General features: G+C 40.7%; 1 pseudogene; it reads left to right on the forward strand.

Annotated features, from left to right (window-relative positions):
• Nucleotides 1-8,596: 8,596 nt before the first annotated feature.
• Nucleotides 8,597-37,863, forward strand: LOC119558309 (annotated as a pseudogene).
• The last annotated feature ends 34,226 nt before the right edge of the window (nt 37,864-72,089 follow it).

Here is a 72,089-nt window from a genome sequence, read left to right on the forward strand (position 1 = left end):
GATCATCAACCATTATCTTTCGCAATCTCTGATAAAAATCCTAATATTGAAATGAAACGCTGGTACAACTAATGTAGTTGCAGACGCCTTATCAAGAATTCAGATCAACAACTTAACTGACAGTAACGAATCGGTCTCAGATCAAAACACTCAGCATTCAGCAGAGAGTAGTTTTGAGAATGTTATACAAGAAACCCGTAAACCCTTAAACCAGTTTAACCAACAATTGCTATTAGCAACGGGGAGGTATACAATACATAAGTTGATTAATATATTCGAAAATACCAGACATATAATAGAATTTTACACTCCCGAAAATTTTTTATCAATCTTAAGAGAATATATTCCTCCTAATTTAACGGTAGGTATTCATTGTACTTTAGAGGACTTTTATAGAATTCAAAAACCACTTAAAGATAATTTTGTGAATAAATTTTTGTATACAAAAATATTTGTCCAAGATGTAGAAACTCCCGAGGACAGAGCACTTATAATCGAAGAAACACATTGCAGAGCACACAGGGGACTTGACGAAAATTATAAACAAATCAGTAGATTGTATTATTGGCCAAACTTACTTACAAAATTAAAAGAATATATAAAAAATTGTAAAATTTGCAATGAAAACAAATATAACAGACACCCAACTAAAATTCCAATTGGAGAAGCCCCAATCCCGAGTAAAGAAGGCGAAAATTTACACATCGACATATATTACGCTCAAAGTCTTACTTTCATAACTTGTATTGACGCTTACTCAAAATTTTTAGTAGTCAAAGAAATCCAAAATAAATTAAATATCGAAAACAAAGTAATGGAACTTCTTCAACAATTTCCACAAGCCAAAATAATAATGACCGATAATGAACCAAGCTTTACCTCGGCCCAATTTAAATCTTTTGCACAAAGGTGCGGTTTAACTTTACATTACGCAGACCCGAGGCACAGTACCTCAAACGGACAAGTTGAAAGGGCACATTCTACACTAACAGAATTAGCTCGATGCATTAAAGAAGAATTTAATCTAACCGACTATTCCGAAATAGTAATAAGAGCCGCTCAAGAATATAATCAGAGCATTCATTCTACAACGAACCAAAAACCTTTTGACGTACTATATAATAAAATAGAGCACGATAACATTCCTCAAATTTTAAAAAATACACAAGAGAAAATGTTAGAAACACATAATAAAAACAGAAAAGAAAAAGTATATCATGTAGGACAGGTAATTTATAAAAAGAAACACGGGGAAAGAAATAAACTTAAAACTAGATATAAAAAACAAGTAGTTAAAGAAAATGTATCTAACAAAATAATAATCAACAATAGAAATAGAATTATTCACAAAGATAATATAAAATTCTAAAAATGTATATGTTACTTTTTTTTCCTTTTCCAGAAAATGTTTTATCAGGTGCTCATACTACACCTTATTTTATTAACAAAATCAGAAATAATAGACTATACAAGTCACGAATATCTTTTATTCAAGGACAATAAAGACGTATTGACGTACGATTCATACGCAGAATTTTTCCACGTAACTAACTTAAGTTTTTATAAAGAAATAATAAAATTGGAATCAGATAATATAAAAAGGGATACTAATAAAAGGTCACATAGACATAGAAGTAATCGAATTAATTTTATCACAATTAATATCAACTAGGTCAAAAAGGGGGATAAATGAGATAGGCACTGTGTGGAAATGGTTAGCTGGAACTCCGGATCATGATGATTTTATTAAAATACAGAATAAAATCGATGAATTAATTGAAAATAATAATAAGCAATTTATTATCAATTCCAAACTGTTTAAAGAAATAGAATCTCTTTCTGATGATTTTAAAAATGTTTTTATTGATCAAGATTTACCACTGCGAAAACATCGCTTACGATTATTAACATTTGATCTGCAAAATTTAATTGACACAATCACACTAGCAAAAATTGACGTTTTTAATACCAAAATATTAAACAATGATGACATCATGAAAATATTAAAACATGAACAAAAACCAGTAATTATCGCTGACTTAATGGACATCTCTGTTTTTAAAATCGCACTGCATAAAGAACTTGTAATATTTTATAAAAAATACCCAATAATAAAAAACAGATACGAAATATATTACGCTAGAGCGATTTCCCAAATCGATGGGAAACTAGTATTAAGAAATCAAGTCGCAAAATGCGCAAATATGTTTTATGAAATGTCTAACTTTAAGAACGAACTTTTTAATAATTATTGCACTTTAAATAATGAAAAAACTTGTTTTACCCGCTTATTAAATGGCGAGAAATCCACTTGTAAAAAAATAAGAGAGAAAAATAAAAAAAAAGACATCATACAAGATGGTGCCATTCTTATAAATGGTAACAATATTGTGAACAACTCTCATTTAAACGGTTCATTTTTGATAACATTTAATGGTACAACCGAAATTAATAATAATTCTTATACCAATTTGGAAAACAAAATTCTTAACTACTTAACTACGAACCACTTCAAAAATTATGAAATATCCGATTACATATTATCAAATAACTCAGAGCTTCCTTTAGATAATATAAACATTTTAAATCCTTTCATTAAAATGAATAATACTAAAATATCACTTACCTTTATATTATTAATTTTAATCATTATACATTTGATTTTTGTACTTATAATAAAATACAAAAATGGATGGAGGATGTGACTGTACGAAGATACACAGCCGTTCCAGAAGCGACTTCTGTCGCGTCAGAAAATATGTGGAGTTGAATGGCTGTTGGTTCTGCCGATGGAAGCGGACATCTGGCGATCTCAATGGTGGCCAATATCTGACTATCATTTCAAAAGGCCTGCCCTTGAGTTGTGTCTTCCTTGTCCAATTCAGTATCCCTCTGCACTGTCGGCCCTACCCTTAGAATGATGTTAAGGCTCTTTCCTGTCGAACTAGGAGCCGAAGCGTCCCCAATGGTGGGGAATGAAATAATGATTCCTTGGTACACTGAAAAGCTGTACCTCCGTCATGTGATTCAACCGCTCATATTCATCCATAAAGTTCACGTATCCTTCTAGCGTTGCCGGATCCCGTTTTAGCCGACGTTCTAGGCTGGAAAATCTCCGTTGAGCCAACGCTTATGTTGTTCCCTTGGATTTTCCGCGAACGGCAACCTTACCATTAGTCGTTGATCCGGGCAGAATTTGACGGTTGACAAAAAATGTTCTTCGCAAAGTCTCTCTTGGATTGTCATTGCAGGAACGTTTCTAGCTTCCCAAAATTTTCCAGGGCTGATATCGGATCCTCCCGTGGTTTTGTCGTGATATTTCCTGCTATGGCTGCTGCCAATCTTCGCCTAACTGCGCCGTACACAATCCACCCAAGAGTGGTTTTTTGTAAGGTTGGCCTATCCGTCCCCAACTCGATAAGTCCGGGTCTTACCAATCGTGAGTATACCTCAGCTCTCAGAAGTAAATCTATGCATCCGGGTTGCCCGAACCTTGGGTCCGCCAACACTACCTCGCTCGGAAAACTAAATTCTTAATCTATGGATTCAGATGATTGGTTTACCATCAGAACACGTACCCGTGACGAGGATCCCTGCGCTTGTTGTCCAACTCCGTGAATACTTAGCGATGTACTGGTGGTGGGGAGCGCAAGTTGATCTGCCATTCTTCTGGACATAAGATTCAGCTGAGAGCCAGGGTCGATGATTGTGCGACAATTTTCTCGTTGTGTGTTTTGTCCTTGTACTGCCACAATGGCTGAAGCGAGTAATACGTACGAATTCGGCTGTTGTTCAAGGGTCAAGGCAGACACATTGTTGATCATTGGGGTTGGCTGCTTTGGATCTGACGCATCCATCGCTTGAAACGGTTGACCTTGGGTAGCGATGGCAACAGCCGGAGCCGTAGATTCTGGATGTTTGTGCAACATGGAATGGTGCTGTTGACGGCAAAAACGACAGGTTGCCTGAGACGGGCAATTGCTTGTCCTAAGGAAGGTTGAAAGGCAGTTGGCGCAGCCTGCAATCTTCGTTATTGCCTGCCGACGGTTATCCGGATCCATTCTTCAAAACATGTTGCAGGATAACGGCCGGTGTGAACCCGTGTTGCACATTTAACAATTGTTGTCTCGTGATCCCAATGGTTTTGTATGTCCCATGGGTTGAGCATCCAATGTTTCCAACATACCGAAGCGCCGTTCTAAAAAGGCTAAAATACCTTCCAGCAACGGGACTTCTGTTGGTGAGTTGGCTGAATCTTCGAGAGCGGCTAACGTATACTGGTCCAGCTTTCGACGCACTTAAGCCCCTATGATTGGATCCCAGCTTTTTGTGCAGACTTCCCGATTTTTTAGCGTACTGATTGAATTTTTAATCGTGTCATGTAAGGCCCTGAGTTCGCGCGATCTATGGGCTTATAGTCAACCATTTTCGCTATGGCGGCGAATACTAGTATCTAACCGTTCTGGTACCTGGCCTTCAATCGGAACCAGGTGTCGTCATAGCCACCCTGTGAGAAGGCTGTGTCTGTTAAGACTTTCCTCACTTCACCACGAAGAGGTGAACATTAATGATGATTCCAATTCGTTGCATCTTCTCTGCAACTGTCGGATCAACGTGTCAATTGCGGACCCTCCTTTGACTTGATCTCCTGTTGTGATCTTGATGTTGGCTAAAGTTCGTCTGGGGGCCGTTGGTAGCCCACTTCCAGTCGGTATGTTGTCCAGGAAGATTTTCTGATATTTCTTAACCAGCTCCTTAAGTGCCACCAGTCGTAAAGAGTACTCACTTCCAGTGGGTAAAGCCGCTTGCTGGACCTCTCCATCCAGATCACAAAATTGTTGCCAGAGCTCCCTTAGTTGTTCCAATCTACCGGCATAATAGCCTTTTCGGAGGCGTCGGTCGGCAGAATCCTTACCTGTTCAAACCGACCTGTGCGTTGCCTATGTGGAAGGCGGATGCTGAAGTGTGATCCTTTGTTGTTAAAGGATCACGTCGTGGTCACCAATGTTCTTGTCTAATCTGAATAGACAATGTTTGGTTCACTCCGCGGGACGAGGGGGTATGAACGCACGTCGCAGCAACGGGGACGCTGTGTATGACAGTCCGATCGCGTCGCGACACGGATAACTACGGGTAGCACGGTGCCGGACCAGGGGGTGAGTTAACGAATGTTCGTGTAACCGGTGGTAGACAGAGTGTTGGGGGTCACGCCGCGGGACAAGGGGGGTACTGAACACTTGTCGCTGACACGGGGTCACTAGATAGGACAGGACGATCGCTTCGCGACACGGTAACAATAGTTAGTACGGTGCCGGACCACAGGCGATATAAGAACTGTGCTAGGATGGGTTGACGAAGTCAACCGATGATGGAAATAAAGAGTCAAGTGTGTCTTAAGTTTGTAACTGTCTTTATTGAGCTGATGATCAGGGTTTAAATACTATTCTGACCTGGAAATTGGGTGTATAAATTATCTGCTGTGTAGTGCATCAGCGTTGGGATGCACCTGTACTTGGGTTGACCTAATTTGGCCTCGGGGTTGTTGACTGGTTATCTAGGCTGCAATGTCAGCAGTATGCCACCTGTTTGGCTGTCCCGCTGAAACTTAGTCGATTGTCCCACACTTGCAGCATCGGCACTATATTGTGCTGCTACTGTGCGCCTATGTAGTATGCACATATATTGAATATCTACTGTACCAAGAGTACTTGAAGCAAACACACTGTAACACTTTGTTGCAGTGTTTACATAAACAAAGGCCCGGTCAAAAACCTAAGTGGCCGAAACATGAGTCGATCGGCGCGCTCATAGAAAGTGCAAGTGTAAGCATTCTGTTACACACTCAGGCCGCTCAACCGAACTCAAGTACATGCATATACCCTCGCGCTCCAGCTAAAGAGAGCATAATTAAATACACATAATATATATAAGATATACATTGCCGTCTCTCTGCCGGCCAACTGTGGGCAGCGCAGCTACGAGACTTAGGGTTATTAGAACCTAAGGAAAAATGTAAAATCAGAACCAACTGGACGTTGGTAGCGGCACTAATGCTGCTCCAGATTTTAAACAAAGAATTATAATAACAAATAAAATATGGCTTTACACTACATGGCGACCGTGACTTTGGTCTAAAAGGAAACAAAAGACGGTTGCCGTAGGAGACCTTGTGGTGATAAAGGAGGACAATATGCCGCCGTTGCAGTGGCCACTAGGGAGAATAGTGACGGTACTCGCAGGAAGGGACCATCCGGACTGCAGCAGGAGAATGCACGAGAGCAATTCATCGTCTGGCGATCTTACCACTAGACACTCAAGGGGCACCCGAAGAAGTGACGAAAATGTCAGAAGGTCCCCAAGATTATGTTCCAATTCATACTGTTGCTGGCCATTGCCAACACCACCCAAGCCGTCCCAGTCATGGAAGAACCTCCCGTAAAGGTGGGTCCATTACCTAATAAAACGGGAACATATGTAGAATTAAAGAATAGAATTGCTCTGATGTCAGCAGAATGGACAATCATATCATATTTTGATCTACGGATGTTAGCGCAGGAAATCACTGCACTTAAGAAAAATATCGAAGAATTCTCAACCTGGTGCCTTCGAAGCGGATCTTGTCCGACAATTCATGTGCTCGAACAAGAGGCCAGCGAGCTATATGATGGTCAACAGCAATTCGATCATCATCGACAACGGAGAGGAGCCCTGAATCTGGTAGGAAATCTCGCCAACGGACTATTTGGAGTTCTAGACTCTCAATATGACTATGGAGGACGTCATCCGCAGAATCCAAGCTAAGGAATTGTACAACACGCATCTGCTCAAAAATCAGACTTCGATCTTAGATAGTACAATAAACGTGATGAGAACCAGTAATGATGAAGACCACAGAGCTCGAAAATACCATACGGACTGGGAACATGGCACAATTGTCGTCAGAGCTAACACTAATAGCAGGGCATATTAAGAGGACACAGACGGCAGTCATCAACATTTTAACCGGACTAAAAAGGGGCATAGTCAGCCCAGCATTAATCTCCGTAAGTAAACTACAAAAGGAGCTTACAAACATACAGGCCCATCTCCCGAAGGGGAGGCGGCTACCTGTTACACATGAGACTATGCATGATATCTATCAGGTGATGGTCTCAGAAGTCCATGAACTGGACGATACCCTTATACTCCATACTAAAATACCATTAGTGGATGAAGAGGAGTACGACGTATATCAATTGACACCAATTCCAGTAGCTACCCAAGATCATATAATCGCAACGGAGACAGAAACCAAATATCTAGCGATTAGTGATCATCGAGATCGACATTTCGCACCAACCGTGGAGGAGCTGAACCAGTGCGCGAAGATGTCAAAAGGACCAATGCTGTGCAGTTTAAAACAAACTACGTTGGGTCAAGCTGAACAAAAACCCATCAGCAAACCCAAAAAGATTAACACGACAAGCATATAGTATCCCCTTGATGCTCCAAATTCTTGGACTTTCGCTATAACACAGGAGATAACGCTAACCTATGTTTGTGGAGACGAGCGAGGGAAAATACAAGTGCATAATAATGGAATCATGACGATGAATGCGGACTGCATTGCAAGGAGTCCAATAGTTACGTTACAGGGACACCCATCGTTAAGGTCGACAATAGAGAAAGAAACGGCGACAATTATTACACATTCTTTTAAGAGACCAATACAGGAGAGTCATCAAGACACGACCATACATAGCAGCACAACAGGCAACCTAAATCACCTGCAGGGAGAAGTCAATCAACTTCAAGAGCAGCTTGAAAAAGGGGACTCAGAGAACTACGTTAAACCAATCTTCATTGCAGCAGGTCTCGTAATATTACTGTTGCTATCAGCAATTTTTGTACTCATCAGAAAGGGTAAAAATACATAAATGTTTCACCAAGAGAATGTCGCAGAACAGAGCGTCACTTCTCCAATACCTATGAATCAGGTAAAAACGCTGACGACCACAGAATAAAAAATCATTGCTATTTAAGAATATATTTAGTTTTAAAGTGAATCAAATAAAAAAGAGGACGTGGTTATTACTTATGACCCGAATCACTTTTGGAATCATAATACATCTCCAGGGGATCGGCGTCCGGCACTGGAGGACCACGGCAAGCACAGCCAACCGAACAACAGCAACACGATTGTTTGGAAGAAGGATGAAGGAGCCGTCATGGACCCTCACAGGCCGATTGAGAGGATAACGAAGGCCATCTATAATTGGACCACACGGAGTCAAATGAATACCATACGGCGTTTACGACGTACATAAAATCCTGGGATATTATCCAGTAAAGACCAACAGGTGGGGACACAAGTATAACGCATCGAACCATCAAGGTCCAGAACGATTTCGTAGTGACCAGCAAGCACCATTGCGACAAACTGAGACCCGACGCACAGAACACTGCAGTTTTTATAGATGATTAACGAAACCTCAGCAGAAAAAAAAATATATATACATACTTAATGGTAAAGTAAGCAATTTTATGAAGTATTAAACACTGACAAAGGCAGATCCAATATCGCATTCAACGCCGGAATCTGATTCATCACCCCAGGATGACACGTCAGCGCGCAAAACAGGATTATTGCTACGGTGCAAGGGCAGGACAGCACGCCGAAAAACCAGGACGGACCCGTCGTCCAATAAGAGAAAGGAATCAGGATGAAGTTGGTCAGCGCGATCAGCTGCATATCGTAGGTTACGTCAAACAAAACCAATCGGACTACGTATCCACAGTTGGTTTTCTCGACGAAATATGTTAGGACCATTTGGATAAAGAATGTGCAGTCCTTGTGGGAGACGAGTAGACTTCTCCTCACATGCGAACTGAAAAACGAGATCCGTATAAGGGACGAGCAACATATCGACAACTGACAAATAGTGGCTACTCTCCGCTTTTATTGACGAACCCGTCAATGGGGCGGAGAATGTTCGTAACCAAGGTTACTCGGCTCGGTCTAGCAAGGTTTCGCAGCACGGGTTAAACGCACGAGTTACCATACCGGTACCATCAACTACGCCACCGCCTAAACCTCCCCGTGCTACCCTTTTTCAATTGGACAGTGACCAGCAGCTAGCCGTTCGTTGTCCCACATAGGATCGACATAAGAAATGCAACATCAGCACAAGGCAGGATGTTGCTAAACGACACCCACTCAGCAGAGCTCTAGAAAATACTTTGTTAGCATTTACACACCCACACATACATAATTGTAAATACATAAAATTCTTTGGCGGAGGTTTGGTTTGAATCTCAAGCCACAATAAAGATTATTCCATTTGGAACAACCGAACAGAAGACATCAAGTGTTTATTTAAGATCTTATTACCATCAGGAGCAGTAATTATAAGTTATTATAACTGGCGCAGCCAGCCGGAAGGAGGAAAAAGGACATACCATACCCGGAGAACTGAGAAGGACCGAAATGATAAAAACAATTATTTTTATAATTTATATGCAACAGTAAGTTTAAAATAATGATGTGATGGAAGTAAGGTGTGTGGTGTAAGTAGAAAAGAAAAAAAATAAAATAAAATAAAAAGAAGATACCTATTGCAAGTGACTGTCCGCTCGTGGCTGGAATAAATGCATCGCGCAGGAATTCCAGTTAGCTTCAGCACGGTAAAATAGTAAACAGACAAGGAAACTCCAAAGACCACTGCATCGCGCAAGGTTATTTGGCGAACCGCAAAGTTAAATAAAAGAGGGAACAAACCATAGCACATACAAGAAGAAATTGTTGGCATATCGGAAACCACTGCATCGCGCAAGGGTGACGGTTAAGCAATAGTAATAGAAAAAAAAAAGAAAACATAAAAATAATATATATGTATGTTACAAAAATATGAGGGAACCCGATACCACTGCATCGCGCAAGGGTATAGAAGGGTATGTGAAGAAAAGTAACAAAAAACACATACACAACACTTCCAACACAATACATTCTCAAGAAATAACAAAACAAATTGAACAAATGATAATAACAGAATTTTACAGATAAATGACACCGACACACACCACACTTCTAAAGAAAAGGAACGATTAGGGAACAACACACAAACCAGGAGAAAAGCTAAGAAAAAAAAAATACATAATAAAATAATAAGGTACAGAACAGGGAAGTTAATACAATGACGCATCAAGAAAATTTAGGAATGCAACAGACAACGTTTGAGATGTTAGGCCCGGTAAATTCCGATGTGATCCGGTCGATGCACGTTTATATGGGGGAAAAAGAAAGGTTAAACGAGTTTATGATAAACGCAGAAGAGATCCTTTTAATGATAAGAGGAATGGACCAAACACCAATGGGACTGATGATCCTTAGGCAAATAAGGAATAAAATCCAAGGAAAAGCCGATGATATTTTGGTAAAATCAAATTGTGGATTAAATTGGGATGAAATTAAAAGAATTTTGATAGCTCATTTCGCAGATATGAGAATGAATCAGTTGGAAAATAAAAGACTAACAGTAGAATTATTTTACTCGGATGTATCTGATGTGCATAAGGCATTGTGTAATGTTATAGACAGGACAGATACAAACCCCATCGCAATTCAGACAAAGATGAAATTATATGAGGAAACGTGTCTGGAGGCGTTTCTAACAGGTCTAAAGCACAATTTAGGTAGTGCTGTCAGGGGAAGAGTTCCAAAGACGCTCTTGGAAGCATACGAGATAGCGATTAAGGAGAGAGACATTTATTACCGGTCTAAGGAGGTACCCAGTAACAATAATTTCAATACTTCAGAGGGATTTAACAGACAGAACTTTGGTTATAATAGAAACAGATGGTATAATAATAACTTTACCAGAGATAATGGAGGATATAGGCAACAAGGAGAAAATAATAGGAACCTCAGGTGGAATAGGGAAGAAAACAGGAACAGAGGATATGACAATGGCATTTATGCCAAAACAAGAGGTTGCAGAATATTTATCAACTGGGCCTTGAAGTGCCAAACGATGGCAGTCAGGACAATTAAATACAGTAGAAAGAGAAGAGGAGCACCAGGTGAATAACATTGAGGATGAAGGAAATTTTCGTCAAAATGCCTCCAAAAACAAAAAGGGTATATAAGGAAGGATACCCATCAGACGACATTACCATACGTGGTAGTTAAAGGAAAGAACAAAAAGGAACTAAAATTATTAATAGACTCGGGAGCTACGAATTCATATTTAAGTCCCGCAATAGTTAGTAAAGATCAACAACTAAAATTGGAAGAAAACTTTGTTATTAAAACACCAATAGGAAGTCATAAAATAAACAGTTATGTAAAAGAGATTGAGCTACAGGAAATTGCCAAAGGGGAATCTTTTGATTTCTTGCTATTTCATTTCCATTCCTGGTTTGATGGATTATAAAGAATGGACATATTAATAAAGTTAGGTGCAAGTTTAGATTTAGAAAATCTCGTATTAAGAACTAAGACAGGGACAGTTAAGGTCCATTTGAAGCCCAATAGGGCCACTGACATACATTTCCTGGAGGAGGCGACTAAAACAATTGTAACCTTACCAGTTTCAATAAACAATGGTTCATTTTTGATACAAACAACACAAGTGGAAGAAGGGTTAGAAATAACTGGTGGAATTTATTATGCAAGAAAGGGACAAAGCCGACCTGGAAGTTGTTAATTTCACAGGAAAAGAAAAGAAGTTATACCTGGAAAAGCCCTTGGCTGTCACTGCATATGATTCCAAAGATTATGTATAAATCGAAATGCTTAGACCATTTAAACAGAAGTATGTAGGCAGGGAAATAAACACAATGGAGTTAGCCGGGGGTGAAGAAAGGCATGCAAAGTTTGATATGTCGCATCTAAATACAGAAGAGGCGGGAAGTCTTAGAAAACTGTGTTCGGAATTTCCGAGTATTTTTCACACAAAGGGAAATCAATTGACATTTACCAATGCGGTAACTCACTCAATTCGAACAACGGATGATATTACTATCTATAAAAAGCCATACAGATATGGATTTAAGCAAATGGAAGAAAAGAAAAATCAGATACAGGAGTTGTTAGAACAGGAAGTTATTAGGCACAGTCACTCACCTTGGAGTGCACCAGTTTGGCTAGTACCAAAGAAGATGGACCTATCAGGAAACCAGAAGTGGAGGTTGGTGGTCGATTTTAGGAAGTTGAATGAGAAGACAGTAAAGGATAGGTATCCGATGCCAGTAATTGGCGAAGTACTTAATTAACTGGGAAAGGCCATGTATTTCTCGGTATTAGATTTGGCTAGCGGATACCATCGGATTGAGATGGAAAAACAGGACTTTCCAAAAACAGCATTTACAACAGATAATGGGCACTTTGAATATATAAGGATGCCATTTGGATTGACAAATGCTCCAGCGACGTTTCAAAGAGTGATGAATAACCTGATGGGAGAGTTAGTAGGCAAGATTTGTCTGGTCTACATGGATGATATAATTGTGTATTCCCCGTCATTGCAAAGACACATGCAAGACTTGAGGACAGTTTTTAAAAGGATAAGTGGAGCAAATTTTAAACCTCAAACAGATAAATCAGAATTTTTAAAGAAGGAAATAGAGTATTTAGGGCATGTAGTGACACAAGAAGGAGTCAGACCAAACCCAAAGAAGATTGAGGCCATAAAGCTTTTTCCTTTGCCCAAAACACCAAAGGAAATAAAATCGTTTCTTGGACTCATTGGGTATTACAGGAAGTTCATAAAAGATTTTGCAAAAGAGACTAAAAGGGAAACAACAAATAATCATAGATGTAGAGTATACAAAAACCTTTGAATATTGCATTAATGCGTGTGAAACTTGCCAGACATTGAAATATGATCGGTAACCACAAAAGGTGGTATTTCAAAATACGGAAACTCCGTGCAAGCCACTTGACATCGTTCATACGGAGTGATACACAATCAACAAAAACTACGTTATAACAATAATAGACAAGTTTTCAAGGTTTGCTGTGGGGTACACCATACCGGCAAGAGATAGTTTAAATATTGTTAAATCAATAAAGAAGTTCATAAGTCAGTACGGTGTCCCCAAAAAGATCATATGTGACCAAGGCGCAGAGTATGCCTCGGCATTATTCAGGGATTTCTGTAGGCAATACGGAATTGAATTGCATGTGACGTCGTTTCAACAATCGTCCAGCAATTCACCGGTTGAAAGGCTTCATTCAACGCTGACAGAAATTTATAGAATAATTATGAAAACAAGGAAGGACTTAAAACTAGAAAATGAGCATGAGGAAGTTTTAGATGAAGTTTTCCTAACATATAATAACTCAAAACACTCCAGTACGAAATTGAAGCCGTTCGAAGCAGCACAACAGGCAACCTAAATCACCTGCAGGGAGAAGTCAATCAACTTCAAGAGCAGCTTGAAAAAGGGGACTCAGAGAACTACGTTAAACCAATCTTCATTGCAGCAGGTCTCGTAATATTACTGTTGCTATCAGCAATTTTTGTACTCATCAGAAAGGGTAAAAATACATAAATGTTTCACCAAGAGAATGTCGCAGAACAGAGCGTCACTTCTCCAATACCTATGAGTCAGGTAAAAACGCTGACGACCACAGAATAAAAAATCATTGCTATTTAAGAATATATTTAGTTTTAAAGTGAATCAAATAAAAAAGAGGACGTGGTTATTACTTATGACCCGAATCACTTTTGGAATCATAATACATCTCCAGGGGATCGGCGTCCGGCACTGGAGGACCACGGCAAGCACAGCCAACCGAACAGCAACACGATTGTTTGGAAGAAGGATGAAGGAGCCGTCATGGACCCTCACAGGCCGATTGGGAGGATAACGAAGGCCATCTATAATTGGACCACACGGAGTCAAATGAATACCATACGGCGTTTACGACGTACATAAAATCCTGGGATATTATCCAGTAAAGACCAACAGGTGGGGACACAAGTATAACGCATCGAACCATCAAGGTCCAGAACGATTTCGTAGTGACCAGCAAGCACCATTGCGACAAACTGAGACCCGACGCACAGAACACTGCAGTTTTTATAGATGATTAACGAAACCTCAGCAGAAAATAAAATATATATACATACTTAATGGTAAAGTAAGCAATTTTATGAAGTATTAAACACTGACAAAGGCAGATCCAATATCGCATTCAACGCCGGAATCTGATTCATCACCCCAGGATGACACGTCAGCGCGCAAAACAGGATTATTGCTACGGTGCAAGGGCAGGACAGCACGCCGAAAAACCAGGACGGACCCGTCGTCCAATAAGAGAAAGGAATCAGGATGAAGTTGGACAGCGCGATCAGCTGCATATCGTAGGTTACGTCAAACAAAACCAATCGGACTACGTATCCACAGTTGGTTTTCTCGACGAAATATGTTAGGACCATTTGGATAAAGAATGTGCAGTCCTTGTGGGAGACGAGTAGACTTCTCCTCACATGCGAACTGAAAAACGAGATCCGTATAAGGGACGAGCAACATATCGACAACTGACAAATAGTGGCTACTCTCCGCTTTTATTGACGAACCCGTCAATGGGGCGGAGAATGTTCGTAACCAAGGTTACTCGGCTCGGTCTAGCAAGGTTTCGCAGCACGGGTTAAACGCACGAGTTACCATACCGGTACCATCAACTACGCCACCGCCTAAACCTCCCCGTGCTACCCTTTTTCAATTGGACAGTGACCAGCAGCTAGCCGTTCGTTGTCCCACATAGGATCGACATAAGAAATGCAACATCAGCACAAGGCAGGATGTTGCTAAACGACACCCACTCAGCAGAGCTCTAGAAAATACTTTGTTAGCATTTACACACCCACACATACATAATTGTAAAATTTATAGAATAATTATGAAAACAAGGAAGGACTTAAAACTAGAAAATGAGCATGAGGAAGTTTTAGATGAAGTTTTCCTAACATATAATAACTCAAAACACTCCAGTACGAAATTGAAGCCGTTCGAATTGTTCTCGGGGAGAACACACGTTTTTGAACGGGAGATCAATTTTGATACGGAGCATGAGTACTTAAGGAAGTTAAATGCTTATCAAGAGGAAATGTATAAGGGGGTTAAGGACAGGTTAGAAAGACAAAAACAGGAAAGGACGCGAAAAATCAATGAGGGAAGAAAAGAAGCCATGGAGTTGGAAAAAGGAGATGTAGTTCATAGGAAGGAGAATAGAAGAAATAAACTAACACCTAGGTTTACGGAGCACACAGTAGATGAGGATAATGGGGTTACATTCGTTGCGAAAAGAAACAAAAGATACACAAATCAAAAATTAAAAAAAGGATTAAACAAAATAAAAACTAATCAACCACGGTTACAGGTGCATATTGGTCCATGGACAGACAATGGACGTGCAAACGCTAAAACGAGAAGAAGCGATCATAAAAATGGAGCTGGGGAAGGCAAGAGTAATGGTCGGAGCGAGGACGTTCGACCATATAATAAACTTTAAGGACTACGAAGGTAGTATTGCACAGATTGAAAACGCGTTATTAGACATAGAGAATGTTAGATTCTCAGGTGAGGCAGTCCAGGTAGTTAAGGAAAAATTGTACCAGGTGAAGGAGAAGCTAAAAATACTTAGACCAAGAAGTGGGGTCAAAAGAGGGATTTTTAATGGGTATTGACGCGTATGATGAGGAGAAAATAGGAAATAGAATAAAAGAATTAAGAAACGAAACAAGGTTTCTTAGAAAAGAAGCGGACGAGCAAAGAACCTTTTATCAGGAAACTTTGAGTAGGTTTACGAAAATTACTAAGCATATAAACAAGGAGCAGGAAGATATAAATTTGTTTATAAAAAATTATAAGAATAACGTGTTTAAGGAATTAACACAAGAGCACAATGAAATACATATGCTCCAGCATTTGAATAGGATTAGTTACAGTATTGATTTGTTAACAGTGCACTTGAACAATATTGCGGAGAGCATATTGTAGTATGCATGTATCATTGTAGCGAGTACCCACTGTACCGACACCAACATTGTGTTACAGTGTACTTAGGCAAATACAAAAGTGCCGGTCGCTAAACTTTTGCGGCCAGCCGAAATATGAATGCGCCTCAGAGCCCAACTTATGGGAAGTGCTAGTGTCAGCATATTCCCATGGCCTGAGTGCAGACACATACAAAGCATGCATGTACAACTTCTCTCGCGCCCTCAGTGCTACCAGCACAAATACAATTGAGAGCATATACTTCGATATATATGACAGCCGCTGCCAATGTTTGCAGGCAGCGCAGCCGCAAATAGCTAGCTGTAATTCATTCTCGATTTGACAATTACGGAATAAAGATCTGCCCATGGCAACTATATCAAAATGGCAGTTTGAAACAAATTACAAATCTTTTTAATTAAAATATTACAAAGAAGAAACAATAAAGGGGAAACACAACATGGCGACCGTGACATCGATATTGGACTCAAAAAAATAATAACACAAATCAAAGTTGGAAGTGAAATAAACAAAAGGAAAGTTATGAACGATTGCCGCCACATCCATTCGTGTAAAAGGGTGCAAGCGAAAATGTTTACGTGAAACAACGTGTGTCCCTAGTATGACAGAAATGAGATATTCTATCTAATGAGACGAGTACAAACAAAAGTGCCGGCCCAAAAAAAAAAAAGAGGAAGAGCAAGCGCCCACTATTTAAATGAAAGCAATCACAACCTGTGCGAGGACCAGCACCGGCACCGCCTAAAACCATAGGCCAATCAACGCAAAATAAAAACTAAATTACCGCTTGTGCGAGGACCAGCACCGGCGCCACCTAAAACCATAGGTCAAGGACTACAAAAAGGATAAGAAGTGTGGGAGGAATGGCAAATCCTCCTACGCCTACGATGGAAAACACACAAGTATAAACGAAGACCTACACCACCGAACTTACACTGGAGAAGGAGAAGCCTGTGCAGCCAGCACCGGCCCCGTTCGGCGCTCCAAGCCGGACCCTGGAGAAGTGAACCGACAGCGCTTCCAAGAGCGCACATCTTAAATTTTTTTTATTATTTTTATATGCATCTGCGATGCAAAACATTATATTTAACAACAATTGTACAGACCAGGCAGTTTCTAGCTGCGGGTCTTAATTTTTTTTTACCTAGGTAGGGATACATGTAAAATTTCATACATATATATACAAAAAAAAAATTTAATTAATTAAATAACACATATGTAAATGCCTAAGACAAAGAAAAAATAATAAGAGAAAAAGGAGAGGAACTCAGAAGAACTTCCTGAATTTAAAAATTAAAGAGTTAAATAGGCAGCTATATGCTGAAAAATCTACCCCAGTATCCTGGGATGAAAATGTAGAAATTAAGAAAGAATTAGAGAACACGTATAGGGAATTAGATGCCTACAAAAATAAAAATGACATGAAAGAGGCTAGAAAACCAAAGTGCCCTGCAGATTGTAAAGGACCTTTCGAAAATACAGCTTGTGAGTATACGTGTCATAAGAAAAATTAAAAGATATAAAAATAGAATATATAAATATGAATGAACATTTTTTTTATGAAAAGTAACGCAATATCCAAGACAGATTTTGAATGCGTTACAGAAATAATACCCAAAATGGGTTTAATTGAAACTAAAACAGTGGACTCCACTGCCAACGTAATTAATAAAATCGAATCAAAAACTATTGATAGCGATTTAACAAACATATTATTATCAATAATTGTTTTTATAATGAGTGCATACATTTTGTATATGTATACCACAATAAGTGTGTATCAAAAAGAGCTATAATTAGAAGCCAGGCCAACGATCTGGATAAGATTTAAATCAATAGAGCACAAACAATTATTATAAAAATATGTTTCAAAACAAAAATTAGAATCCAAATTTGTAAATGTATGCAACGAAATACCAAAATAAGAAAATTAAAATTTTGAAATAAAATATAACTAAAATATATTAACAAACAATATGAATACCACAAATTGCATAAGAATTATTCAAGCCAATCAACCAACTTTTGAGAATAGGGTATTAGCCATACTTAGAAACAGAACAGAGCCTCTATCAATATCAGATTTTGAAGAAGAGTATATAAATAGGTACGACCTAGCTTTTTCCCCGCTTATTCATTGCAGCGGTACGCAAAAAAAAATAGTACTGTCTACAGTAAGAAACTGTAAAGTATTTTCGGAAGTAGACATACACCCAGTGCTAGGACATATAAATGTGCTAAAAATTATGCGCAACTAATACACAAAAAAAATATAATAAGTCCTTAGTATGGAATGGGAGCAATTAACTACCCAAATACGAGAATTAAAGGACACATTTGACAAGTCTTACAAATGTATAAGCCAAAATAGGCCAATACATAAAGACACTATTAATAAACATGCAAAAATTCTTGTAGATTCTTTCAATACTGCAAGAACTTTAGTACATGAAAATAGGGCAGCGATAAATAAAACGAATTGGTCAATATTATCTAAATTATTGATCAAATTACGTACAAATCTAATTACTGTCAAAGATAGGTATAATTTAAATATATCGATACCGACAATTTTAAACACACCTTTGACGATAGATCAAGACATAGACCTAACAGAAAATGAAGATTCCGATTCGAGCGAAGGAATCGAAATAAAAGAAAAAGATCTACACGATCTAACAATTCCTGCAGTTATAACAGTAACAGAAGCAGAAGAAGAAGATATAGAATCAGATGTAAGCGTGCCAGACACAAAAGAAAACATAATGGCAGATCCAGCAGCCCAAAGGGCATATATAAAAGATATCTCGAATGCCATCCCGGAATTTAACGGGCAAAAGATACATCTTCAAAGATTCATAACAGCCTTGAAGTTGGTTAACTTGACTAAAGGCACATTCGAAGATTTAGCTGTAGAAGTCATTAAATCAAAAATAATAGGATCTACACTATACAAAGTACAGAACGAAACATCAATAAATTCAATAATAAAGAAATTGCAAGACACTATAGTCGGCGAAACATCCGACGTAGTCAAAGCGAAAATTGCGAAAACAAGACAGAAAGGCAAAACTACCGAGAAATTTACTTCAGAAATAGACAACTTACGAAAGCTCCTTGAAGCTTCGTACATTGACGAAGGCCTACCAGCCGAACACGCTGACAAATTCAGCACAAAAGAAGCCATTACCTCAATGGTTAAAAATTGTGAGCATGGCCGCCTAAAAACAATTTTAGAGGCAGGCAACTTCACAACTATGACTAAAGCCGTCACTAAGTATATACAATGTAGTACTGAAATGACAGGCAATGCAAATTCAATACTCTACACACAAAGAGGAAACAACTATCGCGTTAACAACTTCAGAAATAATTACCGCGGTAGGGGCAATAACCGAGGTAATTATCAGCATAACGGATATTACCATAATAATGGCTATAACCAAAATAACAGTTATAACCGAAACTATAATAATCAGACCAACAACAATTATAGAGGTCGTGGTTATTATAGAGGACACAACCGTGGTGGAAACACCAACAATGCAAATACGAACACCAACAGACAAAATAATAATAATGTCCGACAAGTACAAACCACGTCGGAAAACCAATAAAGACCCTTAAGATAAAAAACCCAGTAAAGAATACGGTTCATACTATCAATCTTCATTTCAATCTTTTCGTTTCTCTCAAAAATGAATACACAAATAAATTATATACATTACTAGTTGATACAGGTGCAGACATATCCTTAATAAAAGAAACTTCGGACTCGTTTAACAATGTTGATTATACAAATATTACCCAAATATCAGGTGTTGGTGAAGGAACAACCAACTCAAAGGGTTTAGTATCAATAGAACTTCTTTCAAGCAACTATGCTATACCACATACTTTTCATTTAGTAACATCAAATTTTCCTATTCCATGTGATGGAATCATAGGCGTAGATTTTATGAAAAAATACAATTGTCAAATAGATTTAAAACCAGAAAACGATTGGCTCATACTGAGACCAGATAACCTCTATAATCCGATACATATTCCAATAAATCAGAAAATAATTTGACAATTCTACCAGCAAGATCCGAAGTAGTCCGAAAAATTGCTTTAAATTCAGCAACCAAGTATATATTAATACCAAACCAAGAAATTCAAAATGGAGTATTCATTGGAAATTCCATTGGAGATTCTAAAAACACTTTTGTCCGAATTTTGAATACAACTAATAAAACTGCAATCATTCAATTAAATACACTGAAAGTTGAACCATTAGATGATTACGACATAGTTAAATATAATAAAAACAAGGAAGAACGCTATAGTCGAGTACCTCGACTATCAGATACCCGTTACTCAGCTAAAGGGACCAAAGGAAAATGGAGATATGCAAGCAGCAAATGCGCCACCTACCGGCGGTAGACAGATTTAAGCGTTGTGGGCGTTAGAGTGGGCGTGGCAAAGTTTTTTTTAAATCAATCGATAGGTATTGACGAGACCAATACATTTCAGTTTAAATTTTTTATCTACCATGAAAATTGTGGGCGCCACAGACTTGGGCGGTTTGTGGGCGTTGGAGTGGGCGTGGCATATTCGCGTAATAAACTTGCGCTGCGCTCAAGCCTACGGAATCTAAATCTGAAATCTCGTTTCTCTATCTTTGATATTTTCCGAGATATCCGCGTTCATATTTACGATTTTTTGAAGTTTGTGGGCGGTTTGTGGGCGTTAAAGTGGGCGTGGCAAACTTTTTTTAGGTCAGTCGGTAGGTATTGATGAGAACAATACATTTCAGTTAAAATTTTTGTTCTAGCATCAAAACTGTAGGAGCCACAGTTTTGGGCGGTTTGTGGGCGTTAGAGTGGGCGTGGCACTCTTTTGAAACAAACTTGCGCTGCGCAGGAATCTCAGGAATCTGCATGCCTAATCCCAGTATTGTAACTCTTATAGTTTCCAAGATCTCAGCGTTCATACGGACAGACGGACAGACGGACAGACGGACAGACGGACAGACGGACATGGCTAGATCGACTCGGCTAGTGATCCTGATCAAGAATATATATACTTTATGGGGTCGGAAACGCTTCCTTCTGCCTGTTACATACTTTCCGACGAATCTAGTATACCCTTTTACTCTACGAGTAACGGGTATAAAAATAAGAAAAAATTATACTGAAATTGAACAAAAGTTTTCCACCTCAGTTCAAGGAAATTCTTAACGAATTATGCACAAAATACACAGATATATTCGGAAAAGAATCCGAATCAATATCAACTAATAATTTCTACAAACAAAAAATAAGAATGAAAGATGATGAACCTGTATACATAAAGAATTATAGAATTCCCCACAGTCAAAAAGACGAAGTAGAAAAACAAGTAGACAAATTAATTAAAGACAAAATAGTAGAACCTTCAATTTCTGAATACAACAGTCCATTACTAATCGTCCCGAAAAAATCATTACCAAATTGTGACACTAAAAGATGGCGTTTAGTAATTAATTACTGCCAAATTAACAAAAACATTTTATCAGATAAATTTCCACTACCAAGAATAGACGATATTCTTGACCAATTAGGTAGAGCTAAATACTTTTCATGATTAGATCTAATGTCAGGATTTCATCAAATAGAACTCGAAGAAACGTCTAGAAATATAACATCCTTCTCCACGAGCAAGGGCTCCTATCGCTTCACGCGATTACCTTATGGTTTAAAAATAGCGCCAAATTCTTTCCAAAGAATGATGACAATTGCATTTTCAGGTATCGAACCTTCACAGGCATTCTTGTATATGGATGACCTAATTGTCATCGGTTGTTCAGAAAAACATATGGTTAAAAATCTTACAAACGTTTTTGACTTATGTAGGAAGCACAACCTTAAATTGCACCCAGAAAAGTGCACATTTTTCAGACACGAAGTGACCTTCCTTGGACACAAGTGTACTGACAAAGGTATTCTGCCAGATAATAAAAAATACGATGTAATAAAAAAATACCCAGTCCCAACGGACGCAGACAGCGCTAGAAGATTCGTTGCATTTTGCAATTACTACAGACGTTTTATTAAAAATTTTTCCGATTACTCACGACACATAACTAGATTATGTAAAAAGAATGTTAAATTCGAATGGACAGATGAATGTCAAAACGCATTCGAATACCTTAAAATTCAATTGATGAAACCTACACTTCTACAATACCCAGATCTTAATAAAGAATTTTGTATAACAACAGATGCAAGCAAACAAGCGTGTGGAGCTGTTCTTACTCAAGATTATAATAACACACAGTTACCAGTAGCCTATGTATCAAGATCATTTACTAAAGGAGAAAGCAACAAAAATACAACTGAACAGGAATTAGCAGCTATCCACTGGGCGATAATTCATTTTAGACCATACATTTATGGAAGACATTTCACAGTCAAGACAGACCATAGGCCATTAGCCTACTTATTTTCGATGACAAACCCGAGCTCAAAACTGACGAGAATGAGATTAGACTTAGAAGAATATGATTTTACTGTGGAATACCTTAAGGGAAAAGACAATCATATAGACGACGCGCTTTCAAGAATAACCATAACGGATTTAAAGAATATTCAAACGAATAATAAAATTCTGACAGTCACTACCAGAAACCAAAGTAAACAGAAAAATTCCTGCGCAGGAAAAGAAAAAGAAAAAATAGATTTGCCTAGGCAAACTCTAAATAAAGCTTCTCAGCCCAACGTATACGAAGTCATTGTAAATGACGAGGTACGAAAAGTAGTGACCTTGCGAATAACAGATTCACTATGTATACTTAAGCATGGAAAAAAAGTTATAGCAAGAATTGATGTTAGCGATATGTACACCAATGGAATTCTCGACTTAGGTCAGTTCTTTCAAAGGCTTGAAAAAGAAGCCGGTATACTTAATATCAGCAAACTCAAAGTGGCACCGAGCGAAAAGATCTTTGACACTGAATCAATAGAATCTTTTAAAATAATGGGCAATAAAACATTACAATCTCTAAGAGTAGCGCTACTCAAGCCGGTGACCCTATTATCAAATAATGATAAAGAGAAAGAAGCATTACTGTTTACATTCCATGACGATCCAATTCAAGGAGGTCATACAGGCATAGCTAGAACATTAGCAAAGATAAAAAGGCATTATTATTGGAAAAATATGACCCGATTTATAACAAATTATATAAGAAAATGCCCAAAATGCCAAAAATCCAAAACAACCACACATACAAAAACTATAACTAAATCGCCACAAATGGCTTTTGACAGGGTAATTGTGGATACGATTGGTCCACTACCTAAATCTAAACAAGGAAACGAATATGCAGTAACCCTAATCTGCGATTTAACTAAATACCTTGTGGCAATACCAATCCAAAACAAAAGTGCAAAAATAGTAGCAAAAGCTATATTCGAAGATTTTATTCTAACCTACGGTCCAATGAAGACGTTCATAACGGACATGGGAACAGAATATAAAAATTCGATAATTGAAGAGTTATGTAAAAATTTAAATATCAAAAACATAACTTCTACCGCACACCATCACCAAACTGTAGGAGCCGTGGAGCGAAGCCACAGAACATTTAATGAGTTCATCCGCTCATACATCTCAGTTGATAAAACAGATTGGGATGTATGGCTCCAGTACTTCGTATATTGTTTCAACACAACACCATCTATGGCACATGACTACTGTCCATATGAGTTAGTTTTTGGTAAAACTCCAAATTTACCTCAACATTTTATAGCATAGATAACATAAAACCTCTATATAATGTGGATGACTACGCAAAAGAATCTAAGTTTAGACTAGAACAAGCATTTAAGAGAGCTAGATTAATGCTAGAATCTCATAAAAAGAAACAAAAAATTAGATATGACAAAAATACCTTAGATTTTGGTTTAAAAATAAAAGATCAGGTTTTATTGAAAAATGAAACAGGGCATAAGCTAGACTTCAAATATACTGGACCTTATAAGGTTGCAAGTATAGAAGAAAATGATAACATAGTAATTTCAAATAACAAAAATAAAAAACAAACAGTACATAAGGATAGATTAAAAATTTTTATTTCATAATCACTTTAATTCTCTTATAAATATATCACGTGTTCTTGCCTAAGGTCGATGGGCAAGGTCGGGTCACTCCGCGGGACGAGAAGGGGTATAGACGCTCGTCGCTGGCACGGGGACGCTGTTTTATTGCAGTCGGATCGCGTCGCGACACGGGTGATTGTGGGTATCACGGTGCCGGACCACGGGCGATATGGACTGTGTGAGGAGGGGTACCGGATACTCGTGTAACCGGGGTTCAACAGTGTGTTGAGGTCACGCCGCGGGACAAGGAGGATACTGACACACCTGTCGCTAGCACGGGGACACTAGAGAGCACACAGGACGATTCGCGTCGCGACACAGATAGCTAGAGTAGTATGGTGCCGGACCACAGGCGATCGATGAGCTGTGTTAGGGTGAGTTGACAAGAGTCTTTACGTGAGAGAAGTAATAAGACTTGTGAGTGTTTAAATTTGTAACTCATTTTTTGCACCGACGAAATTTGTGGCGTTGTCACAATAGATGCTTCTTGCGACTCCTCTCCTTCCATTGAATCTTTTAAGTGCTGCCAAAAACGCTTGGGTGGTTAGATCCACTTCTAAGTGTACTGCTTTGGTGGCGAAACAACAAAAAATGGCTAAGTAGACCTTGTGGGGTTTCTTTCCTCGGATTTTGTAATGCACCATGAAAGGTCCACAGTAATCCACCCCACTGATATTAAATGGTCTTGTAATTCGTACCCGATCTGTTGGTAGCGGACTCATGATCTGGTTTAATAACCTTGGCCGAGCTCGGCAGCAGGTGATACAGCGTCGTACTGTTGTTAATGCAAGTTGTTTTCCCTTGATAGTCCAGAAGTGCTGTCGAGTGTTAGCTAACAGTGCCTGAGGGCCACAATGCTTAAGCTGCCGATGCTTGTTCTCAAATATGAGCCGTGTTACTTCATGACCTGCTGGCAGCAACATAGGATGTTTTTCATCGAATGCTAGACTTGAATTTTGGAGTCGTCCTCCCACTCGCAGCACCTTGGTATTGTCCAGAAACGGGTCTAACGACCGGTAAGGATCTGATACTGCCACACAACCGTTCTTCTGCAACTGAGTTATAGTCGCCTGGAATGCTATTCCTTGTATTTGTCGCACTATTCGTTGTAACGCCCTTGTACGTTGATCAGGCCTTATTGGTCCTGATTCTTTCTGAGTGTCTGATCGACAATTGTTTCCAAAACGTAACATCCAGGCTGCTATTCCTACCAGTGTATCAAACGATCCGTGATGATTGACTTCCGTGGTCCAATCCTCGATTTTGATTAGACTCAGGACGTGATTGGTTGTGGTCCGTTGTTCTGGGTCCTTCGTGTGTAGCATATGCTTAGTCTGTTGCTTCCAGACTTCTTTTTTTGTTGCCAGAAATGGTGGACCATTAAACCACAACTCCTTTTGTTTAAGCTGTGTTGCTGAACATCCTCTTGACGCAAGGTCTGCTGGGTTGTCTTCTGATGCTACGTGCCCCCATTGCTCCGGATTTGATAGCTCATGAATCCGAGCAATTCGGTTTGCCACGAACGTATGAAATGATGACGCCGTTGCGTTTATCCATGCCAACACTATTGTAGAGTCCGTCCAATATTGAACTTCATCTATCCTTATCCGTAGATCCTTTTTGATTCTTTCTGCTAGCTCAGCTCCTAGCACCGCTGCACATAATTCTAGTCTAGGTAATGTTTGTTTTGCTAGGGGTGCCACTCGTGATTTTGCGCATAGCAGCTTACTTACTATTGGACCGGACGATGTACTTGTACGAAGATAAGCAGCCGTGCCATAAGCGACTTCTGACGCATCAGAAAATATATGCAGTTGAATGGCTGCTGGGTCTGCCTCTGGAAGCGGGTGCCTGGCGAGCTCAATGGTCGCTAATACCTGACTATCCCTTCGAAATGCTTGCCAGTGCGTTGTATCTTCCTTGTCCAATTCAGTGTCCCAGCCTAACGATTTTTGCCATAGCTGCTGCATAAATATTTTTGCTGCTGTCGTTATGGGGCATAGTAAACCTAATGGATCAAATATTTTGGCTAACTCAGAGCACACAACTCGTTTTGTGACCGTCCCTTGTTCGTATGGCGTCGCGCGTCCTTGGAGTTTATCCTCCTTAGGATTCCACACTATCCGTAGTGTTTTTATTGTTGCATCCGAGAACTTGCTGAAGTCGAGGTCCAACGCCTGGTCGTCTTTTGGAATATCCTTAAGTAAGTCCGGGTGATTTGCGCACCACTTCCTCAACCTTAGTTTCGCCGACCCTAGAATTGTACAAATCTGATCTCGTTGCCGTATCGCCTCCTCCAGTGTGTCGGCTCCCGATAAGCAGTCGTCGACATAGAAATTTTGCTGAATGGCGATCGCGCCTAGCTGCTGGCTTGTCGGCGCTCTCTGTGCCAGATGTTGTAAACATTTTGTTGCTAAGTAAGGTGCACATGCAGTCCCGTAGGTCACCGTATTTAACTGGAAGTAACGTATTTTTTCCAGTGGGTTTCGTCGCCATACTATGAGTTGATAGCCTCTGTCCTGAGGATGAATCCAGATTTGTCGATACATCTTCTCTACGTCTGCTGTGAACACGAACCGATGAGTCCGGAACCGTAACAAAATTGATAGTAAATCACTCTGAACTGTCGGCCCGACCCTAAGAATGTTGTTAAGGCTCTTTTCTGTTGAGCTAGGCGCCGAAGCGTCAAAAACCACTCTTAATTTTGTGGTGGAGCTGTCTGGTTTCAGGACGCAATGGTGGGGAATGAAGTAATGATTCCTTGGTACACTGGAAAAGTGTACCTCCGTCATGTGATTTAAGCGTTCATACTCCTCCATAAAACTCACGTATCCTTCTCGCATTGCTGGATCCCGTTCCAAACGGCGTTCTATGCTGGAAAATCTCCGTTGAGCCAGGGCTAATGTTTTTCCTAGTTCCCTTGGATTTTCTGCGAACGGCAATCTTACCATTAGTCGTTGATCCGGGCAGAATTGGACGTTGGATACAAAGTGTTCTTCACAAAGCCTCTCTTGGACTGTCATTGCTGGTACTTCGGTATTAAACGTGTCTAGCTTCCAAAATTTTTCTAGGGCTGGTAGTGGGTCTTCCCGGGTTATTGTCATGACATTTCCTGCCATGGCTGCTGGCACTCGTCGTCTCACTCCGCCGAACACAATCCACCCAAGAGCGGTTTCCTGTAGCGTTGGCTTGTCATCCCCCAAATCGATAAGTCTGGGTCTTATTAATCGAGCATACACCTCGGCTCCCAGAAGCAAGTCTATGCTTCCGGGTTGACCGAATTCCGGGTCTGCCAATACTACAGTGCTCGGAATACTGAGTCCTTCATCTATGGATTCCGACGGTAGGTTTTTCGTCAGTTGTGGTAGGATAAACACTTCAATCTCCTTCTGAAAATTCAACCTCAACGATGACAGCCGTACACGTGCCGATGACGAAGATCCCTGCGCCGTGTGTCCAATTCCTAGGATACCTTGTGAAGTGCTGAAGGTGGGGAGCCCAAGTTGATCTGCCATCCTTCTAGACATGAGATTTAGCTGAGAGCCAAGGTCGATGACTGCGCGACATTGTTCTCGCCTTGCGGTTTGTCCTTGTAGTGCCACAATAGCTGTAGCGAGTAATACGTACGTGTTTGGCTGTTGGCCGCGGGCCAACGCAGACACCTCGTTAATCCTTGGTTTTTGCTGATTTGGACCTGAACCATTCATTGCTTGCAACGGTTGATCTCGGGTAGCAATGGCGACAACCGGCGCCGTGGAATCTGGATGCTTGTGTAACATGGAATGATGCCGTTGACGGCAGAAACGACAGGTCATTGGCGACGGGCAGCTGTTTGTCTTATGGTAGCTTGATAGACAATTAGCACAGCCTGCAATCTTCGTCATTGCCTGCCGACGTTCTTCCGGGTTCATTCTTCGAAACATATTGCAGGACAATGGCCGGTGTGTGGCTATGTTGCAAATTTTACAAATCGTATCTCGTGATACCAACGGCTTGGGTTGAGCGTCTAATGTTTCCAACATGCCGGATCGCCGTTCTAGAAAGGCTAAAACACTTTCAAGCAATGGGACTTCTGTCGGTGAGTTGGCTGAGTCTTCGAGAGCGGCTAACGTATACTGATATAGTTTCCGCCGTACTAAGAACCCTATAATTGGATCCCAGCTCTTTGTGCAGATTTCCAGGTTTTTAAGAGTGCTCATTGAATTCTTGATAGTGTCATGTAAGGCTCTGAGTTGGCGTGAGGAGCCATCTATAGGCTTGTAGTCAACGATTTTTGCTATGGCGGCGAATACTAGTATTTTTCCGTTCTGATACCTGGCCTTTAAACGCAACCAGGTGTCGTCATAACCACCCTGGGAGAAGGCTGTGTCTGTCAAGACGCTCCTCGCTTCACCACGAAGCGAACTCTGTAGAATATGTAGTTTTTGACTGGCCGAATATGGTTTGTTATGTACCAATTCCACAAAGAGATCATGGAACCGTGGCCAGTCTAGATACTCGCCATTGAATTCCGGAATGCTAATCGGCGGTAGTGCCAAGTTTAGGCTCATGGGCGCATCGTTTTCTCGAAGTAAATTCATTTCGTATTCCTCATATAACGTGTGGAATTGGGCTAGCTCTGCTTCTGCCCGAGCAGCGGCTCCGGGTGTGCTATCTAATTCATCGTGGGCTTGCCTCAGTAATGCCCAATGGAGATCCAAGTGTCTTTGTAGAGCTGGGGTGACGGTTGGAGCGTTTGAGGCTAATGTTAATGATGATTCCAATTCGTTGCATCTTCTCTGCAGTTGTCGAATTACCGTTTCAATTGTGGAGCTTCCCTTTACTTGCTCTCCTGTTGTGATCTTGATGTTGGCTGACGTCCGTCTGGGGGCCTTTGGTGGAACGCTTCCAGTCGGTATATTGTCATGGAACACCTTTTGATACTTCTCGACCAGCTCCTTAAGTGCGGTTAGTCGTGAGGAGTATTCACTTCCCGTGGGTAGTGCCGCTTGCTGGACCTCTTCATCCAGATCACAAAATTGTTGCCAGAGCTCCGTTAGTTGTTCTAACCTGCCGGCATAATAGCCTTCTCGGAGGCGCCGGTCGGCGGAATCTTTTCCATAGTTCTTAATAAGCTGTTGTATTTTTCCTTGCAGCTCGTTTTGATCGTCTAACAACCGATTGTGTAAATCGATTCTGGTTTGGTTTGTCTGCTCGATGAATGAAGTCGACATAGTGCAGATCTTCAGTAAGTCGGCTACTGCGGTTCTTAAGATAGGCCTGACAGGTGATTGTGTAAAACAAGTCTTAACTGTGCAAACCGGTGTGCCTTGCCTATGTGGAAGGCGAAAGCTGAAGTGTGATCCTTTGTTGGTAAAGGATCACGTCGGGGTCACCAATGTTTGTGCCTAACCGAAGTAGACACCTGCAGGACGATCGCGTCGCGGCAATGGTAACGATGGTTACTGCAATGCCGGACCACAGGCGATGCTGAACTGCGCTGAGGTTGAGCTAACGTGGTTAGCTGCTAGTTGAGATAGTGTATTACGAGCCCTATTCCTAGAGGTAGGAAGTAGAACCGCGGAGTTATGAGGTGTGTTGACAACTCTTCTATGTTCTTCTTAAATGCAGTGATCTCCTGCGCTAACAACCGTAGATCAAAATATGATATTATGGTCCATTCTGCGGACATCAGTGCTATTCTATTTGTTAATTCTACGATATATTCGGATACGGCTCGGGAAATAATTACGAAAACATGCTCGCAACTAGGAACAGAGTTCCATTTTATCCCACCACGGGCACCTCACTTTGGAGGATTATGGGAGGCGGCAGTGAAATCAGCAAAACATTTGTTGATCCGTACGGTGTCAACAGCAGATTTGACATACGAAGAATTAGAAACCGTCGTTATCGACATAGAGGCAATACTAAACTCACGGCCCCTCACTCCTATTTCTTCCAGCCCACGCGATCTGGCTGCATTGACTCCAGGACACTTCCTAATCGGAGGACCAATAACCGCATCTCCCGACATTCACAACAAGGAAGTACGATCGGGGCTAGTGACACGATGGAAGCACGTGGACAAGGTCAGACAGGAGTTTTGGAAAAGATGGAGCCACGAGTATCTGCAAGAGTTACAGAACCGGTCAAAATGGACAAGAAAACAAAAGTCGGTGGCCATTGGAGACCTTGTGGTAATAAAGGAGGACAACATCCCACCGTTGCAGTGGCCACTAGGGAGAGTAGTGGCAGTACACTCAGGAAGGGACGGTGCGATCCGAGTCGTCAACATCCAGACTTCAGCAGGAGAATGCACGAGAGCAATTCACCGATTGGCGATCTTGCCAATAGACACCCAAAAGGCATCCAAAGAAGTCACGGAAAGTGTGAGACGATCCCCAAGATTATGTTTAAAATCATAGTTTGGCTGGTCGTGGCCAAAGCCGCCCAAGCCGTCCCAATCACGGCAGAACCTCCCGTAAGGGTGGGCCCATTACCCAACAACACAGGAACATATGTAGAATTAACAAATAGAATAGCACTGATGTCCGCAGAATGGACCATAATATCATATTTTGATCTACGGTTGTTAGCGCAGGAGATCACTGCATTTAAGAAGAACATAGAAGAGTTATCAACACACCTCATAACTCCGCGGTTCTACTTCCTACCTCTAGGAATAGGGCTCGTAATACACTATCTCAACTAGCAGCTAACCACGTTAGCTCAACCTCAGCGCAGTTCAGCATCGCCTGTGGTCCGGCATTGCAGTAACCATCGTTACCATTGCCGCGACGCGATCGTCCTGCAGGTGTCTACTTCGGTTAGGCACAAACATCACGTATAGCCATACATAAATTAAGAACCATAATTATAATGGAAATATAATAAAAAAAAAAAAACTACTTAAATATATAATACTTATTGATTCGAAAAAAAAAAATAATAAATTAAATAAATAACACATAAAAAAAAAAAAATATATATATATATATATATATTATTATAAAACAATATGTTCATTTATATTTCATACACATATAGTAAGAAAATAACTTCATAGAATTACGTTACTTTTAAAAAGGAGGGAGATGTAGTATGCATGTATCATTGTAGCGAGTACCCACTGTACCGACACCAACATTGTGTTACAGTGTACTTAAACAAATACAAAAGTGCAGGTCGCTAAACTTTTGCGGCCAGCCGAAATATGAATGCGCCTCAGAGCCCAACTTATGGGAAGTGCTAGTGTCAGCATATTCCCATGGCCTGAGTGCAGACACATACAAAGCATGCATGTACAACTTCTCTCGCGCTCTCAGTGCTACCAGCACAAATACAATTGAGAGCATATACTTCGATATATATGACAGCCGCTGCCAATGTTTGCAGGCAGCGCAGCCGCAAATAGCTAGCTGTAATTCATTCTCGATTTGACAATTACGGAATAAAGATCTGCCCATGGCAACTATATCCAAATGGCAGTTTGAAACAAATTACAAATCTTTTTTTAATTAAAATATTACAAAGAAGAAACAATAAAGGGGAAACACAACAATATTGTTGGCGAAAATTCGCATTGTGCCTAAATTCATTTTAGCAGAGACAGAATTAAATAGAATTATACAGTTTGTCGAGAGTCAAGGGCTCAAAATTGGTTCAAAGGAACAAGTATATGAACTAATAAATATACAGGCCCAAATAAATTAAACAGACATAATATTTAGGGTAAGAGCTCCAATTTTTGACCCAACTGTCTATCAATTATATCATGTTATACAAATTCCAATTAATGGGACACATTTATTAGTAATACCAAATTATGTAGCAATTAATAAGTATAAAATAAGCTTCTTTAACAACCAATGTTCAAAAGTTAATGAAACTTTTATTTGCGAGAGCGAAGAGTTCGGTGTTGATATAAAGGAAAAGGAGTGTTTAAGGAAGATTTTAATGAACAAGCCACCAATATGCGATTTAGTAAATCTAGAGGGGAGAGAAATGGTTTTGGCACCTGAGGATGGACACATATTCATTTTCAATGCCTTGGACTTACCTGTAAACAACACGTGTGGAGAAGATATGACAGTATCGGGGACGATAGCAATCAAATATGCAAACTGTTCGATCGAAATAAATGGCATAAAGTATGATGGCCAAGTTATGAAACATAAAGAGGACCATATAGTACTTACCACTACAATAAGTAAGTAGATACTTATAAATAACACCAAACAGGAGTTAAACCTATAAGTTTTACATCTCGAAGATATGAGAAACCTCAAAAAAGAAGTGTACATAGGAAAAGTACAGGAAAGACATTTTTCCGTAATATACGGTATGTTGGTGCCTCTAATAACGGTACTGGCAATATGGAGAATTAGAAAAACACACATAAAATTCTTTGGCGGTGGTTTGGTTTGAATCTCAAGCCACAATAAAAATTAATCCATTTGGAACCACCGAACAGAAGACATCAAGTGTTCATTTAAAATGTTATCACCATCAGGAGCAGTAATTATAAGTTACTATAACTCACGCAACCCCCAACACGACGGAGTTGTAAGTCGTCAGTGAGCAGAACATACGATCAATGCAACTTAAACGGGACAGCGACCAGGCGGACAGTAGCAGCACAATATAGTGCCGACGCAAGTATGGGACATTCGGTCAAGACTCAGCGGAACAGCCCACCAAGCAGCATACTTCTGAGATTGCAGCGTAGACGACCAGTCAACGAACCAGAAGCAAAACTAGGTCACCGAAATGCAAGTCAAACCCCAACATGAGGCTTGACATAGCAGATAATTTATACCCAAGTTTCCGGGCCATAATAGTATTTACGCTCTGATCAACAGCTCAATAAAGCCAGTTACAAATCTAAACATCCACAAGACTTATTACTGCCATCACCAGGTGACTCTCGTCAACTCACCCTAGCACAGTTCTTCGATCGCCTGTGGTTCGGCACCGTACTACTCTAGTTACCTGTCTCGCGACGCGATCGTCCTGTTCTATCTAGTGCCCCCGTGCTTGCGACAAGTGTTCAGTACCCTCCTTGTCCCGCGGCGTTACCAACTCACTGTTGATCCCCGGTTACACGAACATTCGTTAAGTCACCCCACCCAGTCCTATATCGCCTGTGGTCCGGCACCGTGCTCCCCGTAGTCATCCGTGTCGCGACGCGATCATATTGTAATACACAGCGTCGCGGTGCCCGCGACGAGCGTTCATACCCCCCCTCATCACACTTCAGCATCCGCCCTCCACGTAGGCAACATACACGCCGATTTGCACAGGTAAGACGTCCTTACACAATAGCCTGTCAAGCCTAGCTTAAGAACCGCAGTCGGCTACGAATTACTGAATACCTGCACTATGTCGACTTCATTCATCGAGCAGACAAACCAAAACAGAATCGATTTACATAATCGACTGTTAGACGACCAAAACGAGCTGCAAGTAAACATACAACAGCTCATTAAAAATTATGGCAAGGATTCTGCCGACCGACTACTCCGAGAAGGTTATTATGCCGGTAGATTAGAACAACTAAGGGAGCTCTGGCAACAATTTTGTGATCTGGATGAAGAGGTCCAGCAAGCGGCATTACCCACGGGAAGTGAATACTCTTCACGACTAATAGCACTTAAGGAGCTGGTCGAGAAATATCAGAAAATCTTCCTGAACAACATACCGACTGGAAGCGGTCCACCGAAGGCCCCCAGACGAACTTCAGCCAACATCAAGATCACAACAGGAGATCAAGTAAAGGAAGACTCCACAATTGACACGGTGAACCGACAGTTGCAGGGAAGATGCAACGAGTTGGAATCATCAATAACATAAGCCTCGAACGCTCAAACCGTCACCCCAGCCCTACAAAGGCGCCTGGATCTCCATTGGGCGTTATTGAGGCAAGCTCACAACGAATTGGATAGCACACCTGGGGCCGCAGCTCTGGCAGAAGCAGATATAGCCCAATTCCAAACATTATATGAGGAATACGAAATTAACCTGCTTCGAGAAAACGACGCGCCAGTGAGCCTAAACTTGGCACTTCCGCCAATTAGCATTCCGGAATTCAATTGCGAGTATCTAGACTGGCAACGGTTCCATGACCTCTTTGTAGAGTTAGTACACAATAAACCATATTCGGCCAGTCAAAAACTGCATATTCTACAAAGCTCGCTTCGTGGTGAAGCGAGGAACGTCTTGACAGACACAGCCTTCTTATGACGACACCTGGTTGCGATTGAAGGCCAGGTACCAGAACGGAAAGATTCTAGTATTCGCCGCCATAGCAAAAATTGTTGACTATAAGCCTTTAGATGGCGCCTCTCGCCAACTCAGGGCCTTACATGACACGATTAAAAATTCAATGAGTACGTTAAGAAACCTGGAAATCTGCACAAAGAGCTGGGATCCAATTATAGGGCTTTTAGTGCGTCGAAAACTAGATCAGTATACGTAAGCCGCTCTCGAAGATTCAGCCAACTCGCCGACAGAAGTCCCGTTGCAGGAAAGGGTTTTAGCCTTTTTAGAATGTCGGTCCGGCATGTTGGAAACATTGGATGCTCAACCCATGGGACATACAAAAACATTGGTATCACGAGAGAACAGTTGTAAAATTTGCAACATGGGCTCACACCGGCCGTTATCCTGCAACATGTTTCGAAGAATGGATCCGGACAACAGTCGGCAGGCAATAACGAAGATTTCATGCTGTGCCAACTGTCTGTCAAACTACCATAAGACAAGCAGTTGCCCATCTCCAATGACCTGTCGGTTTTGTCGTCAACGGCATCATTCCATGCTGCACAAACATCCAGAATCCACGGCGCCGGTTGTTGCCATTGCTACCCGAGATTAACCATTGCAAGCAATGGATGCTTCAGGTCCAAATCAGAAAGCCCCAATGATCAACAAGGTGTTTGCATTGGCCCTCGAACAACAGCCGAATACGTACGCATTACTCGCCACAGCCATGGTGGCAGTACAAGGACAAACCGCAAAACGAGAAAATTGTCGCGCAATCATCGACCTTGGCTCTCAGCTAAATCTCATGTCCAGAAGGATGGCAGATCAACTTGCGCTCCCCACCTTCAGCACATCGCAAGGTATTCAAGAAGTTGGACAACATACGCAGGGATCTTCGTCACGGGCACGTTTGCTGCTGTCATCGTTAAGGTCAAACTTTCAGAAGGAGATCGATGTGTTTATCTTACCACAACTGACGAAAAACCAACCGTCGGAATTCATAGATGAAGAACTTAGTATTCCGAGCACAGTAGTGATTGCGGATCCATGGTTCGGGCGACCCGGACGTATAGATTTACTTCTGGGAGCTGAGGTATACTCTCGATTGGTAAGACCGAGACTTATCGAGTTGGGGACGGATAAGCCAACTCTACAAGAAACCTCTCTTGGGTGGATTGTGTTCGGCGCAGTTAGGCGACGATTGCCAGCAGCCATAGCAGGAAATATCACGACAATAACACGGGAGGATCCGTTACCAGGCCTGGAAAAATGTTGGAAGCTAGATACGTTTAACACCGGAGTACCTGCAATGACAGTCCGAGAGAGTCTTTGTGAAGAACACTTTCTATCAAACGTCAAATTCTGCCCGGATCAACGACTAATGGTAAGGTTTCCATTCGCAGAAAATCCAAGGGTACTAGGAAACACATTAGCTTTGGCTCAACGGAGATTTTCCAGTCTAGAACGTCGGCTAAAACGGGATCCAGCAATGCTAGAGGGATATATGAGCTTTATGGATGAGTATGAACGTTTGAATCACATGACGGAGGTACAGCATTCCAGGGTACCAAGGAATCATTACTTCATTCCCCACCATAACATTAGTGGGGTGGATTATTGCGGACCATTCCTTGTGCATTACAAAATCCGTGGCAAGAAACCTCATTAGGTCTATTTAGCCATTTTTTGTTGTTTTGCCACCAAGGCGGTACATTTAGGAGTTGTATCGGATCTAACCGCTCATGCGTTTATCAGGTGATGGTCTCAGAAGTCCATGAACTGGACGATACCCTTATATTCCATACTAAAATACCATTAGTGGATGAAGAGGAGTACGATGTATATCAATTGACACCAATTCCAGTAGCTACCCAAGATCATATAATCCCAACGGAGACAGAAACCAAATATCTAGCGATTAGTGATCATCGAGATCGACATTTCGCACCAACCGTGGAGGAGCTGAACCAGTGCACGAAGATGTCAAAAGCACCAATGCTGTGCAGTTTAAAACAAACTACGTTGGGTCCAGCGCACGAGCCATTCCAATGCACCCTGGCAGCCATTCAAGCTGAACAAAAACCCATCTGCAAACCCAAAAATATTAACACGACAAGCATATGGTATCCCCTTGATGCTCCAAATTCTTGGATTTTAGCTACAACACAGGAGATAACGCTAACCTATGTTTGTGGAGCCGAACGAGGAAAAATACAAGTGCATAATAATGGAATCATGACGATGAATGCGGACTGCATTGCAAGGAGTCCAATAGTTACGTTACAGGGACACCCATCGTTAAGGTCGACAATAGAGAAAGAACCGGCGACAATTATTACACATTCTTTTAAGAGACCAATACAGGAGAGTCATCAAGACACGACCATACATAGCAGTACAACGGGCAACCTAAATCACCTGCAGGGAGAAGTCCATTAACTTCAAGAGCAGCTAGAAAAAGGGGATTCAGAGACAACATCGAACACGCAGGTGAACTACGTTAAACCAATCTCCATTGCAGCAGGTCTCGTAGTATTACTGTTGCTAGCAGCAATTTTTGTACTCATCAGAATGGGTAAAAATACAAGAATGTTTCACTAAGAGAACGTCGCAGAACAGAGCGTCACTTCTCCAATACCTATGGGTCGGGTGAAAACGCTGACGACCACAGAATATAAAATCATTGCTATTTCAGAATATATTTAGTTTTAAAGTGAATCAAAAAAAAAAAAAGAGGACGTGGTTATTACTCATGACCCGAATCACTTTTGGAATCATAATACATCTCCAGGGGATCGGCGTCCGGCACTGGAGGACCACGCAAGGTAACGGCAAGCACAGCCAACCGAACAACAGTAAAACGATTATTAGGAAGAAGGATGAAGGAGCCGTCATGGACCCTCACAGGCCGATTGGGAGGATACCGAAGGCCATCTATAATAGGACCACACGGAGTACGGTCAAGACCATACGGCGTTTACGACGTACATAAAATCCTGGGATATTATCCAGTAAAGACCAACAGGTGGGAACACAACTATAACGCAACGAACCGTCAAGGTCCAAAACGACTTCGCAATGATCATCAAGCACCATTGAGACAAACTGAGACCCGACGCAAAGAACACTGCAGTTTTTATAGATGATTAACGAAACCTCAGCAAAAAAAAAAAATTTATATACATACTTAATGGTAAAGTAAGCAATTTTATTAAGTATTAAACACTGACAAAGGCAGATCCAATATCGCATTCAACGCCGGAATCTGATTCATCACCCCAGGATGACACGTCAGCGCGCAAAACAGGATTATTGCTACGGTGCAAGGCCAGGACAGCACGCCGAAAAACCAGGACGGACCCGTCGTCCAAAAAGAGAAAGGACTCAGGATGAAGTTGGACAGCGCGATCAGATGGATATCGTAGATTACGCCAAACAAAACCAATCGGACTACGTATCCACAGTTGGTTTTCTCGACGAAAGATGTTAGGACCATTTGGATAAAGAATGTGCAGTCCTTGTGGGAGACGAGTATACTTCTCCTCTCATGGGAACTGAAACACGAGATCCGTATAAGGGACGAGCAACATATCGACAACTGACAAATAGTGGCTACTCTCCGCTTTTATTGACGAACCCGTCAATGGGGGGGAGAATGTTCGTAACCAAGGTTACTCGGCTCCGTCTAGCAAGGTTGCGCTGCACGGGTCAAACGCACGCAACCCCCAACACGACGGAGTTGTAAGTTGTCAGCGAGCAGAACATACGATCAATGCAACTTATACGGGACAGCGACCAGGCGCACAGTAGCAGAACAATATAGTGCCGACGCTGCAAGTATGGGACATTCGGTCAAGACTCAGCGGAACAGCCACCAAGCAGCATACTGCTGACGCACAGTTAACGCACCAGAAGCTAAACTAGGTCACCCAAATGCAGGTCAAACCCCAACATGAGGCTTGACATAGCAGATAATTTATACACCCAAGTTTCCGGGTCATTATAGTATTTATGCTCTGATCAACAGCTCAATAAAGCCAGTTACAAATCCAAACTTCCACAAGACTTATTACTGCCATCACCAGGTGACTCTCGTCAACTCACCCTAGCAAAGTTCTTCGATCGCCTGTAGTCCTGCACCGTACTACTCTAGTTACCTGTGTCGCGACTCGATCGTCCTGTTCTATCTAGTGCCCCCGTGCCTGCGACAATTGTTCAGTACTCTCCTTGTCCCGCGGCGTTACCCCAACACACTGTTGATTCCCGGTTACACGAACATTCGTTAACTCACCCCACCCAGTCCTATATCGGCTGTGGTCCGGCACCGTGCTACCCGTAGTCATCCGTGTCGCGACGCGATCATTCTGTAATACACAGCGTCCCCGTGCCCGCAACGAGCGTTCTTACCCCCTCGTCCCGCGGAGTGACCCGAACCTTGTCTAGTTCACTTAGGCAAGAACAGGTATAATTCCTATAAAGCATAATAATATATATTATAATAAATAAACATTGAAATATGAATGAATTGTATTGATATGGCATAGAAATGGCATATTAATAAGTTAAATAGTAGAATTTACCCATATATCACAGAAATAAGAAATATAAAACTAGTGAGGGGCGACACTAGTGAATGAATCGTATGGATTTGGCTTATAGGTATGTAAATTACCTATAATACCTACAAATAATAAATGTACATTGAAATGTGAATGAACAAACTAGTGAGGGGCGACACTAGTGAATGAATCGTATGGATACGGCTTATAGGTATAATACCTATAATACCTATAAAGCATAATAATGTATAATTTAATAAATATACATTGAAATGTGAATGATTTCTATAGATATGTCATATAAATGCCATATATATAAGAATAACTTTGGGAAATTTAATTTAGTGCATGAATCGTATGGATACGGCTTATAGGTATATTAATACCTATATAATAAAAAATAATAATAAAATAATTATGCCTTATATGTCAAAATAATGTATAAAACAATAAATATACATTGAAATATTAATGAATTGCATAGATATGGCATATAAATGCCATATACATAAGAATAAATAGTAGATTTAACGCATATATAACTGAAATAAGATATATAAACCTAGTGAAGGGTGCCACTAGTACTGTAAACATGCGTGTGGCAGATCTTGGTGTCAAAAACACCTATAGGGAGGTGGTCGTTGGCGTTATGGCGGATATGCATAGAAATCCATACAATAATAAAAAAAATTATGTACAGAAAAATATACATATATTTATATAAATGAATCGTATGGATATGGCTTGTAGGTATAATACCTATAAGGAATAGTAATGTATAATATGTATAGTAAATATACATTAAAATTTGAATGAATTGTATAGATATGGCATATAAATGCCACATACATAAGAATAAATAATAGAATTTACCCATATATCACTGAAATACGATGTATAAGCCTAGTGAAGGGTGGCACCAGTACTGTAAACATGCGTGCGGCAGATCTTGGGGTAAAGAACACCTATAGGTAGGTGGTCGTTGGAGGGCCCCTCCTCGTATTTGTCAAAACCTATGTTATTCATATGAATTTGTGAATGTTGCATAGAAATCCATACAATAATAAAAAAAAACAAGAAAGGAAGTTAACTTCGGCAAGCCGAAGTTTGTATACCTTTGCAGCTATAATTATTAAATTTAAAAATACAACAAATGACATTCCCAATAGTATAAGATAATATGTCAAAAAACACCGAAGCTATAATTTGTTTCATATTATTACCAATTTTCCGATCGTTCCTATGGCAGCTATATGATATAGTCGTCCGATTTTGATAAAATTAAATTCGAAACTCAGAACTAATTAAAAAATGTTATTTCCAAGCTTAGGAGGTTATATGCTAAAAAACACCAAAGAAATAATTTTTTAAAATTTTTTTTTCCGATTATTCCTATGGGAGCTATAAGATATAGTTGTCCGATCCGGCTGGTTCCGACTTATATACTACCTGCAAAAGATTTAAGTTTTTTGGGAAAGTTTCAGCCCGATAGCTTTAAAAATGAGAGACTAGTTTGCGTAGTAACGGACGGACAGACGGACATGGCTAGATCGACTCGTCTAGTCATGCTGATCAAGAATATATTACTTTATGGGGTTGGAAACGTCTCCTTCACTGCGTTGCAAACTTCTGACTGAAATCAATATACCCTCTGCAAGGGTATAATTATGTATAGAAAAATATACATATATTTATATATGCTAAAGCCTGTGAAGTCCACGCCATAACACAGATCGTACTCCTCCAACGGGTATCCAAGTTAACAATCAGCTCCCAGCATAGGCTAGACAGGCCAATTTTATATTTTACCACTTCTAAATTTAACATGATTACTAATCGCATTCCTAAATGTTTATATATCACTTTTATATTTTTTTTTATATATCATCTTTATACTTTTCATATATTACTCTCATACATTTTGTATATCACACATTTATTTTTTATGGGTCCACCCTAATATTGTACTGCCCTTATGGTGTCCGAGAGCTGAGCCAGCAAAGTGCACCGCTAGGGGCTGTGCCTTTGTCTTGTTGGTGGCCAGCGATCGTACGACTCTTGCAATTTGTCCTTGGTCAGCGGTCTGCCACGGGCATCCGGCCAGCCATTTGACTTTATGTTAACTTTAGAGCTTAGTTTGATTTTATATCCAATAAAGCGAGGATCGCTAGAAACGAACTCCGGCTTAGCCGTTACATATGAATTATTTTATGAAATTGGTTATCGTGCCTTAAGGGCCGTAGCAACTGAGTTAGTAACTCCCAACATAACTTCCCAGCGAAAAGGAAGAATAACCTTTTTTTATTATTATTATCATTTTATTATTATTATATAAGAAATTTGTAAAAAAGAAATATAAAAACAAAGTGGAAGAATGAATTTCTGATTTCGAAAAAAAACTCTCAAAATGTCAGAACCTTCAACAAGCCAGACTGGAGCAAATAAAAGACTCCACATGAATCCGCCTCAAGAACAAATCTCGAAAATAGATGGAATTAAATGCGATGAACCTTCAGACATCGTATGCCGGAATTTGACGGTAGGCAAGAGCAGTATATTTCGTAGCAGCAATCCGTCACAGTGGCATATGAAGTAGTAGTAGTAGTAGTAGTATTCTTTATTTAAAAAAAAACATTGAACAAACGGCATTATAAGTGTACAATTAAAGAAGAATCACAAATTTTTATATAAACAAGAATAAAAAAAGGAAATGAAATACATCGACTTGGTTATTTTAACCTTCTGTCGATCTCCGCTTTCCCAGTGTCAAAACTGCACAGTGTACTACACCTGACTTCCCGGGTCTGCCCCAGATATCAGATCGTTCTACCAATCAGTTTAACAACTAGGTGAGCTGAGTTTCGTGTTGGATTTATAATATGAGGTGTTTAAAAGCTTTCCGTTAAAATGTTGTTTCGGTACTTTAGAGCCTGGTTGATGTAGCTGTAGAGAGTTGACCAACATTGCCCATCCAGCGAATTGAATACATCCCGCGGTTGCAACTGTGCCTTACCAAAATGCAGCAGGCGGATCTCCCGTAGAATGGGGCAGCGTCCTATAAAGTGCACGACGCTTTCCTGCTCCCTCATATTGCAGATCGGGCACACCGTGTCGCTGGCTGTCACGTTTGGGATATAGCTTAGTGGGAGGATTTCTCCCCTGGCCATGAAAATGGTACGAGTCTTCTCAACGGTGAAAGCGTCAGTAAAATAGTTACCGAGTCCCAAATCATAATTAAGGGACCTATGAGACATCCGAGTTGTGCTTCTCCTTGATTCCATTTTGAACTGAGACCTATAGGTTTCGTCTATAAGTGCTAGAATATTTTTCGCCCATTGCGACCATTGTGAAGGATCGCCTAACTGTAGCCTTTCTCCGTAGGTCTCGGCAAGCGTCTCCCATTCTATGACCCTTTGCTTGCGCTCCTGCACCAAAAAGTTCGCTAGAATTCGTCGCAGCCTATGTTCGGGCATGGTTATAACTTTCTGGATATTCCAGAAATGCATTTCAGCTGTAAAGATATGCAGCGGCGACAGTCCTGTTTCAAGATATAGCATCCTGTTCGGAGTAAATCTGGGTAGACGAAATATTTTCTTTAAGAACAATCTTAGAAGGCTTTCAACTTCTTCATAAGGTGAGATGCCCTAGACCTGCGCGCCGTAACAAAGGATTGACCGCATTGCTGCACTAAACAGTTTGTACTTGCTACTCATTGGGACGTCCTTTTTCCCTAGCAGCGATTTCCATGTGCAGTTTATGGCTAGTTTTGCTTCTCGAAGTTTCTGCTGTAAATGGTTGTTGAAACGACCGTTGTTCATACACAAAGGTACTCAACATAACCACACCCAACAAATCAAGCAGTAGCCAAGTTGGGAACAGTACCAGGCGCTCAGTAGCACTCACTGCATGAGAATTGCTGATCAGCATATTATCTGTCTCACTAACTCACCGTCTCACCGACTCAACGGCATACTGACTCGCCAATGCAGTCAGCACATTTTGCAGTGTCAGCCGAGCCAACTACTCAAACAGCTATCATAATCATAATTCCCTGACCTACTTTAGAATATAGCTTACTTCACTAATCATTACACTAAACTTCCGTGTTCCAAGTAGTATATAATAATGTCTCAAGTGAACAATAAATCAGTTATCAACACACCTCATAACTCCGCGGTTCTACATCCTACCTCTGGGTATAGGGCTCGTAATAAACTATCTCAACTAGCAGCTAACCACGTTAGCTCAACCTCAGCGCAGTTCAGCATCGCCTGTGGTCCGGCATTGCAGTAACCATCGTTACCATTGCCGCGACGCGATCGTCCTGCCATCAAAGCGTCCCCGTGCCAGCGACAAGTGCTTACCCCCTTGTCCCGCGGTGTGACCCAAAAGTGCCTACTTCGGTTAGGCACAAACATTGGTGACCCCGACGTGATCCTTTACCAACAAAGGATCACACTTCAGCAACCCCCTTCCTACCAAAAGCTGAACCTCTGACTGGTGAGAAGACCCGTTAAGTTCACTACATCCACCCGCCCTGGAAACCCTAGCTCATCCAGCTTCACAGGATACGCTTCGTCATCCAGCGTCACAGGATCGCCGGCTTTATCCAGCTTCACAGGATACGCTTCTTCTTCCAGCGTCACAGGAACTCAGCTTAATCCAGCTTCACAGGATACGCTTCTTCTTCCAGCGTCACAGGAACTCAGCTTAATCCAGCTTCACAGGATACGCTTCTTCTTCCAGCGTCACAGGAACTCAGCTTAATCCAGCTTCACAGGATACGCTTCTTCTTCCAGCGTCACAGGAACTCAGCTTAATCCAGCTTCACAGGATACGCTTCGTCATCCACTGTCACAGGATCGTTAGCTTTATCCAGCTTCACAGGATACGCTTCTTCTTCCAGCGTCACAGGAACTCAGCTTAATCCAGCTTCACAGGATACTCAGCTTCATTCAGCTTCACAGGATACTCAGCTTCATCCAGCTTCACAGGACACACAGCTTTATCCGGCTTCTCAGGATTCTTTGTTTCCAAGACACACAACATGTCTACTACAAGAATCGACTTACACAATCGATTACTAGACACCCAAAACGAGCTGCAAGGGAAAATCCAACAGCTCATTAAGAATTATGGCAAGGATTCTGTCGACCGACGCCACCGAGACGACTATTATTCCGGTAAGCTAACTCAGTTAAACGATCTCTGGCAGCAGTTTTGCGACCTAGATGAAGAAGTCCAACAAGCGGCATTACCCACTGGAAGTGAGTACTCTTCACGACTAGTAGCACTTAAGGAGCTGGTCGAAAAATATCAGAATATCTTTCTGGACAACATGCCGACTGGAAGCGGGCTTCCGAAGGCCCCCAGACGAACTTCGGCCAACATCAAGATCACAACAAGAGATCAAGTCAAAGGAGATTCCTCAATTGACACGGTGATCCGACAGTTGCAGAGAAGATGCAACGAATTGGAGTCATCATTAACATTAGCCTCGAACGCCCCAACCGTCACCCCAGCCCTACAAAGGCACTTGGATCTCCATTGGGCGTTACTGAGGCAAGCCCACGACGAATTGGACAGCACACCTGGGGCCGCAGCTCTGGCAGTAGCAGAGCTAGCTAGCTCAATTCCGCACATTATACGAGGAATACGAAATGAACCTGCTTCGAGAAAACGACGCGCCAATGAGCCTAAACTTGGGACTTCCGCCAATTAGCATTCCGGAGTTCAACGGCGAGTATCTAGACTGGCCACGGTTCCATGATCTCTTTGTGGAATTGGTACATAACAAACCATATTCGGCCAGTCAAAAACTACATATTCTACAGAGCTCGCTTCGTGGTGAAGCGAGGAACATCTTGACAGACACAGCCTTCTCACAGGGTGGCTATGACGACACCTGGTTACGATTGAAGGCCAGGTACCAGAACGGAAAGATAATAGTATTCGCCGCTATAGCAAAAATGGTTGACTATAAGCCTATAGACGGCTCCTCGCGCCAACTAAGACCTTGCATGACACTATCAAAAACTCAATGAGTACTCTTAAAAACCTCGAAGTCAGCACGAAATCCTGGGATCCACTCCTAGGTTTTATTATCAGAAGAAAACTAGACCAGCAGTCTCTAGCTGCTCTAGAGAATTCAGCGGATGCACCTGTAGTATGCATGTATCATTGTAGCGAGTACCCACTGTACCGACACCAACATTGTGTTACAGTGTACTTAACCAAATACAAAAGTGCCGGCCGCTAAACTCTTGCGGCCAGCCGAAATATGAATGCGCCTCAGAGCCCAACTTATGGGAAGTGCTAGTGTCAGCATATTCCCATGGCCTGAGTGCAGACACATACAAAGCATGCATGTACAACTTCTTTCGCGCTCTTGGTGCTACCAGCACAAATACAATTGTGAGCATATACTTTGATATATACATGACGGCCGCTGCCAATGTTTGCAGGCAGCGCAGCCGCAATTAGCTAGCTGTAAGTCACTCGAATTATGACCATCAATGAATAAAGAACAAGCTTGGCCGTTGGCCACTACAACCAAATCTTTTAATTTATTCTGAGGAAATAACACACATCTATAAATTGGATATAATTAATACATGGCGACCGTGACAGTGATGTCGCAGCCGAAGCAAACAAAGTTTTAATTTGAAGTGCAATTGAAGTGCAACAAAAACCGAATTGTGTAAAACAAACCAAAATAAGTGCACCAACAACAAAAATAAAAAATTTTTGAAGAAAATGGTTATGTAAAGATGTACAACAAACAAATGTTATTGGAATGATGCATATGCTGAGGAAAAGCTATTAGAGAAATAATCTACGTACTGCCTGTGCGAGGACCAGCACCGGCGCCGCCTAAACCCATAGGCCAGGGATGACCATAAGAGGATAAAAAAGTGTGGGAGGCATGGCAATTCCTCCTACACCTACGTTGGAAAAGTAATGAACATAAACGACGACGTTGGACTGGACCAAGCTGCTCCTGTCGAGCAAAGGGACGCACCGAGTCTAAAAGAAGCTTTAGAGGTGTATCCCATCGATGGACCACGCCCCCTCACAATAGCTGAGTACAGGGCACGCCAGCAGAAGAAGGACAAACCAAAGAAGAAGAGGAGCGGCAGGAGAAGTAAACTCTTGCGCCAACGGAGGTTGGCTAAGGATCTAATAAAGACGGCAGCGACATCTGAAGAAGAACAACTACACAAGGCCGAACTAACAAAGATTGAGGACAAACTTCGTGCTGGTGCAAAGAAAACCAGGCTGCATTAATTGCCAATGCCTAAGTTACCTTAATATTAAAATCTTACACTCAAGCCGATGCGTGAAAACGCTGCTTGAAAACTACTAACCCCTTGTTAGGCTTTGTACTAAAATCATATGGCAGATATTTTAATTATATAGAGCGACAAATTGTAAATCTGCCATGTGAAAAATTACTATCCAAAATATTTTCTTTTCTTTCCAAATTTTTCTTTATGAATAATAGCATATCTAAATCAAAAGATTCGCCATATATACTTGGCATAAAATATAGAATTTTGGAAAACATTCCCAAAATGGGTTTTGTAGACACAAAAGTAGTCGATTCAACGGCGAACGTCGTTAATAGAATAGAATCTAAAAATATTGATTTAGAAACGATAACAATTCTGTTAATAATAATTTTAATTATAATGTCAGCAAGTGTTCTTCTAAAAATCTATAAACTACACAATAGGTGTTTGAAGAAAAGATTCCAGAGTCGAGCAAACGACCTGGATAAAATTTAAAAAAAATAAAAGGATACAAAACAAAACTTGCCAGTTATAATTTCAAGAATTATTGAAAGCAAACAAAAAAATTTTACTTTAAAAAAAATATATAAATAAAAAAAAAAACAAACAAAATTTTACAATTTCTTCTATTATGGCCACAAGTATAGGTAGATAAACAAAACAAACAGAATGAATGCAGAAGCAGTTTTCAATACCTATATGAGGGATCAATATTTTCGTGAAAGAATTATCACATTGGTCTCAACGACCCCAATTACTATCTATGAGTTTGAAAATGTATATATGTCAACATATAATCTAGAAAGCTCACCATTAATACATTGCTCTAATAAACAAAAAGCGATGGTATTAAGCACCATCCCGGGTGTCCACGTGAGAACAATTGTAAGCGAAAATGACATATTAGGTAGTGCTAGAATTTCAGTGGTGTACAAGAATAATTCATATCCATATTATAATGGAATGGAGTGAATTATATAAGGATCTAAATAAATTAAAAAGCGATTTCGATAAATCATATAAATCATTAACGCAAAATAGATCAATACAACAAGCCACTATAAATAAACATGCAGAAATATTAGTAACTCGCTTCAACAATGCGCGTATACTAATACATGAGCAAAGAGATCGACTAGATAAAAATCGTTGGTCTGAAGTATCAAAATTTCTAACCAGACTTCGATCAAACCTAATAACTATAAAAGAAAGGTATAACTTAAATATTTCAATACCGATCATTCTGAACACCCCTCTGAAAGTAGAAACTGGGGACAAATTGGAATCATCAGATCCACCAGAAGTCGACTCAGTACAGGTAGAAGAATCTGAATTTAACAGCCCAGAAGTAGAAGAGAAAGATTTAAATAATCTCACAATTCCAGCTGTACTTTTTAAATCTGAATTATCAGATCAGGAAACAATTGAATCCGATTGCGAAATCGAACAACACCAAATAAGAACAATGACGGACGAAACTGTTGCCCAACGGGCATATATTAAGGATATAGCAAATGCTATCCCTGAATTCAACGGACAAAAAATCAACCTTCAAAGATTTATAACAGCCTTGAAATTAGTAAACCTAACCAAAGGCACATTTGAAGAAATAGCAGTTGAAGTCATAAAATCAAAAATAGTTGACTCAACCTTGTACAAAGTTCAAAACGAATCCACTATAATTCCACTAAATTCAGCACCAAGGAGGCTATAAACACAATGGTCAAAAATTGTGAGCATGGCCGACTCAAAACAATCCTTGAGGCAGGCAACTTCTCATCAATGAATGAGGCTGTCACCAAATATATACAGTGTAGTACGGAAATGACGGGTAATGCAAACGCAATACTATTTGCCAGAAAAGGACCGGCCTATAGAGGTAACAACTTCAGAAGTAACTACCGTGGTAGAGGTAGAGGAAATAGTCGTGGTAACTACCAAAATAATGGGTATTACCAATATAACAGCTACAACAGAAATAGCGGTTACAACCAAAATAATGGTTTTAATCGAAACTATAATAACCAGACCAATAACTATAGTAGAGGTCGTGGAAATTATATACAAAACAATAATAACCAAAATACAGGCAATTACGGCAACACACAACACAACAATAATGTCCGCTTTACCCAGCCAGTTTCGGGAAACTCGCAGACCCCTTTGATACAATAAATTAAAAATACCAACGGTATATACCATAAACCTCAATCTCAATATCTTCGTACCATTTATTAATTCAGAAACAGGAAGGCATCTTACGTTCCTTGTGGATACGGGAGCAAATATTTCACTTTTAAAAGAAAATGCAGATACCTTTAGCAACATACAAATAAAAAATATAATAAATATTCAAGGAATAGGCGAGGAATCATAAAATCCAAAGGACTTGCACCAGTAGAACTCCAAACAGACAAATATATAATTCCATACAATTTTCATATAGTAAGTAAAGATTTTGCGATTCCATGTGATGGAATAATAGGAATAGATTTTATAAAAGAATTAAACTGTCAAATAGATCTTAACCCTACAGAGGATTGGTTTATAATAAGACCAAATAATATAGACATTCATATTTATATCCCAATAACATATACTTCTGGTAATAATACAATTCTACTACCAGCCAGATCTCAAGTAGTACGAAAAATCAAAGTAATGTCCGATACTGATACTATATTAATACCAAATCAGGAGATTCAACCTGGTATTTACGTTGCAAATACTATCACATCAAAAGAGAATACATTTGTCCGATTACTCAACACAACCAGTACTGATCAATTGGTTAGTATAACAAATTTAAAATGTGAACCAATTTCCGATTATAATGTAATTCAAAACACTTCAAGTAATAGAGAGCAAAACATCATAGAAGAACTGAAGAAAAATTTTCCAATTCAATTTAAACAACAATTAACGGAACTATGTGGAAAATATACTGACGTGTTCGGTCTTGAAACCGAATCAATAACAACAAACAATTTTTACAAGCAGAAATTGAGATTGAAGGACGATGAACCGATCTATATAAAAAATTATCGAAGCCCGCACAGCCAAGTTGAGAAAATTCAAAAACAAGTAGGAAAATTAATCAAAGACAATATAGTCGAGCCATCTGTATCAGAATACAACAGACCACTTCTACTTGTCCCAAAGAAAACCCTTCCGGGTTCAAACGAAGAGAAATGGCGACTAGTAGTTGACTATCGTCAAATCAACAAAAAACTTCTGTCTGATAAATTTCCACTCCCAAGAATTGATGACATCTTGGACCAACTAGGTAGAGCAAAGTATTTCTCATGCCTTGATTTAATGTCAGGTTTCCATCAAATCGAACTAGAAGAAAATTCAAGAAACATAACGTCGTTTTCAACGAGCAATGGCTCATATCGTTTTACGCGAATACCTTTCGGCTTAAAAATAGCCCCAAATTCATTTCAGAGAATGATGACTATTGCATTTTCTGGACTTGAAGCTTCTCAAGCATTCCTCTATATGGATGATTTAATATTCATTGGATGTACTGAAAGACATATGCTCAAAAACCTAAAAGACATCTTTGAAATATGCAGAAAGTACAACTTAAAATTACACACACAAAAATGTTCATTTTTTATGCATGAAGTGACCTTCCTTGGTCATAAATGCACAGACAAAGGAATCTTACCAGACGACAAAAAATATAATGTCATAAGAAACTATCCAGTCCCACATGATGCAGATAGCGCTAGACGATTTATAGCATTTTGCAATTATTATAGACGTTTCATTAAAAACATCGCCGACTATTCACGGCACATAACTAGATTATGTAAAAAGAATGTTCCATTTGAATGGTCTCCCGAATGCCAAAAATCATTCCAATATTTAAAAGATAAACTTATAGAACCAACTTTATTACAATATCCTGATTTCCTTAAAGAATTTTGTATAATAACGGATGCAAGTAAACAAGCATGTGGAGCGGTATTAACGCAAAACCATAACGGACTCCAACTCCCGCTAGCATATGCATCACGTTCATTTACAAAAGCTGAAAGCAATAAAAGCACTACAGAACAGGAACTAGCAGCAATTCATTGGGCAATTACACACTTTCGACCATATATTTATGGCAAACATTTTACAGTTAAAACCGATCACAGACCACTAACATACTTATTTTCAATGGTCAATCCTAGTTCAAAACTCACGCGCATGCGGCTCGAATTAGAGGAATACGACTTCACAGTCGAGTATCTAAAGGGAAAAGATAACTTTGTGGCAGACGCCCTTTCTAGAATAACGATTAAGGATCTTCAAAATATTACGGCAAATATATTACAAGTCACTACAAGACAAAAAAGTAGACAAAATTCCTGCGCAGGAAAAGATAAAGTAGAATTGCCTAGGCAATCTCAAGTAAAAGCTTCTAAGCCCAACGTATATGAAGTCATTAACAATGACGAAGTACGTAAAGTAGTGACCTTGCATGTAAATAATAATCTATGTTTTTTCAAACATGGAAAAAAAATTACAGCAAGATATGATGTTGGAGATTTGTATACTAATGGAAGTCTTGACTTAGGTCAGTTTTTCCAAAGGCTTGAACTGCAGGCTGGTAAACAAAGAATTACCCAACTCAAAGTGGCACCATGGGAAAAAATCTTTGAAAATATTTCAATAGATAAATTAAAAAAAATGGGCAACAAAATATTAAAATCATTAAGAGTAGCGCTACTCAACCTGGTGACCCTAATAACAACTAATAACGAAAAAGAAGCAATGTTGTCTACATTACATGACGACCCTATTCAAGGAGGACATTCAAGTATAACAAAAACCTTGGCCAAGGTCAAAAGACACTACTATGCCCAAAATGCCAAATGTCAAAAACGACAAGACATACTAAAACTCCTTTAACACTTACAGAAACACCAGAAATGGTATTCGATAAGGTAATTGTGGATACGATCGGTCCACTGCCGAAATCAGATCAAGGAAATGAATATGCAGTCACCTTAATATGTGATCTGTCAAAATACCTTGTTGCCATACCAGTACCTAATAAAAATGCAAAAACGGTAGCAAAGGCTATATTCGAAGAATTTGTTCTAAAGTACGGTCCAATGAAGACGTTCATTACGGACATGGGAACAGAATACAAAAATTCTTTAATCGAACACCTGTGCAAAAACTTAAATATCAAACATATAACATCGACAGCACACCATCATCAGACTGTCGGAACTGTGGAACGAAGCCTCAGAACCTTTAATGAATTTATACGTACATACATCTCAACTGATAAAACGGATTGGGATATATGGCTAAAATATTTTGTTTATTGTTTCAACACGACACCCTCTATGGCACATGATTATTGTCCATATGAGTTAGTGTTTGGTAGGACTTCGAATTGACCAAAACATTTTAATAGCGTAGAGAGAATATAACCTTTTTATAATATAGATGATTACGCAAAAGAAACAAAGTTTAGATTAGAGCAAGCTTTCAAAAGAGCCAGATTAATATTAGAATCAAATAAAATAAAACAAAAATGTCACTATGATAGAAACTGTTTAGATTTTGAACTAAAAATTGGAGATCAAGTTTTATTAAAGAATGAAACAGGTCACAAATTAGAATACAAATATACGGGCCCATATAAAGTAATTGGTATAGGAGATAATGATAATATAAGAATTTCAAATATTAAAAACAAAGAACAAAAAGTTCATAAAGATAGGTTAAAAATTTTTATTTCAAAATAATTTTTATACAATTTATACGTATGGCCATACATAGAATAAATACATAGAATAAATACCATAGATAAATATAAAAAAATAAATAAAAAAAAAAAAATTAAAAAAAAAAATACATACATATAAAAAAATATATAAATATAAAAAAAACAACATGATATCAATATTTTCTGATTAGAACAGCATTTTTGAATAACATGTTTTTCAACTTTCTTATATTTCTTTAACGATACAAAATAATTTCTATAACTTTAATATATAAGTACTAGAAGATAATTTTAATAACTAGAAATAATTTCATTTTTATTACTTTTTAAAATTAAAAAAAAAAAAACCAAACATATTCTTTAGAAAATAACTTCATTACATTACGTTATTTTTCAAAAGGAGGGAGATGTAGTATGCATGTATCATTGTAGCGAGTACCCACTGTACCGACACCAACATTGTGTTACAGTGTACTTAACCAAATACAAAAGTGCCGGCCGCTAAACTCTTGCGGCCAGCCGAAATATGAATGCGCCTCAGAGCCCAACTTATGGGAAGTGCTAGTGTCAGCATATTCCCATGGCCTAAGTGCAGACACATACAAGGCATGCATATACAACTGCTCTCGCGCTCTTGGTGCTACCAGCACAAATACAATTGTGAGCATATAAGTTAACAACCAACCCCCAGCTTAGGCTGAGCAGGCCAGTTCTTACTTACCTTATTAATGTTAATCATTTATCATGTTTACCATTCTCTAGTATTAATCACTTTTTATTATTATCAATATTATTATTACATTTCTCCCTCATGCATGGTCCACCCTAAATCGGGTCCGACTTATTGGCCCTAGAGCTGAGCCAGCACATTGTACCATTCCGAGCCGTGGCTCCTTTTCATTGGCTGACAACGATCGTATGACTTTTGCAAAATGTGCAAGGTCAGCGGTCTGCCACGGGCATCCGGCTATGCATGAGTTTTTGTTCAATCTTAAGTTTAGTTTTAATTTGGATTTGAAATAAAGAGCTCCAGCTCGTTCATAAAACTCCGGCCTTAGCCGTTATATTATTTTGATTATCGAATTTGGTTATCGTGCCTTAAGGGCCGTGACATCGGAGATAAGTATCTCCCACCGTATACTTCGGAAGAAGCAAGGGAGTCGAAGCTACCACCCGACTCCGCTGTGGCTGCCAATCTTGGTGGCCGCCAACAATCAATCAGCGGGCAGTACTCTACTGCCACCCCCCTACGGATATATCACCTACCGGCTCTACCCCTGCCGCGGAGGAGCCGCCAGCCGGCACGGATAATTAAATAATTGTCGCCCAACGGATTAATATTATTACTAATATTCGAATCCCACCCCTGAAGTTAATTATGTAAGTAGCTGAGCGCCGACAATAGCCAAGGTCTACACATACACAACACACATATGCCATACAATTTCCTACGCCCAGCAATAGGAATATTTTACGTATAAAAAGTGACTCGATTTTCGATTTCTGATTCAGATTTTTATGAGTGCGTGGCAAATAAAAAATATACATATAACTCAAGTTACGTACACTCGTACTGGCAATTTTTATGTGAATAAATTATTCAAATATTAAATTACAATACACTTCCATGTTCTGCGTGTTGATTTAATTTTGTTCGATCTGGATTTTTTTAAGTGCATTATAATAAAAGAAACCATACGTCTCAAATAACGCACACTGGTGCCAAGGCGATCGACATTTACACGATTTAATTATGCAAAGGAATATTGTATTTCTTTGTTAAGGTTGGTTCCTATACGCATTCAGAGGGCCCAGTCGTTTTTCTCCTTGTGTTTGTTACAAATTTACCTACTGTGCTTATATTGAGTTTCGTACCAAAGTTATCCAGTGTGTCTGTGCTAATAATATACCCAGTCGAATTGACCTATACTTGTTGTCACCGTTCTGTATTTTAATTTTGTTCTTGGGACAAATTAATCCAACATCTTTGTGTTTTAGGTGACGATCTATTATTTTTCGCTAAATTTTTCGACTTTACATCACCAAAGTGGCCCGTTGAAACCTTTTGTCTTGAGCCCAATCGTCAAATCCTCGTATCTACCTCGCGCCCTTTAACTGCCAATGAGTTGGGAGTATAGAGAAGTAAAACAGGAAATTGATAGCGACGATAGCGAAAGTAGCGAAGAAGTAGGATTTCGCCCCGAAGTTAGGGACACAGATCAACCAGAAATGAACGCAGAAATGGTCCAAGCGATTGTCGCAAATGCGGTCAGCGCCGCTCTTAGCGAACAAGAGGAGCGGTTAAGAATCGATTTCGTCACAGAATTAGATGCGGTTAGAACACAGGTTAGCGCGCTGTCAGTCCAAGCGCCGCAGGTGGAGGTTTACAAAAGAGTAGTACCAAACCCTGCAGTAAGATGCGATGTCAAGTTGGACATAGTAAAGTCTCTGCCAACGTTCAGTGGAAGCCACGATGAGTATGTTTCGTGGAGGCAAGCTGCATCAGATGCCTATGAGGTATTTAAGAAATACGACGGCAGCGAGGCACACTACGAGGCCGTGGTCATAATTAAAAACAAAATTTGCGGACCCGCTCGGTCACTACTCACGTCCCACAATACAGTGCTAAACTTCGATGCAATTATAGCCAGACTAGATTGCACATATGCGGACAAAACGTCCTTGAGAGTGCTGCGGCAAAATTTAGAAATGGTTCGGCAAGGAGACTCCGATCTTATGGCATACTATGACGAGGTCGAGAGGAAACTCACGCTTGTCACTAGCAAAATAGTCATGTCACATAACTCGGACACAGCAACTATCCTAAATAAGGAGGTTAGGGATGATGCCCTTCATGCATTCATTGCAGGGCTTAAAAGACCACTCAAGTCACTCGTGCTGCAAGCACAACCCAAAGACCTTCCGTCTGCACTAGCGTTAGCGCGAGAGGCCGAGAACAGCATTGAGAGAAGTGCGTTCGCGGCATCCTACGCGAAAGCTATAGAAGACAAGTCCCATTGCAATGAGGGCAACAGGCGCAATAGTAAGAGTCAGGGAAAGCAATGGAGAGGCGAGGATAAGAATCCGCACTTTGTCCCTAAACAAAACCAAAATAAATCTCATGAGAACAATCCCTGGCCAAAGCACAGGGATACTGAGCCACTAGACCAGGATAAAGTTCAACCCATGGAGGTAGACCCCTCAACGGCTAGATTTAGACAAGAAACAAGCTGGGGAAAGCCTCAAAGTAACAACAACTAGAAAAGGCAGAACTCGTCCCAGCGTCAATCAGGCCAAAGACGCCAACGCGTCAACAATATAGCCCAACCCCAACAGGAGGCGACGGATTATGCCACCACAGCTGAGGCCGAGGTTGCCACCATCGAGGCCGAGCTTAACGACCTCCTCCATTTTTTAGGGAGCGTTCCCGACTGCCGTTCGTCGAGCGACAGTTGGCTGGCAAATCAATAAAAATTCTCATCGACACCGGGGCGGCAAAAAATTACGTGAAGCCCGTAAAGGAGCTAAGAAACGTAATGCCGGTCGAAACCCCCTTCACTGTGAGCTCTATTCACGGCTCCAGTGATGTCAAATACAAGTGCATAATGCGCATTTTTGGACTAGACGTCCCATTTTTCCTCTTGGATACATTGAGCACGTTCGATGCTATAATAGGCTTCGATTCGCTAACGCGAGCAGGAGTAGCATGGAACCTAGGCAGCAGCGTGATAAAATATGCAAATGTCACTGAAAAGCTCAAATTTTTTGACTGTAAAAATGTCAATTTCACCAAAATCGATGACATAGTGGTGCCAAGTTCGGCTAAAGCCGAATTCAAAAAAACTATTCTGAAAAGAATTAAGGTGTTTTCAACCTCTAACGAGGCGCTCACCTTCAACACATCGGTCATCGCTACTATTCGAACTACGAGTGACGAACCTGTCTACTCCAAGTTATACCCCTACCCTATGGGGGCAGCAGACTTTGTAAACAACGAAATCAAAGAACTGCTGCAGAACGGCATAATCAGGCCGTCCAGATCCCCATACAACAGCCCTGCCTGGGTAGTTGATAAAAAAGGGACTGATGATAATGGCAGTAGAAAGAAGCGATTAGTAATCGATTTCAGGAGGCTGAACGAGCGAACAGTCGCCGATCGCTATCCCATGCCGAGCATACCCATGATTCTAGCGAACTTGGGAAAAGCCAAATTTTTTACTACCCTAGACCTGAAGTCAGGGTACCACCAAATATACCTGGCTGAAAAGGACAGAGAGAAAACCTCGTTCTCAGTTAATGGTGGGAAGTACGAATTCTGCCGACTACCCTTCGGCCTAAAAAACGCAGGGTGTATTTTCCAAAGAGCCATCGACGATGTGCTGCGGGAAGAAATCGGCAAAATATGCTACGTCTACGTTGACGATGTTATCATCTTTTCCGAAAATGAAACGGAACATGTCAAGCATATTGACACGGTGCTTAAGCGCCTACTCGATGCCAACATGAGGGTGGCACGAGAAAAAACAAAGTTCTTTAAAGAGAGCGTTGAATTCCTAGGGTTCATTGTTACCAGAGGAGGGACAAAAACAGACCCAGAAAAGGTTAGGGCAATAAAAGAGTTCCCAGAACCAAAAAATCTGTTTAGCCTCAGGTCCTTCCTAGGCCTGGCGAGCTATTACAGAAGCTTTGTAAAAAACTTTGCATCTATTGCTAGACCCCTGACCGCCATCCTCAAAGGAGAAAACGGGACGGTCAGCAAGAATGTGTCGAAAAAAGTAGCTGTCAGGCTTAATGAAACCCAGCGAAATGCATTCGACCACCTTCGTAACATTTTGGCATCCGAAGATGTCATATTGACATACCCTGATTTCAAATCACCGTTTGACTTAACCACTGACGCCTCAGCGAGTGGAATAGGCGCGGTACTGTCCCAGAATAAAAGACCTATTACTATGATTTCACGCACGCTAAAAGACTGCGAGCTGAACTACGCCACAAACGAAAGAGAATTATTGGCGATAGTCTGGGCAATAGGCAAACTCCAGAATTACCTGTACGGTAACAATGAGGTACGGATCTTCACAGACCACCAGCCTCTCACGTATGCGTTATCCGACAAAAATACCAACGCTAAAATCAAGCGATGGAAAGCATTCATTGATGAGAACAACGGGAAAGTATTTTACACACCCGGAAAACAAAACCTGGTAGCTGACGCATTATCAAGGCAACCCCTGAATAACTTAGAGGCTGAAGCCCAGTCTGACGCGGCTACGGTGCATAGTGAGCTTTCACTCTCGTACACCATAGATACCACAGATAAACCTCTTAACTGCTTTAGAAACCAAATTATTTTGGAAGAAGCGGACCATCCGCTTCGGCGAGATTTCATAGTCTTTGGAAACAGAACTCGTCATATCATGAATTTTAATAACAAGGACTTGCTTGTTGAATCCGTTAAAGAGATCATCAACGCCAACGTTGTGAACGCGATTCACTGCGATTTACCTACCCTAGCTCGCATCCAACATGCCTTGAGGCAGGAATTTCCTGCGACAAAGTTCTGGCATTGTAAAACCTTTGTCAGTGACATAACCAACGCTAATGAACAGTTGGAAATCACTAACACCGAGCACAATCGCGCCCATAGGGCTGCCCAGGAGAACGCAAAACAAATTCTCCGGGATTATTACTTCCCGAACATGTCAAAATTAGCTAGCGAAGTAGTCGCAAATTGGAAGGTCTGCAATAAAGCCAAATACGACCGCCATCCCAAGAAACAGGAATTGGGAACTACGCCCATCCCATCATACGTTGGGGAAATGTTGCATATCGACATTTTTTCGACCGACAAAAAAATTTTCTTAACTTGCATTGATAAGTTCTCCAAATTCGCTATCGTACAGCCCTTGATTTCCAGGGCAATAATAGATGTACGAGCACCTATTCTTCAGTTAGTAAATTTTTACTCTAACACCAAAACTATATACTGCGACAATGATGCCTCCTTTAACTCAGAGACAATCACGTCATTGCTGAAAAACCAATACAGCATCGACGTTGTCAATGCGCCACCGCTACACAGTAGCTCCAATGGCCAAGTTGAGAGATTTCACAGTACCCTGGCGGAAATTGCCAGATGCCTCAAAATTGATAAAAAAATCGAGGACACTGTGGAACTAATATTGAGGTCTACTATAGAATACAACAGGTCGCTACATTCGGTCACAGAGTCTAGGCCGATAGAGGTCATCCACGCAAGCAGCGATGAGATGAAGCTGGCAATTAAAGCCAAGATTGACAAAGCACAACAATCCAACCTAGATAGGGTTAATCCTTCTAGGCAAAACAGAGTCTTCGAAGTCGGCGAAAGAGTACACCTTCGCAACAACAAAAGATTAGGGAATAAATTGACACCGCTTTATTCAGAAGAGCGTGTAGAAGCAGATCTGGGAACATCTGTTCTCATTAAGGGGAGGGTGGTCCATAAGGACAACATTAGGTAGGCACTCCACTCGCCACATTCGCCCAATCTTTGCTAAATTCCCACAGGCTCTCCATTATATGCATCATACTGCTGTCCACCGCGAGCGCGAGAATCACTGATTTCTCGCACGCTAAATACATCCCGGTGCTAGATGGCAATGTCTTAATATGGGAACAGTACGGCCTGGTCAGGCACTCGACAAATCTGTCCGAGTTTGCCATCATTATCGACTCCACAATCAAAATGCTAGAACTGTTCCCACAGTCCCATATGAGGAAGCTGCTGGAAGTGGACATTGAGCATGCTCAAAACCTATTGGAGGAACTAAAGATACACCATAGAATGGCCAGGAGCCTTGATTGTTTGGGCTCAGTCCTTAAGGTCGTAGCGGGTACACCCGACGCGGAAGATTTAAGTAGAATCAACACCAATCAAGCGTCGCTTATCGAGGCTAATAACAGACAGGTTGTAATTAACACAGAGACACAGAAGCACATCAACCTACTCACAGACACAGTAAACAAGATACTCAGGGAGAAGAGGGACGGGCTTGTCGACTCAGGCCATTTGTATGAAACACTCCTTGCCAGGAATAGAATGTTAATATCAGAAATCCAGAATTGCATGATCACCATCACTCTTGCTAAAAATAATATCATCAATCCTACCATTTTTAATCACAATGACCTAAAGGCTATTTTCGACGAACAGCTAACAGAGGTCCCTATAGTTAGCCTTATGGATGTATCTAAGATTAAAATTCTTCAAAATAATGTTCTTGTCCACGTTATAGTCCAGTATCCTAGAGTTAAGCGTATTTGTAAAAAGGTCCTGCTCTTCCCTGCTGCACATTACCATACTATGCTACAAATAGAAAACAACATCGTGGCTGAATGTGATGACGGAATCCTAGCAGTCTCAGGTTGCACTTCTACCAATTTGGCCACATTTTGCAAAAAAGCGCCCCAAGACACCTGTGCCAAGCAGTTACATGCAGGCGGAGCGGCTACATGCAGGACGCGGCCCAGCAATCTGGAACCCCTTACAATTGTGGACGACGGAGTAATTATCATTAATGAGAAACTGACGAGGATTACCATCGATGACGGTCCCACAACGACCATAATAGGGACCCACCTCATTACTTTTGAGAGAAAGGCGGTGATCAACGACTCCGTATATTTGAACCTCAACCACTCAGTGAATATGAGCCCGGGTATTGCGGCCTCCCCCTTAATTAACATCACGGGACACGATCACATACTGAGTCTACCATTGCTACAGCGGATGAACGAGCATAACCTGCGTTTACTGCAGGAGCTACGGGATGACGTGTTGGATGGAGGTTCCCCGAGGATTTGGTTCGCCGCAGGAGTTGCCGTCAGCCTCATGCTATGCGGCTTGGTCCTGCTCCAACAACACTGCAGGCGCAAACGAGAGGCAGCCCAGCTACAAAAGTCCATCGACGAACTGGCTGTCACCGAGGACGGCGTCCAATTTAAGGGGGGAGTAGTTAACAACCAACCCCCAGCTTAGGCTGAGCAGGCCAGTTCTTACTTACCTTATTAATGTTAATCATTTATCATGTTTACCATTCTCTAGTATTAATCACTTTTTATTATTATCAATATTATTATTACATTTCTCCCTCATGCATGGTCCACCCTAAATCGGGTCCGACTTATTGGCCCTAGAGCTGAGCCAGCACATTGTACCATTCCGAGCCGTGGCTCCTTTTCATTGGCTGACAACGATCGTATGACTTTTGCAAAATGTGCATCCGGCTATGCATGAGTTTTTGTTCAATCTTAAGTTTAGTTTTAATTTGGATTTGAAATAAAGAGCTCCAGCTCGTTCATAAAACTCCGGCCTTAGCCGTTATATTATTTTGATTATCGAATTTGGTTATCGTGCCTTAAGGGCCGTGACATCGGAGATAAGTATCTCCCACCGTATACTTCGGAAGAAGCAAGGGAGTCGAAGCTACCACCCGACTCCGCTGTGGCTGCCAATCTTGGTGGCCGGCAACAATCAATCAGCGGGCAGTACTCTACTGCCACCCCCCTACGGATATATCACCTACCGGCTCTACCCCTGCCGCGGAGGAGCCGCCAGCCGGCACGTATAATTAAATAATTTATACTTTGATATATACATGACGGCCGCTGCCAATGTTTGCAGGCAGCGCAGCCGCAATTAGCTAGCTGTAAGTCACTCGAATTATGACCATCAATGAATAAAGAACAAGCTTGGCCGTTGGCCACTACAACCAAATCTTTTAATTTATTCTGAGGAAATAACACACATCTATAAATTGGATATAATTAATACACACCAACGGAAATCCCAACGTTAAAGAGTGTACTGACGTTTATTGAGCGGTGCGCTTGCATGCTGGAGACAATAAGCGCTCAACCTACAGCAACATTTCGCCATCAGTCAGTTCACAACGAAGAAAGCTGTAAGATTTGTCACCTAGGACCACATAATTTTAGAGCATGTAGCCGCTTCCAGGAAATGGACCCCAAAACGCGGCGCCAAGCCATTATTCAAGTAGGAGCATGCACAAATTGTTTGTCTACAGCTCATAAGATTGAAAACTGTGGATCACCAGGCACTTGTCGAGGCTGCCAGCAACGGCATCATTCACAGGTTTATCGTATCTCAAGGAGGATGGCAGATCTGCTATCTCTTAAGGAAATGTCACCGATTGGAATATCTGAAATCGGAGGAAAAATATCAACAGTAATCAGATCAGCACTAAAGCTCTCATCACTTACATCAGGGTTTGAAACACTTATAGAGGTATTTATTATTCCCACAGTCATTACAGACCAACCGTCAGTACCGATTGATACCGATCTTAATATTCCCGAGGGACTGCCGTTAGCAGATCGTGACTTTCGGCAACCTGGACCCATTGACCTAACTTTAGGGATTGAGGTTTATTCTTGTGTAATAACCGGTGAACTTCTTGAACTAGGACCTAATAAGCCTTTGGCACAAGGCACAAGGCTTGGTTATGTAATCACAGGTTATCTCAATAAAGAAACCTCATCTGATACAGAAATCAACCCTATTCTGGTAAAAGACAGAGATGATCTTGCAGGACCGAACGCTGCTTATGAGCAAACGAAAGATAAAAATCCGATGAATAATAATCAATTTGATATAGAAGAGAGCAAACGGCAAGGTGAGATTTCACTCGATGAAGAAGGGATTCATCCAACGAACGTAGCATTGATGGATCATAAAATAAAAGAGCCTGAAGATATATGTAGCCAATTAAAAACTAGCGACACTGACTCGTCCGATCGAGAATCAACCGATACATATAATGGTTCATTGCAGCTGACTGAACTTTACACTGCAAGAGAAAAACCAATTAATATAGAACCTACTTCTCATCAATTTAAAACCTACAAGAAAAGAAGTCTGACTTTTGTTCAACATTTCTAAACTTAACCAAGAAATATCTTAGTTTTGTTGCAGAAGGTCCACATACCATAGACGTGCCAAATGATCAAGTTCTACGAGGGCACAATTTCAGTCCCCACGGTAATGTCAATTTTATCGCAAAGGGGAGTGTTAAGCAGCATCAAGAAGATGTGAAGGACCTAAATTGAATTGAAGGAATTGCTGATCAGCATATTATCTGTCTCACTAACTCACCGTCTCACCGACTCAACGGCATACTGACTCGCCAATGCAGTCAGCACATTTTGCAGTGTCAGCCGAGCCAACTACGCAAACAGCTATCATAATCATAATTCCCTGACCTACTTTAGAATATAGCTTACTTCACTAATCATTACACTAAACTTCCGTGTTCCAAGTAGTATATAATAATGTCTCAAGTGAACAATAAATCAGTTATCAACACACCTCATAACTCCGCGGTTCTACATCCTACCTCTGGGTATAGGGCTCGTAATACACTATCTCAACTAGCAGCTAACCACGTTAGCTCAACCTCAGCGCAGTTCAGCATCGCCTGTGGTCCGGCATTGCAGTAACCATCGTTACCATTGCCGCGACGCGATCGTCCTGCCATCAAAGCGTCCCCGTGCCAGCGACAAGTGCTTACCCCCTTGTCCCGCGGTGTGACCCAGAAGTGCCTACTTCGGTTAGGCACAAACAACCGTTGTGGTAAATCCAGACTCCCAGATACTTATACGACTTGACAATTTCTAGCTGAATATACCCTAAATTCCACTTTTCGTTTTTTTGCTAGCCTTCTCCAATGCCTCTTGAAAATCAGAACTTTCGACTTCTCGGTGTTTACTAACAATCCCCATAACAAACAGTACTTGTGCAGGGCATTAATCATTGTTTGCAGTGCAACGGGGGATTCGGCGAGGATCACAATGTCATCTGTATACAGCAGAGCCTTGATCGAGCATCCGCATATTTGAATACCGCAAGGCAGGCTATCCGTTATGTCGTTTAAAAAAAAGGGAAAACAGGAGGGGGCTGAGTAGACATCCTTGCTTTACTCCAGCTTCCGTGGTAAACCACTCGGATAGTTGTTCTCCATCCCATACTGTCGCCAGGTTATCCGTGTACAAGCTTTGTAGGACGTTTAAAAATGCCGTTGATATGCCGATATTGCTGAGCTTATAGTTTAGGGTTCTTCTGTCTATAGAGTCAAAGGCAGCTCTGAAATCTACAAAGAACGCGTATAACTTTTTCCCGCTATCGATATATGACCTTGCTGTACTTGTAAGACTGAAAATGTTGTCTACTGTCGAATATCCTTTTCTAAAACCGGCTTGGAATTCAGTAAGAATATTGTTGTTTTTTACCCAGTTTTTAAGCCGCTCGAGTAGCAACGCAGAGAAGACTTTAGCTAACGCATTTTGAAAAGAGATTCCTCTGTAGTTAGATGTCACTTTCGGGTCGCCTTTCTTAAAGATGGGGAAAATTATAGCTTTTTGAAAGCTCTTTGGGACTGTTTCCGATCCCAAGAACTTGTTAAAAGCAGTGACAAGGCTGGCTTTAAATTGAGGAGTAGCGTACTTTATGAATTCCGATGGTATTCTGTCAGGCCCGGGTGCTTTTCTTTCTTTTAACATTGAAAGTACATTTTCCACTTCTAGTCCTGTCACACATCCATCTAAAGACTGATTCTTTACCCACGGCATTGCAAAGTGCAGCGATAGCGTCCAATCTGGAGGCGCTAGAAGATCACGGAAATGTTTTCCTAGAACATCTGCATTAACTTCCATTGATTTTAAAAATGAGTTTCCATTGAGTTTCCTAATAGTACTCCAATATGCCCTGCCATCTGTTATGGAATCCAATGATCTCGCTAGGTTAATGTAAAATTGCGTCCGAGCGTTATGACAAGTTAACTTGTAGGCGGCGTTTGCTTCATGATACATTACCGCTGCACTTGCTGAGTTAGTTGATTTTGCCTGCCTTAGCAAGTTGAAGGAAAGTATTCGAGCTGCCTCACACTGCTCCGTGTACCACTCTTGCTTAAAGTCTCTGGGCTTTCTTCGTTTTTGATTATTAGCGGCTTTGGTAATGCACTCTGTAAGAAATCCTTCAATTTCGTTAGGGGTTATCAAATCTGCCACACAATTTGTTGCCAGGTTTCGGTCCAACTTTGTCCTATAGATTTCACTCTCTCGATTTCGCCAGATCAAACTTGGTAAAAGTCCGAGCGGCGCTGTGCTTGCGTCCGATGTTGTGGAGAGTATGACTGTAACTTCCAACGGGAGATGGTCAGAGAATATTTGACCGCTCACTTGGAAGTCCTTGATAGTTTCTATCCATGTACCGCGTGCCATACATAGGTCGATGGTTGACCGAGCTTCACCACTCATAAAAGTGTAATCGCCCAAAGGATCGCTTGCCGACCTTCCATTGACCACCGTGAAGCCAAACAGCTCGACCAAGTCCATTAGGTGCCGGCCATTAACGTCTGTTACTTTGTCTTTGGCATTACGGGCTTCATTGAGGGAGCTTGTGACTAACTGTTGGTCGAATCCATGAAGTTGAGCTTCACCCAGCCTTGCGTTACAATCTCCTATGATCAGTGCACTTTCATTTAGTCGAGCAAGGCTTAAAACCTCATATAACTTCCCAGAATCTCTTTCCCAATGACTGCAGTTAATATACACTGGCAGCAGGTGCAGGTTTTCATTTTCTACAGTCCTCAGTTGGATAATAGTGTTCTCATCTACATTTATGAATCTGATTATATTCCGGTCGTGAAGGTCTTTTTTTATTCCAAATAGCATTCCACCACTTGCTCGTCCTCTAGCGCTAGTTCGGATGGCGGGCACCCATCTAAGCACAAAATCTTTAAATTTGACTTCGACAGCATCCAATTTGGCTTCAAGGAATGTTTCAGATAGAATGAAAATTTGAAGCTACGCAATGTACTGAAAGAAATCGTTATATATAAGCTTATTTTTTAATCCTTTCACGTTATAGGACAATATTCTGATATCCAGTCTCTTTATGGTATCGGCCTCTTCATTCGCATTTGCACCTGCAACATTACTACATTTTAACAAAGGACTACATCTACTACATTTATTCTTGTTTCTTTTTAGTTTTTTGACTTCGACTTTTGGGTTAGGGACGCATAATTAATGTCAGACATTTTCAAACTGTTTCCGTATATTTCCTTTAATTTTGTTTCGGCTGGTTTTCCTTGCCACATAAGCACCTTATTGTTATTAAAGGACATCCAATTTCCGTCTACGTTAATACTGTCGTTTTGGACTTTTACTTTTGTTTCCCTGCGAATGGCCAGAAGAAACTTTTTTAGCTCTAAAAGAGCCATTTGTCAAATCCTTGTCAAGGAACACCTGACTTCCGCGCAATTTATGGCCACTCTTCAAAATATTCTCCGCTTCTCCTTGAGATTCACATTCCACTAGAACCATCATTTTGCCATCCCGCTCATTAAGCTTTCGCACATCGGAAACCCTTGTACCTTTTAATTGTAGTTTCTCTTCAATCAGAGTTTTTACAGCCAATTTGCAGTTTTTTTCCACCTTCAGACCTTTTACAACTACATTTTTTTTCTTTTGTTGTTCTAGCAACATATTTATGGTTCGCTTATCAGCTTCTCTATCTGAGCGAAGGCTTATAACCTCTTCTTTGAGCCGCGCATTTTCGTCGGTAAGCTGTTTGACCTGCAGAGAAATAGACTCAATATCGCTTTTCAGCTCTTGTTTAAGCCCTTCGTCGTCCGAATTAGTTGGCAGATTTTTGAACTTTATGTCGAGCAGCTTCGACATAGCTGATGTCAGATCCTTTAAGGATGTTCAACCTGCAATGTTTTGGGACATATTCTCCAGCTTCCGCTTTTGTGATGCCTGCACCGGTGAACAATAGTTATCTTTTTCATCCGATCTCGACATGACTAATTATTTACCCGCCTAGCAGTATGCTCTATTTTAATAAAAAACAAGGAAGAACGCTATAGTCGAGTACCTCGACTATCAGATACCCGTTACTCAGCCAAAGGGACCAAAGGGAAATGGAGATATGCAAGCAGCAAAGCGAGATTGAAATGCGCCACCTACCGGCGGTAGACAGACTTAAGCGTATTGACGAGACCAATACATTTCAGTTAAAATTTTTTATCTAGCATGAAAATTGTGGGCGCCACAGATTTGGGCGGTTTGTGGGCGTAAGAGCGGGCGTGGCATATTCGCGTAGCAAACTTGCGCTGCGTACAAGGCTACAGAGTCCAAATCTGAGATCCCAATTCTTTATCCTTGATAGTTTTCGAGATATCTACGTTCATATTTACGATTTTTTGAAGTTTGTGGGCAGTTTGTGGGCGTTAAAGTAGGCGTGGCAAACTTTTTTTGGGTCAATCGATAGGTATTGATAAGAACAATACATTTCAGTTAAAATTTTTATTCTAGCATCAAAACTGTAGGAGCCACAGTTTTGAGCGGTTTGTGGGCGTTAGAGTGGGCGTGGCACTCTGCTGAAACAAACTTGCGCTGCGTAAGAAGCTCAGGAATCTGCACGCCAAATCTTAATAGCCTAACTCTTATAGTTTCCGAGACCTCAGCGTTCATCCGGACGGACAGACAGACGGTCAGATCGATTCGGCTAGTGACCCTGATCAAGAATATATATACTTTATGGGGTCGGAAACGCTTCCTTCTGCGTGTTACATACTTTCCGACGAATCTAGTATACCCTTTTACTCTACGAGTAACGGGTATAAAAAGGTACCTAGCGCCCTTCCGTGGTGGCCGCTACCCGATATGTTCAACGTTCTTGTTGAGTGTTAGGCAACTCACTGCGGCTGCGATCAGCTGATGGTTACCACCTCTAGTCTTGTTTACTTCTTCCCACGCCGGTTCAAATCATCCGCGCTTTCCTGCCTTTTCCCGGTTTTCCACAACTTTCGCCGAAAAAATGAGTGAAAACCGAGATCAGCTTTCTGCAAAACTAAATGCTGATTCTCGTGAGGTACGCTGGTCCAATACGGATCCTCCGTGTTTTCTGCGGTCAGTGAACACAGCGTCGACGTTTGGCCGTAAGTTTGTGTTTTTTATGGTGCGGGTGTCTTAAGAAGCGACACTTTTCTCGGAGCCTGATAAAAAAACTCGACTACACACTTCACTTTCTTCTTCTTCTTCCATATGAAGTATTCAAACCATTTGTAGGTAGCTCAAAACACTACCAAGCCGTTGCTATTATAAGGCACAAAATTAGAGGATTAACAGACGCCGTCATAGCCTCCTTTACAACTGTTCTGAATTTTAAGGCTGTCATACCCAGATAAGACATCACCTATGCGGATAAGATTTAACAAGAACTTAACCTTATGAGGCAGGGCGACATGCCCCTGGAAAATATTATGATGAAGTCGAAAAAAATTAACTTTGTTAACAAACAAAACGGTGATGTCTCATGATACTGCAGCTGCAACAGTCCTGAACGAATCATACAGGAGCGACGCACTGCATACTGTTATTTCAGGGTTGAAAATCTCTTTAAAAATTACAGTTTTTCAAGCAAAACCGAAAGATCTGCCCTCGCATTATCACAAAAGGCACAGTCTAGCCATGAACGAACTGTATTTGCAGTCACCTTTGCAAGGCACGCTGACGAAAAATCGGGAAAACCCCCATACTAAAAAACTAGCTGGCGGCAAATCCAAAATTCCAAACAATAATATTTTAACTCAGAAAACGCCTACTACAGGCAGCGAAATTTTTCAAAAAAGATCAGTCAATCGGTACCGGAACCAATGGAAGTTGATCCTTCCTCACGGTTTCGGCAGACGACAAATTCCCATAAAGGGTATAGGGAAAATGTCCCGAGTAACAGACACAAAGTGAATATCACAACTCAGGTACAAGAATACACCGAAGATTATGAGAAACATGCTCAAGACAATATAGGGGAATTCGAGGATGACTTACCTCCAGCCGAACATTGTAAATTTTTAGAGGGGAGTCCCTGCTTCCGTATGTAAGTCGAAGGATAGCAGGGAAAACGATTGCCAGGTCTGGAGGCTCGAATTGACCTTAAAACTGGTAAGATTGAACATAATTCAGGCTCGGAAGATTTACAACTTGCTAAATACAAAGATGTAAATTTTATTACTTAAAATGTCGATGACGTCCCCACTGCGATAAGAAAAGAACTTAATTTAATGATCACTAAGAGGGCTGGGGCATTCGCAGAGCCTAAAAAAGCTCTGTCATACAATATAATTACGATTGCGACTATTCGCTTCGACGGGGAACCCGTATTTTCTAAGCATTTCCCTTACCCAATGGGCGTCTCTGATTTTGTCAATGCAGTGGCTAAGCAACTTCTAGCAGACGGTATCATCAGAAAATCACAATCACCTTACAACAGTCCTGTAAGGGTTGTTGATAGAAAAGGCCACAATGAAAGTGGCAACAAGAAAAATCGTCTTGTTATCGATTTTATGAAACTAAATCAGAAAACGATGGCCGATGATGAGTTATCAGAGATAGTCTCTGTTAACAACGGTAAATATGAGTTCTGTAGATTACCATTCGGAGTCAAGAATGCACCCAGCATTTTCCAAAGGGCAATCGACGATGTCCTTCGGGTACAAATATCAAAGACGTGCTATGTGTATGTCGATGATGTTATCATCTTCTCTAAAACTATTGAAGATTATATTAAGGGTATAAACTGGGTTCTTAAAAGTTTATATGAAGCCGGCATGAGGGTATTTCAGAAAAAGTCTAAGTTCTCCAAATAGCGCGAAGAGTACCTGGGATTTATTGTATCATGCGCAGGACTAAAAACGTCACTTTATAGCCTTAGATCATTTTTGGGTCTCTGCAGCTATTTTATTTTTAAAAAAACCTTTGCCACAATTGCCATTATAAAAACTTTAAAAAATTCTAGCATCAGAAGACGTGGCTTTAGCGTACCCCGATCTTAACAAACCTTTTGATCTAACAACGGACGTTTCCGCGCATGGCCTAAAGGCCGTGTTGTCGCAGGAAAATCGCCCAATTACTTGGATCTCTAGAACGTTCCGTGACAACAAATCCGGGATAGCAACAGAGTTGCGGGCCGCCAGCAGCGGCTGCCCAAAAGTGCGGCATCAGCATCTTGGCCGAACGATGGAGTGGCGAGCCGCAATTTTATTTTGAATTGTATTTTAGTTTCTAAACAGAGCTCAAGCTGCCCTAACGGGTTACCAATAAATAAATTAAAATATAATGAAATCACCTTTGTTATAATTTTTATACTGACCTTCAACCTTTGACGTACGCCGTATCCGAAAAAATACGAATGCCCTAATAAAACGCTGGAAATTTTTTATTGATGACCACTACGTCAATATTTTGTACAAGCCAGGCAAACAAAATGTTGTAGCCGATGCCCTCTCTCGACAGAACGCGAATCTCTCTGATATCGCTACCATCCATAGTGAAGATTCTCTCACATACACCATAGAGTCAAAAGATAAACCCGTTAATTGATTTCGTAATCAGATAATCATCGAGGAAACAGACTTCCCATCTAGGAGAACCTTTATTCTATTCAAAGAAAATACCAGGCATAACATTCGGGTATCCGACCGCGAAACGCTTTTAACAACACTACTAGACGTAGTAAAAGCAGATGTCGTTAATGCCATCCATTGCTAACTGCAAATTTTTGCTTTTATTCAGCATAAACTAATCGAGGCATTTCCCTCGACCAACGAATATTTCTGATCAAACAGAACATAAGAAAATAGTAACATTAGAACATAATAGAGCCCATCGAGCGGCTCAAGAAAATGTAAAACAGATTCTGCGAGACTATTTTTTCCCAAAAATGCTTTGGCTAGCAACAGAGGCAACATTAAATTGTAAAGTTTGCTCTATGGAAAAGTACACCCGTCACCCAACAAGGCAAACAGTTGGCCAAACCCCAATCCCCTGTTGATCAGGAGGAATCCTACATATAGACATATTTTAAACAGATGGAAAACTCTTCCTGACATTTATTAATACATTTTTTAAGTTCGCTATTATACAGCCGATCACATCAAGAGCTATCGTGGACGTAAAGACGCAAATTTTAAGTATTGTAAACTTTTTTCCTTACACTCAAACAATTTACTGTGACAATGAGAGATCATTAAGCTCCGAGACTATTAAAACAATATTATTAAATAATTTCAACATTAACATTGCGAATGCACCCCCCTTACACAGCACCTCGAACGGACAGGTCAAAAGATTTCACAGCACCCTTGCTGAAATAGCGCGATGCCTAAGAATTGGAAAACAAATGAACGACACTAAGGAGGTTATCTTACTAGACGCAACTAAATACATAGAACCATCCATTCAGTGACTAACAAAATGCCTATAGAAATAATACAGTCTAGATATGCAGAATTTGAGACGGAGACTAGCACAAAAATTCAAGAGGTCCAGTAGAAAAGCTTAGACCAGACAAACAAATAAACGCCTGTGGAATAAACTCTCTCCCCTATGCTCTTAACAAATAATTGAGGCAGACTTTGGGACGACAGTTCCAATTGTCCATAAGGACAATTTAAAATAAAGCACTAAAAATTACTTTCTTATATTATATTACGATTTTTGTTTCCTTCTTTCTTGTTTTAGGTTAAAGCTTTGCACCTTTATTCTGACTATGACCTTTTCGAAGGCCCCTGCCTTAAAAATAAATAACTTTTTACATTCGGACTACATACCGGTGATGGATGGAGACGTCACAACCTGGGACGAATTTAGGTATCTTGGACACTCCACAAATATTAATTCATGTGAACTTTACGCACTCGAAACGAAGACTACAATCGATACTTTTACACAAGACCACATTAGACCGTGGAAGTCGGAGGGATAGATTCTTTAGTGGGTACTTTAAGAGTTCATCATTGAAATTCACGGAGCATTAATATGTTAGGATCAGCGTTAACGGCAATTGCAGGTAACCAGACTTCGATGACTGGGAAAAGGTCAAATTTAAACAGAACCAATTAGTTGAATCAGAGAGTAAACAGGTAGAAATAAATTCTAGAGTACAAACACGTTTAAGGGAATTAACCAATTCAACAAATGCAATTTACAAATCAGACGAAATGGACAAAAGTCACCTATTTGAAATAATATTGTCCAAAAATATAAATTTAAAAATATTGATCTTGAAAATTAAATATTCTCAATAACATTAGCAGAGGTAAGCTTAATAAGTCTTGTAATTCTGTACGAAGTTAATTAGAAAGAAATTAATCACGAAAACCTCACAAATTTTAGTATTACAGATCTTTTAGAAGTATCCCAGATAAAAGCATTTCAACATATTGACATGATATACTTCCTTATAAAATACCCCAAACCCAAAATTTCTATTTGCCCAATACCACATAATACTACGATTCTAGACTTTGGGGAAAAACAACTTGGTCGCTGATTGTGGCAGAAAGTCGTTTGCCACCATTGTGACTCTTCAATTGGAACCACCTTCTGCAGAAAATCTGACTCCTCAACATGCGCTCAAGAATTAGTTTCCGGAACTGTCGCCCAGTGCGATACCATTCTAGGCCACCTCAGTCCAATAACAACAATCGACGACGGTATACTCATCATCAACGATGCTGCTGCGAATCTTCAATACGACGGCAGCCCTAAAAACTATCTCAGGAGCACATATTTGGTAACCTTCGACGACTACGTTACAGTGAACGAGACCCTCTTCCAAAACCACTATTGCATACTGAAGAAGAAACCTGCAGTATCAATGGTAACCCACGTAAACATCACGGGCCACAAGGAACAGCTGTGCCTAAAAAATCTTCAACACATTGAGCGTCTTAAAAAAGAAATTGTAACGAAGCCACTTATATCCAGCGGTATTACTTTAGTAATCGTTTCGGTGTACCTCTTCTTCACCTATCAACCCCACTGACGTTGCGTTCGTAACCGCCAGAGTAAATTGACAGCTGTACTAAAATCTACGCTGAAGAAGTCCGAGGACGGCCTTCACTTAAAGGAGGGAGGAGTTAGCATGGAACCCAAAGGTGTTGCAAGACCGGATACAATTCTTCAAATCAGCAGTCTGAAAGAATGAAATCCAAAACCCGAGTTGCCGAGTGGTTAGGGAATGCACCGGGCACGAGGCGCTTAGTCAGTGGTC

This window comes from Drosophila subpulchrella, chromosome X (genome assembly GCF_014743375.2).
Source record: "Drosophila subpulchrella strain 33 F10 #4 breed RU33 chromosome X, RU_Dsub_v1.1 Primary Assembly, whole genome shotgun sequence".
NCBI lineage: Eukaryota > Metazoa > Arthropoda > Insecta > Diptera > Drosophilidae > Drosophila > Drosophila subpulchrella.